The sequence below is a fragment of the Panicum virgatum genome, chromosome 8K (genome assembly GCF_016808335.1).
Source record: "Panicum virgatum strain AP13 chromosome 8K, P.virgatum_v5, whole genome shotgun sequence".
In the NCBI taxonomy this organism is placed as follows: Eukaryota; Viridiplantae; Streptophyta; class Magnoliopsida; order Poales; family Poaceae; genus Panicum; species Panicum virgatum.
In genome coordinates this window covers 14,440,973-14,513,061 of record NC_053143.1, presented here as the reverse complement: position 1 = coordinate 14,513,061, position 72,089 = coordinate 14,440,973, and the positions used below count along the sequence as shown (strand labels likewise).

General features: G+C 43.1%; 3 protein-coding genes across 3 annotated transcripts; all 3 read left to right on the top strand.

Annotated features, from left to right (window-relative positions):
• The first annotated feature begins 16,305 nt into the window (after nucleotides 1-16,305).
• On the top strand, nucleotides 16,306-69,113 carry LOC120644014 (putative disease resistance protein RGA1). Its single transcript, XM_039920545.1, has 9 exons — nucleotides 16,306-16,449; nucleotides 16,834-16,976; nucleotides 17,191-17,455; nucleotides 17,554-17,782; nucleotides 17,874-18,021; nucleotides 18,126-18,389; nucleotides 51,615-52,592; nucleotides 64,679-67,774; nucleotides 68,360-69,113. The coding sequence occupies exons 2-9, from the start codon at nucleotides 16,872-16,874 to the stop codon at nucleotides 68,366-68,368; spliced, it is 5,094 nt and encodes a 1,697-aa protein (XP_039776479.1). The 5' UTR covers nucleotides 16,306-16,449; nucleotides 16,834-16,871; the 3' UTR covers nucleotides 68,369-69,113.
• On the top strand, nucleotides 30,431-35,492 carry LOC120644015 (LRR receptor-like serine/threonine-protein kinase GSO2). Its single transcript, XM_039920546.1, has 2 exons — nucleotides 30,431-34,188; nucleotides 34,768-35,492. The coding sequence occupies exons 1-2, from the start codon at nucleotides 30,985-30,987 to the stop codon at nucleotides 34,774-34,776; spliced, it is 3,213 nt and encodes a 1,070-aa protein (XP_039776480.1). The 5' UTR covers nucleotides 30,431-30,984; the 3' UTR covers nucleotides 34,777-35,492.
• LOC120644016 (putative receptor-like protein kinase At4g00960) lies at nucleotides 48,555-51,367 on the top strand. The gene is made up of 7 exons (XM_039920548.1): nucleotides 48,555-48,912; nucleotides 49,303-49,445; nucleotides 49,661-49,922; nucleotides 50,021-50,249; nucleotides 50,341-50,488; nucleotides 50,580-50,636; nucleotides 51,305-51,367. The coding sequence occupies exons 1-6, from the start codon at nucleotides 48,573-48,575 to the stop codon at nucleotides 50,631-50,633; spliced, it is 1,176 nt and encodes a 391-aa protein (XP_039776482.1). The 5' UTR covers nucleotides 48,555-48,572; the 3' UTR covers nucleotides 50,634-50,636; nucleotides 51,305-51,367.
• Nucleotides 69,114-72,089: the final 2,976 nt, after the last annotated feature.

Below are 72,089 nucleotides of genomic sequence, written 5' to 3'. Positions count from 1 at the left end.
TATTTAGTTTCTTACATACATATGACTTTGTTTTTTAGGACTTTTGACGGAGGCTGCCAAGTGATGATGAGTCAGAAACTGATGAAGAATCAGGAAGTGGTCATGAAGATCCAGTAATTGATGAAGAGCCAGAAAGTGATGTAGAGCAAGAAACTGGTCAGAAACTGATGAAGAACCAGAAAGTGATGAAGACCCAGTAACTGATGAAGAGTCAGAAAGTGAGAAAGAACTAGAAACTGGATCAGAAGGTGATGAAGAGTCAGAAAGTGACAGAAGAGTCTGGAAGTGGCGAAGAGTCGGAGAACGAGGACTTCGAGAGTGGTCAGGAGGAAACATAATGCAATGCATAGTTCAGGAAGTGTCTTTTCTGGGGAAGTCAAAGAGGAGCCCCCTACTTAAATTTTATTAAGACAGGAATGCAGTTGTACATCAGCAAAAAAAAGAAATGAAACAATATTTTTGAAAAAGATAATAAAGAGGATAAAAGAAGGAAAAAGAGACAAAACTGACAAAGTCCTATTGCAGCTTCCTGTGTCCGTTGTTGAACCCAATGTATCAGATTGTCTCTTCTATTACTTGTTATTGTTCTGTTTCCTGCAAGAGTTTTCATTATTCTCGAACAGTTTCTCAAGTCGCCTTTGCTATTTATTTAGCACCATAGTAGCAAACAGCGTTTGAGTACAATTTTGTATCATTTGATTCATTTCCCACAAATTTTATGAATTGCCAAAATGTAATCCCCACAATTCTGTACTTAGTAATATATACCAGAACAGTTGGCCACTTGTAAAAGAAATCTAATAGAGAAAATGATGAGTCTTGTAGGTGGTTCTTCCAAAGTGCGAGCGTTTGGGTGCATCTTTGCTAGGTCACCTCGGACGTGGTGGATTTTTTTGGCGCAGGGAATTAAATTACTTTTATACTTCCACTTTTCCAAAAAAAAAAGCATTCTAGGATCCAAAGTTTGTCCCACATTCCTACGAAACAAGTCATTGTAGATTATGGTAATTAGCGGATCGTCATATCATTAATTTTTTTCAAAAAAGGAACTGTTGTGTTAACTAATCCCTCATTTTTTTTAATATCGCTTTAGATTTGCCCTAAATCAAAGTTTATGTAAGGAAAATGGACCTAGCAATAGGCCATTTGTGATTTTGCATGGTGACTAAATGATAACATAGTCATTGGCACTAATAAGTTTGTCAAGTGTATATTTGAAGGTATTTTAGATCCCTAGGATGAAATCCAAATTACGTTATCCAAGTCATGGTTTTGTTAAGGGCTTAGAACTATTCTTTGGTATGTAAACAGCAGTTGAAAACCCGAGCTAGAATAATTCGAAGACATCCAAATGAAGTGATTGAGAAGCCGGAAAAAGAATCCGCAAACAAACGAAGGAAAATGGTGAAGACAGGACTACAGGAGCACCGACGCTTTGCACTGCAACAATCGGTCGCAATAGTCAGTGATAAGAAGACTTGGCAGTAAGACCTAACAAGACTACCGACACTTGGGGTGGCAAGTATTGGTGAGGGCCCCACAATAGTCGGTGGACTGTTGCAGGTGCAGGCTTGGGCAGCAATAATAGTCGGTGGTGGCAAAGAAGTTGAAGATCAGCTCTACAATAATGACAGACTATTGCGGTGGTCAGTCAGGATCTTGCGCCACGATAGTCGGTGGTCAACCATAGCTGTCCGTGCTTTGCTGAACTGTTGATACAGGGTACATCATAGAATACAATGTATGGTAGAAATCATTTCTGCCCCGTCGTTCTAAGAGAACATAGAGCCATTTCTGGTAAATTGGTAATGCATGGTGGAATATATCCAGGGACTTAATATAAAAACATGACCATAGGGAGAAGATACACATGAAATTCCCATTCTGGGAGATTCAAGCTGCAACATCTGATTTCTCAAAAGAGAACTTGCTGGGCGAGGGTGAAATTGGGCATGTGTACAAGGGCCAGCTCAAGGACGGCCACGTAATTGCAGCCAGGCTGCGCAAAGAAGCTAGCTCACAGTCACAGGGTTACACTGAATTCTTCTATGAAGTGCATTGCCCGGTACCAAAATATCGTCATGCATGCTGCTTGTGTACTGTGCTCCGGCCGGCCGGCTGGAGCTAGAGAGAGAAAAGAAAACTACAGCAACGCAAGATCACACTAGAAACCTGCACGCACTTACTCCTCCGGCAACTCCGCCCATCACGTGTCCTTGCAAAAAAAAAGGTTTAACTGTTTTTTTAATCAGAACAACAAAAAAAAAGAAAACTACAGCTACGCAAGATCACGCTTCAAACCAGCACTTGGCTTTTTCATACTGTGTCGTTGCACAAGGTTAACTTTTTTTTAATCATACTGTGTCGTTGCACAAGGTTAACTTTTTTTTAATCCGAAAGCGGCAGCGCGCCCTGTGCTCGGAAAGGTTAGGCTGCAGCTGCCGGCGGCGAGCCTCCTCCCCTCGCCGCCCACCGCTTCGTCGGCTCTCCGCCACTTTCTTCGCGGGGCCATGATCGTGGGATGGTGACTGCTCCCCATCTTGTTTCATTGATGCCGGCTAGCTCGTGTGATCCCATCCAGAGCTTCAGCACTCGGCTGCTCTCTCACCGTGGCATGTAAAGCTTGCACCAGCTTGCAATGATCTCCCAAGTCCCAACGGCGTACGAAAAGGCAGAGCTTTATTGCACGCCCACTCCATGTAGATGTGCCGATGCGGTAACTTTGCCCCTTTTAACTTGGTCATCAACGCGACCGACCAAACTATCCTACTTGTTTTCAAAGAATAGGATGTCATCAGGGAGTTACTAATTACATGAAGGGCGGGAAAGACAACCTTTGACCCTCTTTGGCATGTATAAAAGCAAGTGGTCTTCCACTAATCAATACAATTAATCATTCATTCCCTCAAATCATTTGCTCTCCCAATTCTACTCCCAATGCATTTACTAATCAAAAGTGTCATCAAATAATATTCCTACAAGTAATGTGTCAGAAAGAGTTAAAAGTCACTCAACTCTCATATAAAAATAAGAGAGGGAGAAGTATGGCCACAAGCTAGGAATTCAGCTTATTACAAGCATCCGTGGAAATAGGGGGAGACATCATCCAAGACTGTAAATGCAAATTAACATCATAAATACACTTTTTCATTTTATTCAAATTAAAAGCCTACAAATGTTTAAGCATTCAAAAGCCCAGTATATGTGCACATAAATTAGGCACTGGGTCGTGGAACACCCTAATTTCTCACAAGATATATATTGATTTAAATCAGTCAATCATATTAAGACTACAAATTTGTTGACAAATACTCCTATTTCAAAATTGCTATACACCTTTAAACTGGATCCAGACCAAAAAGTTCTAGACAGAGTGTTAACAAATACTCAAATTGGGTCAAATCAAAAGGTGACAATTAAGGAGAAATGCGCTCATTTTCACATAAGGAAGTATTATCTACTTCTCATAATGCATTTCTTCAAGAAAGCAAGGTGGTGAGATATCGAGAGATTGTAGCACATGGTATCACACAGAGATCGAGTAACATACCATCAAGGTATGCGTGAGAATTACGTTCCCATATTCAATTATTGGCAGATCAATTAAATTTGATAAATTTGGATTTATATATATCCCTAGAGAATTTTGTATCCTAATCCAAAATGAATAAATCTCAACATATAATTATATACAAGTCACTCTATGACTTGAGATAGTCAGGTTGATTGTGGTACAACTGACTAGATGAGTATCTCCTATAAAAGGATTACTCTAATCACAATACATATGTGTTCATAAATAAATTTCAAAATGGAATTTTCATCATTTGAACACACAAACAACAAGCATTCATTTATGACAAAATTCGAGATGAAATTGGGTGAAACATAAGGATATTTTACTTTTTAACTTAAGCACATATATGGGTTTGCCAATATTCAATTAATATTGGACAATCATATCCATCAACCCTTGTGCTCATTCAATCCGTAAAAATGGATATCAATGCCCATTTAGACCCTCGGATAAGAAACTGAGTGCCAAAGCGATTTTGTATCATACAAATTAAAATAGGCCAGATATTGCTTTTGTAGATACCTTGTTAGCTCAAAATAGCGCAACTCCAACAATGCCATATAGGTCGCAGTCAAATCAGATATCCACAGATATTTAAATGGCACAAAAGATCTTGATTTGTTATTATCAAATTAGAATACGACAAAAGTGGGATATCGATACTGGCTAACTAATTCCTATTTTGCCAAAATATAAACTGATACCAAAGTAGTAAAGTTTCATATGAATCATCAAAATAGATTCTAATGAAAAACTTTGGTCTATCATTCTGAAGCATCACATCTATATATGACTTCTCTGAATGATTAAATTATGATTCCATTAAATCATCAAACACTTACTAAGACATATCACAGCTCCAACAAAAAGCCATTTTACGTGAATTAAAAATATCTTCAGATATTTCCAAGGCACAATTTGATCTTGGATTTAGCCAAGACAAGACCATTGTTGGTTATTCTGACGCTGGCTACATTTCTGATCCGCACAGTGCTAGACCTTAAATAGGTTTTACAATTTTACATGGTGGAACAACTACATCTTGAAAGTCATCAAAGCTGACTCTTGTAGCTATATCCACAATCATTCTGACATAATTATATCATATGAAGCTTCACGTGAAATCATATGGCTTCACAAAATGATCAACCATATACAACAGTCATGTGGCATTGTTTCAATCATGAAACAACAATTATCTATGAAGATAATTATGCTTGGATTTGTGCAAAACAATGCAGGCTATATAAAGGGCAATATCATAAGATACATTTCTTCTAAACTATTTTATGGGGAAATAGAAACCTTGAAAACCAAATCATGAAATTTGCAAGGATCAAGGGGAGATTCTCCCTAAATCGTAACCAATAGAACTAACTATAATCATCAGATTATATAATTGTACTCTTTTCCTAAATGAGTTTTCAGTATCAAGGTTTTTCTCATAAATGGGTTTTCAACGAGGCAATATTTTAGGTCATATCCCTAATTTTTCCCACCAGGGTTTTTAAGGGGATATTCGAGGCATATTACATATATCATATCTTCTGTTTTCTCATAGAGTTTTTAAGAAGATATTCAAGATATTATTTCTCCTTATATTTTTCTAATGGGTTTTGGGGGAGAATTATACTTCAGAAATGGTCAGATCTTAATATATTCGAACTTATTTATGAGTTTCCTTTCGATGTTTTTCTCATATAAGTTTGCAATTAATGATATTCCATATCATTTTCTTTTATATTTTCCCATTGAGTTTTAAAGGAGTTTTGATGGAATACCAACACATATATGTCATATCAACATTTTCTCCTATTTTCCCATAAGGGGTTAAGGAGTTTTTCCCATGACATATACATACATCTCCTGATTTTTTTCCAAAGGGTTTTCAAGGAGTTATTCAATTGATTACAAGACCACAAGAAGAAGAAGAAATTAATAAAGCGGGTGGGGGGAGGGTGGTGTTACGAAGAAATTAGAGTTAGATGATGAAGCGTCCCCACATAAGTAGAGGCTAAATGTGATACAAATATCAGTCTCAGGATACTGATAACATATTTATTCAACAAATAGTTCAATCACCGTACAACCTCCGTGGAGGCGGACACTCGATACAAACGATAACAAGCAGTAAAAAGGCTACGGTGATACACCAAAGCACGACCCAGATGGGTTCCAGCTCAGGCTCAGAGTATCGCACCAGTAGAAGCATCTTGCAGAGGGCCAACACCACAGGCAAAGTTGGGTGCGGACGCAACCTCTACTCAACGTCTTCAGCAATCTCCGGATCTTCCTCTGAAGCAACAATATATATATCGGGGTGAGTACAAAAGTACTCAGCAAGTCCAACCCCACCCAGGGGGGGATAATCACAGATATGCGCAGGATAAATCAAGGATAAGGCTGAGGTTAATTTGCAGAAAAGCTAGATTTTACACATGCAAGGGTTTGTTTTTAAAAAAAATTCCAAAACATTTCTTTAGTAACCGAATAATAAGTGGGGTTGATCCTACACAAAGGATCCATGTTTTAATGCTACCGGACTCCTCATCCGCCGTAGCTCACGGCACAACTGCCGGACACCTTCCAAAACAACTCACACCATAACCCATCCATCCACAAAATCTAGTCATGTGACCAAACCGTAACTCGCCGAGTACCGTGGGTATGGCTATTCGAATAGTTTTTAACTCTGCAGAGGTTGTATATTTTACCCACAAGTGGGGTACCACAGCACGATCACCTTGGTGTCGGTGCAGATCCCAACAAAGCCATTACTCACCTTAGCTAGACCTGACTAGCCACCACAGACTCCACCAAGGGGCCATTGACCTATCACTGAGGTTTAACCGGGGCATAAGTCACCAAGATCTTATCCCGTCTCATTGATCACCCGTTGCTCTCAGCTCTCCTGATGGCTATCAGACTAACTAGTGGGATTTATGCTAAGCTGTTGCCACACACAACGGTCGAGTGGTTGCACGATAGTGAAGTTAGGCAAGATGACACATCAACTCGGTCCTTAATTGGTGACAAGATGGACATCTCCCAACCTTGCTCAACCACAGAGGTACGAGCCAACAACAGATGACAGTTCACACAGAAAAGCCATCCATCCATCTCATCGGATCATTTTTTTTATTTCATTTCTCAAATATCCCATTTTTCCCTTTCTCAAAATACTCACGCATTTTCTTTTAACAAAACATGTTGTAATCATTTTTGGAGTCTAATAAGTAACATAGTCCTAAGCGTTGCTAGCAGCAATTAACGTCTAAATAGAACGGATCATGTTTAGCGATTAATCGAGGTCATCAAGGAATGTTCATAGCAATCAAGGGGTGGCTAACCAATTGGGTTTCAGCGATAAAACAATATGCAATTTTGTAAAACAGGCCGATAGTTTGTGTTTGAAAAATTGGGTTAAATATGCAATCAAAGGATGGAATTGGACTTGCCGTTCCCTAAACCTTCTGAGAACTCCTGCTCGCAGTATGGGTCCTCGGGCTCCGGCTCACGGTACTGGCCTTCGTGCTCCGACTCGCGGTATTGCTCGGCAAACTCCTCGATGGGCTCTCCCTCGTTCACACCATCATCTATGGCGCACGCAAACAAGCACACAATAAAGAAAAAGAAATAAATGTTTTGTCATTGAGCTCGAATCAGGAGAAATTAAGATACGGAGATCAAATGACCTGGCCGATACAGCAGAGGCTATTCCTAGAAGATGCTACTCCTAGAAATCTAGTCATCGGCAAAAACATTGCTGATGATCGCCTCTATGCTAACATCTTCGGAGATGGCGGCGGCTGCCATCTCCATGTCGTCGGCGAGCTCCTCGAAGGCCCACCAATCCTCGCTGCCCAGCGGGAAGTGAACCGGTTTGAGTTGCAAGAAGTCGTGGCCGGTCTCGAGCTGAGCTATGGCGAGGGCCACAGCGGCGCCGCGGCGGACTCCATGCCAGGTGACCTCCCGGACACAGTTGGGGATGTCCTCTAGGCGGGCGGCGACGGTGTTGCCGCGAGCATTCACCGATCCGGTCGTGGTGGCAGCTGCGGCGTGGAGGGTTTGGACCTACGACTCCAGGACTGACGGAGCAAAGAGTCAGAGGTAAAGATTTGAGGGGGAAGGGAATAATGCACGAGGAAGAGAACTTACAGGCGAACCTGGAGTCTGCGGCAGTGAGTTGGGCCTGGACAACTGCCTGGTCGGCTTGTGCCGAGTTCGGTGGCGAGGTGTTGAGACCTGATGGTCTCCTGGGAATAGTTCTGCCGAGCTTCGTCCTTCTCGCAGAGAAGCTGGCGAATGAATTCCTTGGTGCTCTCGGGGACACCAGGGAAAAGGGGGCCCTCCGAGCCGGAGGAGTCTGAAGAAGAAGAGGCGTCGTCACTGTGCAAAGATTGGGAATCAGAACCAATCAAGAAACATGGCAATCCAAAGTGGAAGAGGAAAGCTTACTCCAAACGACGATGGATCGCCAGCGGGGCGTCATAAGGACCTTCATCAGAACACTTGAAGCCCGCCATTGCTATAGGAAGACATAGGGTTTTTGCTGGAAGAGGAAGAAAAGGGATGCTATAGCTGATGAAAGCTTGTTGCCGATACCAGGCCAGAAGGGTGATATTTATGGGCAAAAGCAAAGAGGTGGATTGGATGAAAAGACGGAAAATGAATCGGCGCATTGGATTTGTGCGATCGGAAGGCAAAGGATCAGGGGCAAAGAAGTGTTTTACCCGACTATGCTAAGTGTGCCGTGTGCACAGGGAATGAGGAATTGCTCTAAATGCTGATTGGAACGTTGGTGCAGAAGGGCAATCATGGATCGAAATAGTTTCGGAACAAAATAAATTATCCTGAAACTGGGGGCATGTGTTGACACCGTTTTTTGACACATGTCAAGGAAGGTGATTTTAATGAAGGGAAGGTGGCCGATTTGGAAGAAACCAAAAGATGCACAGTGTTGGAATCGGCCGATGAAGTCTGTCCGATGGACTAGAGGAATATGCTTCGAAGATGCTGATTTGTCTGCTCAAGTGCTCGGCCGATGGAGAGTTGCCGATGAAGTCAATGGAGGAGAAGAAGATCCGGACTCTACAAAAATCTTGATGATTCAGTTGTAATATTTAGAGTAGTTTATCTTTAGTAAGTCCTTTCTTTTAGGTCAAGTAATATTTGCCGTGATCGGCTCGGACTCGGTAGCGTTAGGCTATAAATATCAGTTGTAAGAGACTGGAAAAACTTGATACACATCCAATACAACAACAATTTACAATTCTTTTGTACTTTCTCGGCGACTTCGCCTTTTCTTTTCTTTTTTGACGAGTTCTTTCAAGTTGATCAAGGACGTCTCACATTCGAGCGACTTGGTTTGCTAGTGAGTCTTCGTTTTACCGAGTATATTTGAGCTTTAGCTACCGGGCACATCGCTGTGGCTTCGTTCAAATCTATTCAAAAGTTATCGAGTTTATCTAAACTTTGACTTCCGGGCGCATCGCTGTCATCTCATCTAGATTTATTCACCAATTATCGATATCGGCTAGATTTGTAGATTTTCCTATGCTTTTTGGCCATTATCAGATCCATCTGCTAAAAATATATTAGATCGGCTTTAGGTTTTGTAATAATACTTTCGTTATTTCAAGAGCCGGTTTAGATCTATTTTTAGTTTACATTATCTAAGTTGCACATTCGTACCTTAGATTTTGTTATATACGTGTAATCGGCTACTTCAAGCCAGTTTTGTCGTTTAGTGCATCGGCTGATCCTGCCGACGCACTCGTTTGTTATACACTTGCATTTAATACCTTTTAGTCGTCTATTGTATCGGCAAAGCTTGCCGATATACCTGTGTGAGAGATATTCGGAATCCCAGTGATACGCTCTCGAATTTGACTTTGTTTTCTCCCTTGTCAATTTCAGGTCAAATTGACTGGCATGCTTGGTTGACTTTCCAGAGCTTGGCGAACACTTGCCCTCGGATTCCAGTGTGTTGATTTTTGCGACAACACTCCGTGTGTGCTCGCTGTTCTTTTCCCCCCTCTCCCGTCGCCCCCTTCCTGGTATTTCTTCTTTCTTCTTCCCCCTTCCTCTCCTCTCCTAGGGTTAGGAAATTGCTATGAAGATTTGAGACCTTGTGCTACAAATTGGATGGGAAAGGAGGCCCTCTCCTCCTTGAGCCCACCGGGTTTTTGATCTGATTCAATTCGTGTTCTTTCCTTCTAGATTTCTGTTGGATTTTTTGAGTCCCTTTGTGTCTGTTCCTTCGTTGACTTGCAGGAATTTTGAGCCTCGGCACTCAGCGTGCAGCGGTCTGATCGCGCGTGCGCCAGGTAGGGCACGCCCCCTGCGCAGACCTCAGGCGGCGGCGGCCGTCGCATTTCTGCCTAGGAGCGCCAGGTGCGATCAATGGGCAGGAGGCCCACGAGCGCACGACGGTGGCCACGCACGTGGCACTCTGCACTCACCCGATGCAAACAGTGCAGCGGCGAGGGCAAGCTGCCAGACGCACAGTGCGGCAGCAAGCGGTCAGCGGCACTCGGCTTAGTTCTGAGGCGGCGGCGCAGCGCCAGAGTGAACTTCGAGAGGCACCGGTGGGGCAGCGGCTCCAGCCCGCAGCAGTAGTGTCCATTTTCTTGTGCAGGGAGATGGATTGGGTGCGTGTGTGCAAGATCCTGGCCCCGATCGAGCTCGCTCTTCATTAGCAAAATTGCGCCCACAATCGACATAATGTCTCACTAGGTTTTTCTTTTTTGATTGTTTTTGCTAGAACTATTTTAGGCTCTAGTTGAGTAGCTTGTCATGTTCTAGTGTTGCCCTCTAGCCATAGTCTCTTAATTCTATCACTAGATTTATTTTCATGCTCCCGGTTCAATTAATTTCCTTCTTAATTAAAACCTGAAAAAGCAAAACAAAAATTAGTTAAATTGTGCATGTGTTAGCTAGATTTCATTCCAGTATTTTTAGTTTTTGTTTCTCTGTGGACTAACCCCTCTTTGCTCGAGTACTTGAGATGTTTTCTTTCCGGTGATTTTTCTCTGATCGTCTTTTGTGTGTTTGTGCGAGTGCGCGAGTTTTGTGTGTGCTTTTCATCGCTTTGCTTTCCGCGAGTGTGTTCTGACTGCCGATAGCCGTCCTGAGCTATGCGATACTGATACTAACTGTTTGAGGTGTGTCTGGTGTAATTGGGACTTTTTCTATCTGGTTTTTCGAAATCGAATTTGAAGCTCTCATTCACCCCCTTCTGGTCACCTATTCGGTCCTTCACCTCCCGACTCTTAGAGCGTCGGCAGCCCTTGCCGTATGCGGATGTGCTTGCAACGTGTTTGACGAAATGCTATGCCGAATTGTCACGAGCCAGCCTGTTGACAACGGATTTTGGCAAACCCAATGTAATCTGAATCGTGAAGCAATCGGTTGTTGGTGTATTTGGACAGAGTATCAATCTGGAAGCCGATATGCATTTGGAAGTTGCCGACAGAGCTTGGAGCATGAAAGTATATGGAGTTTACATGTGAAGAGGTGAAAGCTAATAATACTTGCATGTACGTGTGTAGTTTTATCACATAGAGAGCTCTCGGTTAATCTAAGTGTGGTTAACATCATGGCCGGATATTTTATTATTATTGATAGAAAATGTTACCAATGAGCCCGTGGGATAAAGAAAGTGCATGCAGGCATACAGCTAGATGCAGCGAGGACAGATCCATAATGTGCATGTCGAAGTAAATGGAATAAAATAAGGATGAATTGTCGCATGAGAGAAGGACTAGTCCTAATTGATAACGTAAGCAAGATTTCTTCTTCACGGGCAAGTCAGACAGAGAAGTTTCATCGATAAGGACTCTACACGAGGGGATTCAGAGTCCACGTATCTTAATATTTTCTTTGTTTAGGCATTAATTAAGGTAGTCAAATCATAGTTGCTTTAGGCAAGTCTCCTGCGTGAGATCCAAGCCGCCCCTATAAATATAAAGGGATGACGGTCATTATAATTTTCATCACATCGATCAATACAATACATTTAATTTCTCAAGTACTTTTAACTTTCTGTCTTAGGAGTAGGAGTAATGTAGATTTCGATGAGTTCTTCATCAAGCTGGGCTGCATCACCTCGATCTCCAGTTCGCCGCAGTCTTCGTCTACAAGGAGTTCTAGGCTTTAACCACCGGGCGCATCACTGTGGTTTCGTCTAGATTCGCCTACAAGTTATCAGGTCTGCTAGGCTTTAATTACCGGCGCATCACTGTAATTTCATCTAGTTTACCTACCAGTTATCGATTATTGTCATATCTTGCAAAGCCGCATCGTCTGATCGGCTAGATGTGGTAGAATCACATTTATCCTGCCTTGATTAAGTTTGCATCGGCTAATATTTCTGTAATCCATCGTCTTGCTATCTGATCTACTTTGATTAGCTTTTATCCTAATAAAATAGATGATAGATTAATTAATGGCCCGTTGCATCTTATTCATGGTTATCGGTCATGTGCCGTTGAGATCGAGTTCTACTGTGGATAGATCTATTGGCTGGTGAGGTTAGATTAATCTTTTGCTAGTAGTATTTCTAAATTACAACTTTCGGGCGCATCGCTATTGTTTCATCTAGAAATACTAGTAGTAAAGTTAGTTGAAGCTTCATTGGCTTATGGTCTTATTCATAGTGGATCAAAAGGTCAACGGCGCCCTGTTTCCTATCGGTTCTCTAGCCGATAGCTTTCAAGCTATGTCGCCATCAATTGTACAGATCTAGTTTGGATAGTCGATGAGCCGCTTATGCTCAGCAGGATGCTGGAATCGGCCTCATGGCCGGTTATTTATTTATCATGCTTTATTCTGCTATGATGTTATCGCTGTTGGTGCCAGGATCAAATCGGTCTGATCGGCCGATCGTCTTTTACCTCAAGAGGATCATCTTCACCTTGTCAGTTAAATGGTCAAACTGACTGGCATGTTTGGTCCAAAAAAATTGCAGTCTGAGTTTGATGAACAGTGCTCTCAGACTTTGGTGTGTAGATTTTTACGTCAACACAGCCGGAGTTGTAGTGCAAATGGGAGCAATGCTGAAGTCAGCTGCTCCGGCTGGTTGTGAAGGCCGGACGACATGTACCCTGAAGAGCGAAACGAGGACGAGAAGGCCACAGCCACAAGCAAAGAGGAGATAGTGAGATAGAGGTGAACACCTACAAGCAGGACGCCTGTCGGCGAACCAGCGCCGCCACTGCGTGTGACTGAACAGCATCACTCGACGTCCTGCCGCCGCCGCGTTCGCTGTGCTTGAGAAGCTCGAGCTCTGTGTGTGCCTCGCTCACTGCGGGGAGCAGAGCGGGCAGCGGCCTCACAGGCCCACACCGCGTGTGCCTGGCGTTGGCTAGCTGGAGTGGGTGGCATGGGCTGTAGGCGGCCGACTTGTTGCATGATGTTAGCTATCCTACAATAACTCCTGTTCCCTTGGATGCCATCCAAGCAAAGTATCACAATTAGAAATACATTTCACTTGCAGTTTTATATTTACCAATGTTTTTCTTGATCATATTAAAAAATCATCTTAAATTTTGGTTGCTATTTTTATATCTTGCTTCAATAGGCTGACAATAGTTGTATATATATAAAGCGAACTCTTATCTATCTATTATCTTATTATTTGGCCAACAAACAGAGCCTCCACGTTCGCTCTTAAGTCCTAGAAATTCTCACGTTAATCAGAAAAAAATAGAAAAATAAAAATTACCAACCACTGCCATTACGATAAAAATTAGCCTAAAATACCGGTGTGGCTAATTAAAAATTATCCACCACTGCCATTACGATAAAAATTAGTCTAAAATATCCGTGTAACTACTAAAAATCACCCACCAATACTATTATAAAAATTAAATATAAAATATCATTTAGCTTTGTATCAGTTACAAACCTATACTATTAATAAAAACTAAAGCTAACAATAATCAATAAAAATAAAAATACAATAAGAATAATTATATGCATAATATTATTAAAACTCAACAAATCAAATTGTTATTATAGGTAGAGCATATTTGAATTCTTTTAACCAACAATAAGACATAATTTACAAAAATGAACAAGGTGATGTATGGTAACAAATAGTATAATCTTTAAAAAATTAGTAAGGATACAACGACATGCAAATTTTTGAATTTTTAATACTAGCCGCGCAAATACGCGGGCCATAAGCCTAGTTATCTTATTATTTGGCCAACAAACTGAGCCTCCACTTTCGCTCTCAAGTCCTAGAAATTCTCACGTTAATCAGAAAAAATAAAAAAATAAAAATTACCCACCACTGCCATTATTTTAAAAATTAGCCTAAAATACCGTGTGCCTAATTAAAAATTACCCTCCACTGCCATTACGATAAAAATTAGCCTAAAATACCCGTGTAACTAATTAAAATCACCCACCAATACTATTATAAAAATTAAATATAAAATATCATTTAGCTTTGTATCAGTTACAAACATATATTATTAATAAAAACTAAAGCTAACAATAATTAATAAAAATAAAAAGAAAATAAGAATAATTATATGCATAATATTATTAATGCTACTTTGCGTTTTTCCTTCGCTACTCGAAATTTCTAGTTCTGAGTATAGTATTTTTTATTTGATTCCCCCATGTTGAATAATAATCCTCGTCATCTCCATAGTTTTCTAATAAACCTAAACACCCACACAATCTCGATTTGACACAGCAACACTTTTCATGGTAGGATCGGACCAACGGAACAGACTAACTACAGTACGCAGTCGTCTATTTGTTAGGCAGGCGACTTGCGACGACTGGTTAAATAATCGCGTTCGACTCGACCTAATTAACAGGTGTAATCTAAGGCTTAGTGACCTACTGACCTGGTACTCCAAAAGGAGAGCTACCCGTCCTCCGTAAACAAACGCCGCGAAAGTCATCATTAAGGAGCGGGTTAAACTTTAAACCAAGTAGCTTATCCCCTTGACCGGGCGGGGTCATCAGGGACACCAAATTAAAGCAGCCGCGTAATCGCCGGCAGCTTTATTCCCTTCACACGAGTCACCACCTTTGCGACCACAACGCGCGCAGGCGCGGGAGGGCCGGACCGCCGGAGAGAGAACCTGCGACTGCGAGCGATCGTCGTTAATTTCCATCTCCAAAAGCAGGTTTCTTGTTCTTCTCGATCGCCTTCATTCTGGCTTTCGGCAAAAGTTGGTGTTAGATAGTATTATCTTATTATTTGGCCAACAAAAAAAACCTCCACGTTTGCTCTCAAGTCTTAAAAATTCCCACATTAATCAGAAAAAAATAGAAAAATAAAAATTACCCACCACTGCCATTACGATAAAAATTAACCTAAAATACCCAAGTGCCTAATTAAAAATTACCCACCCCTGCCATTACGATAAAAAATAGCCTAAAATACCCGTGCAACTAATTAAAAATCACCCACCAATACTATTATAAAAATTAAATATAAAATACCATTTAGCTTTGTATTAGTTACAAACATATACTATTAATAAAAACTAAAGCTAATAATAATCAATCAAAATAAAAAGAAAATAAGAATAATTAGATGCATAATATTATTAAAGCTCAACAAATCAAATTGTTATTATAGGTAGATCATATTTGAATTGTTTTAACCAACAATAAGACATAATTTACGAAAATGAACAAGGTGATGTATGGTAACAAATAGTATAATCTTTAAAAAATATTAAGGATACAACGACATGCAAATTTTTGAATTTTCAATACTAGCCGCGCAAATGCGCGGGCCATACGCCTAGTTTAGATAAAATGTTATACTGTGCTTCAGATTTGATAGAATCATATATATTATCTATCTGCATGTTCATGGTCTGGGTATATGTTCAGTCCATCTATTCTATTGGTAACAAGTGTTCTTTATTTTCGGTGTGGCAACAGAGCTTTAGAACTTTCAGTTTGAAAACAAAGATTCAGACTAAGGTACAGGACACCAAGACCAAGATTAAGAGAGAAAGGTGGAGTATTTAATCCATATCAGTAGCAGCTCGATAATTTTACATATATAAATACATGTTACTGTTGAATTCTTCTTTCTTATTAAAACTATAATTATAAAGCTTATTTAAGATTTGAAAAATACTAATGTAGTGTCAGGTCATATTGGGGTGCAAACTTCGGCTTTGGTCATTGTTCCAAGTTTGGAGAATGCACAACGAGATGAATGTATCCCAAGTTTGGAACTTTTCTATAAAGTAGTAGCAGTGTTTAGGCGAATCTGCTTAGTTTGCTGTAAGGCACATGCATGGCATCCCGTACTAAGGGCGGCTACCACTTCCAATAGTGTTGTTTTGTGTTCTCAGTTATCAAAGTTAAGTGTATGTTCATGTCTCTGCAATAGTGTTGTTTTGTGCTCTCAATGATCAAAGTTATGTGTCACCGTTTTGCAGGTATCTTTATGTTTTTTATTCACAATGCAGAGTACCTTTTGTCAGAGACAACGTGCCTGCTAACTCATAAAAAAGCTGATTACCTATCCCCTGTTACATGTCCCAAAACAATCTGATAACCCTGCATCGCTCCCAACCCTTAAAGGCAGTTCGGACGGCTGGATGGCAAGATTGGCGTCTACCCATGTACATTGGGATACTAACACTCCTTTAAAATTATATCTTGGCGAGAGAGATGGAATAAAAATTGTATATCCTGTCCGGTACTATTTTTTCTCCTCAAGTGATAAGAGGGAATAAAGTCTCTTGTCCATGGCTCACAGCACCTCCAAGCTCACACCATAGCCATCCATTATCGCCACCGGGCCTTCGCATCTACTCGAGTCTTCCCTTCATTGGGCGCAATCTGTCACCAGTGCTGCTACCCTTTTCAGTTCTCAGGTACTATCCTTAATCTTCTCCCTATTGTCTTCCATAGTGGCACTGCACTTGATCTAGTTCTTACCAAGGTTTTGGGATTCAATTTCGAGAAAAATTCGGTCCCAACCGAATTGGGCGAATTTCGGTCGGTTTTCGGATAGATTTCTGGAAATATTCAAATTTTGAAGCACTAAATTCGTTTCGGATCCTTCCGAGATGGATGAATTTCGGTGAGATTCGGTCAATTCGGACCGAATCCCCTTCTTACTTATAATTATTAAGCTGCTCTGGATCTGATCCATATATGGTCGCTACTGGTAAGATACAGATATGAAGCTACGCTTCTGCTCCTGTAAGGTTAGGGTATGTTCTATATTCCTCACCTGATATTCTTCTTTGTACCAGCAGAAAGAAACAAGGACATCAAGTTACACTGCACAGCTATGGAAGAACCAGAGGAAGTAACATTTCAGTTTTTACGAGAAATTACAGATGGTTTCTCGGAGAAGCAGAAAGTTGGGAAAGGAGCATTTGGAGCAGTTTACAGGGTAAGATTTAGGCATGTTTTGTGAAGAATAAGTCCGACCAAGGTACATTAGTGCTTGGAAACAGCATACCTGCCTGCCTCGCTACTAGATGTTATCCAAAAATTAATGGACGACTTTCTTACTACTGAACATGATAACGCAAATCAAATGTGATAATAGTATGCCATAACAAGTAAAACAAAGCCAGTACCAACATTTTACGTATCTTTGACAGGGAGTGACTGCAAATGGCAATCATGTTGCTGTAAAGATATTTCTTCAAGGTCGCACTTCGGATCTTGATGACAGGCAATTTCGAAATGAGTTTTATAACCTCACGAAGGTAAAACATAAAAACATTGTACGGGTTCAAGGTTATTGCTATGAAACAAAGCAAACACGTACAGAGTACGACGGAAAACCAGTACTTGCTGAGGAGACACAGAAAGCACTCTGCTTTGAGTTTTTGGGCAATGGTACCCTAGAAAATCATCTTTTTGGTATGCTTCTATTCCATTTTCAGTGTCATCGACTAAAATGTTCCTGCATATATTTGTATTTGGTTGACGGATAATGTTTCTGTTTATTATCACTGCAGAGGAATCTTGTGGCCTTGAGTGGGATATGCGGTACAAAATTATTAAAGGGATATGTGAAGGTTTAAAATATCTTCATAAGGACAGGGGAGAATCTCTATTACACTTAGACCTAAAACCTGCCAACATATTACTAGATGAGAACATGGTGCCAAAGATTGCAGACTTTGGTTTATCCAAGATCTTTAGTGACCAACTAGCAAGGACCACACAAAGTCCTTTAGGAACACTGTAAGTCGATTCGTCATGTTAATACATCCTTTCTCTAATCACAAAATCTCTATGTATTACGATTAAATTCGTTGCATTTGATGCAATGCAGTGGGTTCCAGCCAGTAGAATTCATCCACGGAGGTAAAATATCAGAAAAATTCGACATATTCAGCTTGGGTGGTATAATAATAAGGATAGTGTCAGGACCAGACGGCCACTCCAAATATGTAGACGCGCCGGCAGAATTTATTGATCAGGTGACAAATCATATTTATTTTTAATAAGATTAAAATTTTAATCAGATCTATGTCATATTCACATTTGAATGGTACTAGCCCATCTTGACAGCTCAATTTCTCAGGTCCTGAGAAACTGGAGGAAGAGATGGGAGAAATACAGTAATGGTTCCTTACTTGAAGCATGGTTCCGCCAAGTAGAGACATGCACCCAGATAGCATTGAACTGCTTGGAGGATGATAGCCAAAAAAGGCCAGATATTGTCAAGATTATCGATGAGTTAAGTAAGATAGAAGCCATCAATAACGAGGTAATCAACCTGCAGGCTCCCAAGGAAAGAAACAAAACAACAGAGCACAGTGAGATGAAGCCGACAAAGGAATATAAGGTGACCACTGATCAACACCAGCATTCAAATTTTATTTCAAGTTCTAGCAGCAGTGAGAAAGAATCTGACAATCCACAGGAAACATCATTCCACGTTGGAGAAGAACTAATTGTGGGAAGAGAAGGGAGCAAGGAAAAGATGGCTTCTTTACTTGGGAGCGTGTCAGAGAAGATCATAATCTTTCCTGTATATGGTATTGGAGGAATTGGCAAGACAACCTTTGCGAGACTAATTTACAATGATACAAATTTCAAATATTATTCTCAGGCTTGGGTCTATGTGTCCCCGAGATTTGACTTGTGTAAAATTGGTAACTCTATAATTTCACAGCTATCTGGAAAGGAGAACCAAGCAAATGAACTACATTTAATAAAGAATTGCCTCACCAAACTAATTGCTGGTAAGAATATTCTGATTGTCTTAGATGATCTTTGGGAGAATAATAGAGTTCGACTAATGGATTTGAAGGATATGCTAAATCCTGGTGACAGCAGCAAAACAGTTGTCTTAGTAACTACACGCAGTGAAGATATCGCGAGGACAATTTGCAGTAACATTGAACCATATAAGATTGAAGCCCTGACGGATGAAATGTGCTGGGATATAATTAAACAAAAAAGTGGTTTTCAAGCTAGACATGACAAAGAAAAGTTGGTGGGTATAGGAAAAGAGATTGCCCGGAAGTGTGGAGGTGTGGCCTTAGCAGCTCAAACTCTTGGATCCATATTGCAGTCCAGGAAATATGCTGAATGGGAGAAAGTGATGAACAGTGAAATCTGGACTGAAACTATTTCAAGGGACGCATCTTTGCCAAATCATGTTCTTGCGTCCTTGAAATTAAGTTATGTGCATATGGATGACTGCTTGAAGTCATGCTTTACCTATTGTGCAATATTTCCAAAGGGTTATAAGATTGTTAAACGCGATCTAATCCACCAATGGATTTCTTTGGATTTCATAAAGCAAACATTACTGTCCTCCACTATGGAGCTCTGTGAGAAGTATATTGTGAACCTCCTGGGACTGTCTTTTCTTCAACATGCAATGTCACCAACGGTGCGTCGTCTGTCGCTACTATTACAGCTGCAATTTCATATTGTTTATTTCCTGGTAATAATTGATAGGAAATTTATGTATTACAGCTTTTGAAAATCATGCTAAGAAAATAGAGGGCAGAACAACATAAACTAGCAACATATAGTACTATCTCCGACGTCCATAGACATAAGAGATTTTATAGGATTTAAATTGACACGCGCGCTCGATATATGCTTCGATATCACCTTGTACTAAATAACTGGATCAAGTTTTCAGGGACGAGGAACTCATCGGAGACGTCGAGCAGAGTGCTTGCCGTTGCCGCCGCCCACAAGTTCCAAATCGTCTTTCCCCTGTTGCAAGTCAGGCTTTTATTAGATACAAACTGCCTCCTAGCAGCTGCCCATTACATGGGCCAATTCATTCCTTTCCCACTCGCTTAACCTATACGGTGCTTTTCTTCCTGTCCGGCCTGCTTGGGTTCGTCCTTCTTTAGAGTCTAAGATTCTATTTGGGAACACTCCACTCCACCAAAAATAGCTCTACTCCACCAACTCTATAAAACTTGCAGCCAAACAAGTCCAGCTCCACAAACTCTAGCTCCAGAAAAAACGTGGAGCAGGGGGCCAGATCCACATTTTTTGTGGAGTACCTCAAGAGGTGCTCTAAAACGCCAGATTCAGACCTCCTAGTTACACAAACATACTGTTTCGATTAAAAAAAATAAACCCCGACGTCCCCTTCCATCCCTCAGGCCTCGCCGCTCCCGACAGACCTCGCCAGCACCGGCAGAACTGCGACGCCCCTGACAGACCGGGCTGCTCCCGCCGAATCACGTCGCCCTCGCCAGACTGCGCCGCCCCCGATGGACCACGCTGTCCCCGCTGAATCGCGCCGCCCCCGCAAGACCTCGCCAGGCGTGGAACCCCTGCCTGCACTCGTACCTTGGGTAGGACGCGATAGCGGCCAGGTCAAGTGTAGGGTCGAGATGGCGGACTAGAGGGGGGTGAATAGTCCTTTCTAAAACTTAAAACGTTGCCGGCTAACCGAAACAAAAGCAGAATTAAACTAATCGGTCTAATCGGTTTAGCCAAGACTACACCCCTCTATCTATGACTTGCACCTTAACAAAAGGATCCTAATGGAGCAACTAAGGTGCCGGGCTAGGTAGAGCTCACCTAAGAAAAACTAGTTTGCAAGGTCACACAAACCTAAGCACTAGTACTCAAGCAAGAGGGAGTTCCTACTCATATTAGTATGCAAAACACACAAAGCCTAAGCACAACTAGTAGTTCTCAAAAGCAAGGCTACACAAACCAAACTAGAGAGCTCAAAAAACATAGCTACACAAACTAAGCAAAGTGACTAACAAAGCTACTCAAGCCAATTAGTCACGCAAGGAAACTACTTCTATGCCACACAAGCAAGGAAGAAAACTAGCAAGCTACGGAAGCTAACTAATTACAAGACCAACTACACAAGCACAATATATGAGTAAGTAAATACAAACTTGTGTATCGGGGATGCAAACCAACTGGAAGATAAATGTTGGCACGATGATTTTATCCCGAGGTTCACTTGGTTGCCATCAAGCTACTCCCCATTGAGACAAGCTCCAAGGTTGCCGCCGATCCTCTTGCTAGTGGTGACTCTCAAGTCACACTCTCCTACATGGAGTGCGCACACCGAGCTCTATCATATGATCCGGCCGAACCACTTGTTGCTCTTCAAGTCTCACTCAACTAGAGTTGCTCTTTGCGGCTCCTGCGGGGTGAGCACAATACCCCTCACAATCACTTCTCCGGAGCACCGCACAATCTTCTTGTGGGCTTCACGACGGAGACACAACACCAAGCCATCTAGGAGGTGGCAACCTCCAAGAGTAACAAGCACCACGAGCTTGCAACTCGATCACCTAGTGCCAATCTCTTGCAATCTCTCAATGCAACGCACTAGAATCACTCACTCGCAATCGGATCACACTCTTTGCAAGCACAAGTGAGTTAGAGGCTATCTAGCACTCCCCAAGCATGGACACTAAGTCCCAAGGGTGCTCAACCCATGAAAAGACCGGCCACCACCTCTATTTATAGAGGAAGGCGCAAACTAGCCGTCACACTCAAATCCCATGAAAACAGAGCTTTCGCGAAGTGGTGGCCTCCCTAAACCAGTAGTCTCCACCGCCGCGGTGGAGGCATAAGTAGGAGGTGAGTAGGAGCCGAGCGCTATGGCAATGGAGTAGCCGAGTCCGAGGTTGGAGAGTGAGGAGATGAGTGACATCGTGGTTGTGCCAGCGGTGGCGGTGAATCCCTAGTGGCGAGGGAGCGGCGGAATGGCATTGCCAGAGTGTGCGCGCGGTAGTGGGTGGATGCCTGGAACACTGGGTGGAATAGAAGATGGAGTGGGTTGGTGGAATCGAAGCCAGCGTAAGTCCGATGAGGCCGTGGCTCGCAGAGCTCTACCTTTGCCGCTTGCTGGTGGCACCGCTGCAGCTCGTGGGGATGCTCCCGGACTGGCTGCGACTGGCCGCGAGAGTAGAGGAAGAGCACGAGGAGAAAAGAGGAGAGAGGAAAAGGGAAGAAAGGAGAATAGGATGACATGTGGGTAAATTTACAATGGGCAAAATAGTAGATTTCCACCAAATCTTCATGTTTCTGGAGCTAGAGCAACACAATCTGCCAAACACGTACATCGACTCCATATGTTTCTAGAGTTGGTGGAGTGGAGCTAGAAAACTGTGGTGCTGGTGGAGTGGAGCTGGTTTTGGTGGAGTGGAGTGCTGTCACACCAGATTTTAGAAAGAAACCGAATACATAACTATATATATGCCAGTATCAAGTTTCATCCATATAGTGACATCATCAGCGAATAACAGTAACAGTATCACGAGATAAACAAATAAATGACTTAAAAGTCTATCAGAGATATATAGCTTATCCTGGAAACAAATACTCCAAACTTCACAGGCAATCGACTGGGGTCACGTACGCTTAGAACCGTCTTCGGGAACTTCACACCTTTCTCTTCTGAGCAGCAATGTAAATAAGGTTGAGTACACTTATGGTTGGTACTCAGCAAGTGTAGAGCAAAGCGCATGATATGCAAAGCTTATACAAGGAAATAGCTGGCTAATTAAATTTCTTTAAGCACTTTAGTTGGTCACATTTTATTAAGTAGCATAATTACTAGCAAATGCAAGTTTATACCAACCTACAATTAATATAGAGCATCAATATATTATCATCATCAATATTCATCATAATCATATATCATCATCAAGTAACCATAATTTAATTCATCTTCAAATTTAATTAATCATGTGAGGGTCTAGGCCGCTCATGACCGCGAGCTCGGCTGTTATAACAGTTTTTAACAATATGCAAAGGTTGTACATCTTTATCCACAAGTCGCATAAAAGCTCAAAAGAGCTTTAGGCCCAACCATGCTGTACCACATAGGTATTTATCACACTTCCGAGGTGTGTCTGCATAGAGACGCTACAAGGCTTTTACAAAGATTCTCTAGTAAATGATAGCCCGCTAAGGTTTCAAATCAAAGCAGAGCATAAACCTCCCTAATGGGCATGTAACTTAGCCAAGCTTACTACCCAAGAGGACCGGGCTATACCCCGACGGTGCATCCCCTCTTGCCTTTTCGGTAAGGCCATCATGTACTAGAGTTTCTAATTAATTAGCCAAGACCAGAGCCATGATAGTCCTTGTGGTTGTGCGGAAAATCCTGGGTGGTGGCTCCATGTTCAGATTAATCAAAGTGGTCTTGGTTTATCATCACCAGAACATAGGTATGAATATTGACAAAAGGTAACACATGATTATTATCTTCACATTTAGTGTAAACCATTCCCAAGTATAGAAACTATGCAAGACTATCCAGCATGAATATAAACCCGGTTATCAAGGCATGATCAATGAAAACTAGTCATCCTTAACATAGGACCCATCAATATTATAAAGCATGCAAGCATAGCCTAACTATAATATGAGCATGTCATATGGTTATTAGGACTGAAATCATGATCAAGAATACACATGCATTTAATCCATAGAATAGCTGCTAAGGTAATCATCATCTCTTGTTCTTGATATTCTTGATAGCTCTCGAGCAACGTTCCTTCTACTCATAGCAATCATCAAGCATAGGAACAAACATGCAAGCAACAAACAGATTCAACTAAGAACAATACACCAAACAAAAGGAAAGCTTTAAAAGAACAAGCTAAACAATAGGGCTTGTCACTACGGTCACCAAAGCGCAGGAAACGCTGAAAATAGAGCTACGGTTGAAAAGATACAGCTATCGGAAGATTTATATTATAAATGAAAAAGAACTATATGCTTCATTTATTTTAATTAAGAAAATACATGTAATGAACATTTCAGAGAAATATTTATTATTGGAATTAATTAAAATTATACTTTCACATTAAAAGACAGGTTTAAGCTTAATCAATTTTATTTGTAAATGTTTGTGTATAAATTATACGAATTAAATTATTAGCTTTGAAAAGTGCAACATGAGAGAACATCTAATCGAATAACGTCATGTCTCGTGTTGGACCAAACAAGTTTTATTAAAAACACACATGTGTTTGTATTAATCAAATTAAACATTTGTTTATGAAAGATCGTGGTATAACTCTAAATAGCTTTTAGTTATGAAAGACTAGTGTAAATAGACATTAACCAAATTAATATTTTATTAATTTTGAAAGCATGAAACTTGATCAAACAGCGTTGTTAAAATAAATATTACGCTTATAGAAATCTAACGCATCAAGATCGAGATTGGAGCTAAAACATGGATTCTATGAGCTGTACAAAGGTTTGAGGGGTCTAAACACGATTAACTGGTTACTTCATGGCTTGGCACTTGGCAGAGAAGATTTGCAAGACACATCCAATAGTTCTCATAAAAAGGATAAAGCTCGAGTTCAGATCTGCAAAACTTCATGGATGGGGCTAGATTGAGGGCATTTAACGTTTGGAGGGGGTGTACTGGAAAACGGTAAAGACTCAGAAGAAATCTAATTAATCACAGACTTCCTTGAGGGCCTAACCGCAAAAGCTTCAAGAACTCACAGCCATGGTGGATGGGCACCTCGGCCGTTCGGCTCGCTAGCGTTTCGGGGCGCAAGAGGCTAGGCTAGGTGGGGGAATAGGGAGAGGAGGGCGAGGGGATCACGGAGGTGTGCTCACCGACAGCGAAGTCAGTTGGAGGCGGCCCGGCATCGGAGACGGCGGCCGGCGTCCATGTGTTCGCTATGGCAGTGGTGCTTTGGTGGCAGAACGACGACACGAACCAGAAAAACTGGTTCAGATTGGTGAGGGCTTCGTCATGGCACTTTCCGTTTGCTCCCTCGGTGCCCTAGCGCGGTGAATCGAAGTGGCGGCGGCGGTGGCGGTTCCCGCTGATTCCAGCGACGGCGCGTGCGGTGGACGGGCACTCGAGCAGTTGCGAGCGGCAGGTTGGGTAGGGCGCAGGTGCGGCTCGGCTAAGGGAAGCACATCGTGACATCCGTTTGGTCTCTTTGCCTCCGGCCATGGCGAGTTGGAGTGGCAAATTGCCGGCGGTCACGCCTCCGCTCCGGCGATCCATTCGCTAACGTGCCACGCGCGTTATGGTTGGGCAAGGCAACGGAGGAGAACAGGATCGCGAGGGCTCGCGCATGCGGCTATATAGGCGCAGGAGGCTGGGTGTGGCTTGGCGCAGAAGCCAAGGATGGCCGGCGACGACGGTGCGTGGCATGAGCGCCTAGGAGAGGTAGGGGGCAACTATATGGCTTCCGAAAAATAGATAAGCGATCCATCTATAAAGCCCACTGAGGTCCAATAACAATTTCATGGAGTTGAGGATAGAGATCTGAATTCAACAATTTCAAAAATTGGATTCAACATTTATGAAAAATCGATCAACAATTAAAAATAGTAGATTCAAACATCTTCAGAAACACATAAACCACCTTCAACATTTTTTATCAACTATTTCAACATCTTAAGATAATAGATTCAACATTTATCAAAATATAGATCAACAATTTTTTTAAAAATTTGCCGCATCTTTTGTGGCGGCGACGCACGCCTGCGCTAGGTGGCAGCGGGACGCCCTGGTCGGGCACAGCGGCACTCTAGCACGGGAGAGGTGCGGCAGCTGACCCCAGCGGCGCACCACCGTGGACAGGAGCGCAGCCGGCAGCATGGATGGCCGCGACGGCACGAGGCCTGCCACAGGTGCTGCAGCAGTACGTGGCTGGCTGCGGGGCACGCCGGCAGGCTGCGGGAGCAGCAGCGCAGGCAGTGGAGGGCAGCGTGGCGGCGCGGTGCGGCGCTTGGAGATGGCCGCCAGTGGTGGCGCATCGAGAGGAAGGAGGGAGGAGGCGGCGCAAGAGGGAAGGATGAGCGGCGGCGCACAGGGAAATTGAGACCAGCAGCAGGAGCTAGGGTTGAGGAGATGATTGATAAAGATCAGACGGACGAGATTGTTTGCACGAATCTCAAACACTAGAAGGTGGGGAAGAAAAAATCTTCCGGAAGATGTACATGATTGGTAGGAGAGGTAGGCGAGGAGGAACAGAGGGAGGAGAGGTGGGCGGGGGTGAGGAAGCCTAGTTGGGCTGGGCCTAAGTTGGGTTAGGCCCAAACCGAAAGGAAATGGTTTCATTATTTTTTCTGGGAGACATTTCCAGTTCAAAAACAAATTCCAGATGAATTTCCAAAAAATATATTTAAACCAGGAAAATTATCTCGATCCAAGAACAATATGAGTGATAAAGTTGGATACAGTGAACCCAAATAAAGTATTTGGAGCTCAAGAAAAGATTTTTAAAGACTTCTAATGAATGGATTTGGTTGTAGGAAAAAGAGAATAAATTCCCATGAAAAGCTGGAAAATTCTCAAGAAAGATTTGGTTGACCTTTGAACGTATTTTGAAAACTTTGCACTCATACTCTGTTGGCGCCCATTCAGGGCTAGCACACAACAGCACTTGCACGTGCAGCGCGCAGCGATGCTCCTTGCAGCGCCGCGGCACTAACCAGTCAGACCGGTCTCGTCGGGGCAGCCCAACGAGAATCCAACGAACGCCCACTCGGGAGGGACCCCGTCGGGGCAGGCGCACATTGGGTTGCTCTACGCTCGGCAGGCCAGCTAGGGTGTCCTCAAATGCCATGGAGACGAAGGAAGAACAGCATGTCGAGGTTGGAAAAGTTTGGGTTTGGTTAAAAGGTAAAGACGATAAAAGTAATAGATTTGTTTTGTGTTTGATCGATTGGATACCCTCTATCGGCCATGGCCTTTTATATTTATAGGGTGGGGAGGTCTTGCCCCACAAGAAATCCTATTACAGATCTAAATCTACAAAATTCATAGTTGGACTCGGATTCCATGTAGACCGGTCTGACCGGTCAGTCATGCCAGACCGACTATAGACACTTCGACCGGTCAGACCGCCTAGGGGCACCAGTCTCATCCGGTTGTTGTCAATTTTGGTCGTCAATATATGCCCTCCTGTTTTTTTGTCAAAGCTTGTGTGCCCAAAAAATATTCTTCTGGACCAAAATTATCTAATAGCGATGATTAATAACGCATCGGCCACATATTTGTCCTAAGGGCAATAAAAACTATTGGCCATAATTTTCTTCACTTCAAACTGATGATGAAACAATTTGCTTTGGCCGCCATACTTTCTTCATGGTTGTTGATCTCTTTGGCTCGACCTCCGCTTGTTGGTCCATTGACTCTTGCTCGCGCATGCATTGCAGCCTCCTCTTTTGGGTGTGAGATAAGCCTGAGGGACACCTCCTCGGTTGTAAATACTTGAAATCTTTCTTCATGTCTTTCTCACTCTCCTTGCTGCAATTAAGATCTCTTTTGACCAGATTGTTGCTAGTAACAATCGATCTTTGTGAGGCACAATTTGGATATATAGAAGGATATTGAATATATATTGCATATGCATCCTACTATAATCCAAAGGTGTATAATAATAAGGATATGGCTAATACCATGGGGCAACTGGTAGTATAGCATAGTAGCACAATTACCTTGACATGGACGAGGATCCGATTGCTTACAAGATCTTGATGATGACACATTCTTATCTTCGTTTGGCCGTCTCCTCTGTTTCAGGGTGGCTCCCTCCTTCTCATATTTGGACAAGAGCTCCTTGAAGCTCGGCCTTGCTTTGTTTCTTGCTGTGAAGGAACTTGCTTTCAGATCCACTGGACACACCGGCCAGACCGGTCTGGGTACCGGTTAGACCGGTCGCACCGGTCAGACCGCCTCTGGAGCCGGTCAGACAGGTCAACTTACTGTCGGCCTCTTTCTTCTCGCCTTGCCCCCCCCCCCCAGCCGAACTTGATTGTGCTTCAGCTATATCATTTGAAGTGTGGTCTTCATTAGTGACAACCTCATTAACGAAACTAGCCGATGTTTCTTCAACGGTCGGTTTTTCTTCGCCTAGTGTCAAATCTAAATTTTTGTTCAATCGTCCATCTATTTTGACACGATAGACTTGCTTGATCACCTTGTGCTTCTTTTTCTGTACAGACCGATTTTTATGATCAAAATGGTCATTATTGGTAGGTGATGACTTACTAATTGCCAGCTCCCTATAAGTAATATAAATTGGGCATAAATATATAGAAAGAGGCGGCATATATAAATTATGAAATCATGGTGGCAAGAATAAGGTATACTGAAATAAGTACTCCATGGCATACTCATAGGTGATCTATATGATGAAAATGGCATTGTCATAGGAGCATAATTCCATTGCCGATTTTGATCATGGAATTTCTGCTTCGGACTAGATTTTGCTTGCTTGGAATTTTTAAGCCGACTAGCATCATTGACATTCGTTTGCCTTTTGAATTTAGCCGAAAGCTTCTTAGAAATATGCTTCGGCTTTTCCTTTTAATGCTTGCTATGACCTTTGGCTTGAATGGTTTTCCAAACACCGATCTCAGGTTTTTTTGGCTTAACCATCTTAGGTTTTGATTTATTTTGCAAAACCTTGGAAGAAGCAGTTAGACCGGTCTTAGAATCGGTCAGACCGGTTTCGTCGCAACCGGCCTCTTTATCTTTGCCTTGTTGCTCCCCGAGCGTAGAAGTATACAGTTTTTATGCTCACGCTAGGGCATTTTGGGTCAACAATTTCGGCTTGAAATGGCCGAATTTCATCTTGACCAGCAACATTAGGCACAGTGTTGCAAGGATTAATAACCGGCTTTTCAATAACCGACATTTGAATAGCAGGAACTGAAATTAAACTATCTTCTTCATCAATCAAATTCTTGACAATACTAGATAGAACATCGGATAAAGTTTTTAAGGATTGCATCTCCATCAATATGTCGATGGTGGATGGTATCTGCCACTCCTTTATCTTCATGACTCCTTCCTCTGTTGTATGGCAGCATGACAAAAATAGACTTTTGTCTGCTCTGTCGTATCCTCACCTACACTCCTCAAGCGGCTTATCATGTGATATCATATGGCTAGGGTGTGACGGATCGGCCATAATAGCTAGATTTTTGTTCCCCAGTGGAGTCGCTAAAATATGTTGGCACCGATTCAGGGCCAACACACGATAGCACTTGCACGTGCAGCGCGTAGCGATGCTTCTTGCAGCGCCGCAGCACCAACCGGTCAGACCGGTATGGTGGACCGGTCAGACCGGTCTTGTTGGGGCAGCCCGATAAGAATCCAACGAACGCCCGCCTGGGACGGACCCCGTCGGGGTAGGCGCACCTAGGGTTGCCCTACACTCGGCAGGCCAGCTATAGGGCGTCCTCAAATGCCATGGAGACGAAGGAAGAACAATATGTCAAGGTTGAAAAAGCTAGGGTTTGGATAAAAGGTAAAGACAATAAAAGTAAAAGATTGGTCTTGTGTTTGATCGATTGGATACCCTCAATCCGCCGTGGCCCTTTATATTTATAGGGTGGGGAGGTGTTGCCCCGTAAGAAATTCTATTATAGATCTAAATCTACAAAATCCATAGTGTTACTCGGATTCTGTGTAAACCGGTCAGACCGGTCAGACCCATCAGTCAGACTGGTCAGTCATGCCAGACCGACTACAGACACTTTGACCGGTCAGACCGCCTAGGGCACCGGTCAGACCGGTCTCATCGGTTGTTGCCAATTTTGGTCATCAACATAAACACAGGATGCACTTTAGCATGAATGCAACACTTCAATAAGACAACAAAAAGCATATTCATTTAATCTTTGAAATTGTTTGTTTTCCTACATTAAATATCCTGGTAATTAAACAGATGTTACCAAGGTTTTAAAAATTCATGAAAATCGTTGAATTAATGTTCTCTCTAATCACATCCTGAATCTTGGATTTCAGGGTGTGACAAGTGCTGCCAAGCAGGCCCTAAGTCGTGTCCGTGACAAGTGCACCATCATCCCTTTCGTGCAAGGATAAGAGACAAACCCTTAGCAACCTCAAATTTTGTGGTCCTATCATGCATGACCATACTTTTTGCAATATAGCCTTTTTCTAAAAAATATTCATGTTTAGAACCTTGGGCGACGTAAACTCATTTTTGGACCCTGGGGTCGGCGCCATGAATTATAGCATTGAGGCATGGCGTCGAGGTACTTGCCATGTCGGCGCCACCTCAACAGCTCTAGGAAACAGTTGCGGGTGCACACCTTGGCGCCACGAGTCACGGCGTCTCAGCGCCGTGAGTCATGGCGTCGACCCCTGGGTGGAAAGATAAGTTTAAGTCACTCAGGGGTCCCAACACTACTAGAAAACACGCCAAAAGTCCACCCCAAAAGTAGCATAGGTACCGGTTCATCTTCATATCGGTACTTTTGGGGTGGATAGAACCTACGGATGAGCCTTAAATACCGGTTGGTGTTACGCTCTCCATAGGTACCGAGCGATAACTTTTACATTAGTACCGAGTGGTACCACCAACCGGTGCCTACCTTAGGCTCATCCATGGGTTACTTCAAAAGTAAAATATTTCCTTCTCAATCACAACTGCTGCGTAGGTGAGATGGTAAAGGAGCAACATGTGAGGCAAAAGGTTGCGGGTTCGAATCCCAACCAAAGGATATTTTGGTACCGGCTCGAACTTTGACCCGGTACCTAAAAGAGTCTTAGGCATCGGTTCCTTAACCCGGTGCCTGAAGATGGAGACAAAGGTCCCAGTTTTGGGGTACCGGTTCAAAAACCGGTACCTAAGGACTCTTTTCTAGTAGTGAAACATGAAAGTGTTTTGGGAAAAGGATCAAATTGCAAAAAAATCAGCATGAATGAGGAGCTTGCATGCATGAAGTTTCAAGTAAATTTCTACTTACAAGCCTAATATTCACTTAGAAATAATATCATGAGGCTTAGTAGTAAACAACTATTGAATTTACATTTGCATTTCTCATATTTTTCTAGTGAATGGTTGTCCCTGAAATATAATGTGGCCTGATCTGGTATATATTTATAGACATTTGGTATATATCGAGATGTTATACAATTTAAGTGTTTAGAATCCTGACACTACTATATTTACATACTTTTCATGCAGAATTATAGAGCGTATGGTGAGCATGACACAGTTTTCACGATCCATGATCTGGTGCATGACTTGGCAACCACACTCCTCGGTGAAAAAATTCTGGACCAGAGTAAAGAAGACTACACTGGGGGGAGCAGCTGCCGCTTTGCATTGCTCACTGACTGTAGCAAGCCACTGGAGTCAAGCACGACTTCTCTTGCCATGCTAAGGGCACTGCGTTTTATGGACTGTCGGGATTGTGAGGTACATGGATCTGCATTTTGTGCTGCCAACTCCCTTCGAGTGTTGGATTTAAGCGAGTGCCTCATAAACAAGTTGCCAGATTCTATTGGTCGAATGAAGCAGTTGAGGTACATTAATGCTCCAAAGATCCAGGACCGAATGATTCCAGAATGCATCACAACGCTCTCAAAGTTAAGGTTCCTCAGTCTTCGCGGGTCTTGTTTCATCCTAGCATTACCAGATTCGATTGGAGAAATTCAAGATCTGGTGCATCTTGATTTATCTGGTTTCTCGGGCATAGAAGAACTGCCAGAATCATTTGGTGACCTTAAAAGTTTGGAGCATTTGGATTTTGCAAATTGTCAAAATGTCATAGGAGTGTCACAATGCCTGGCTAGATTTACAAAACTGCAATACTTGAACTTATCTAACTGTGAAAATGTTGGACAGCTACCAAAAGCATTGGGCAGTCTCACAGAATTGCAATACTTGAACTTATCCGACAGCTCATACCTTTCAGGAAACGTACTTGACGAGGCAGAGTTTTTGGGCTCCCTGACCAAACTCAAATATCTGAACCTATCTGTAGGGGAAGAGTTACCGGACATAATGAGGTTGCCTGAAGCTTTGGGTAGCCTCACTGAACTCAAGTACTTGAACTTATCAGGTATATATTGTCTGAAAAAATTGCCTACATCATTTGGGAATCTCTGTAACCTGGTGCACCTTGACTTGTCAAGATGTTCTTATCTTCGAGATGTGTCAGCAGATCTCAATGGGTTAACCAAGCTCCAATATTTGGATTTGTATGGGTGCTCCGCTTATGCACATGCCATGGAAGGGCTACAAGAAGTTTTTGGTAATCTCAGTGAACTTCGACATTTGAATTTTGGCAACATTTATCAGAGTCTTCTCTATCCAGATGAAATAAATGTTCTCCTGGAGCGGATCTGTACTCTCACTAATCTTGAGTATCTGAATCTTTCTCAAAATGATACAATGTCCAGCATACCTGAAACTCTTTGTAACCTCAAGAAGTTACATACACTAGACCTTTCGGGGTGCCGAAGTCTGCGTAGGCTGCCAGTAAGTATATCTGAAATGCACAGCTTGAAGTTTGTATACAGGAGCGGTAACTTGGGTTGGTCCACGCTACCTCAGTACAATACTGTTGATGGTAATCTCAGTGAACTTCGACATTTGAATTTTGGCAACATTTATCAGAGTCTTCTCTATCCAGATGAAATAAATGTTCTCCTGGAGCGGATCTGTACTCTCACTAATCTTGAGTATCTGAATCTTTCTCAAAATGATACAATGTCCAGCATACCTGAAACTCTTTGTAACCTCAAGAAGTTACATACACTAGACCTTTCGGGGTGCCGAAGTCTGCGTAGGCTGCCAGTAAGTATATCTGAAATGCACAGCTTGAAGTTTGTATACAGGAGCGGTAACTTGGGTTGGTCCACGCTACCTCAGTACAATACTGTTGATGGTGAATGCTTTGTGTGCGAGTATTACGGAGCTGATTTTTTGGTGATAAGAAGGCTTCAAAATGTGAAGTCGGTAGAAGAGTTACAGGCAATGAAGCTCGTGGAGAAGACACATATTAGAAGGTTAAGTTTAGAATGGACAGGAGCTGTGAGTAGATTTGTGGAGGACGCAGAAGTTCTGAGGGAACTAGTGCCACCACACAGTGTTTCATTCTTCTGCCTACAAGGTTATAATAGCATCAGTTTTCCATCCTTGGTTATGCGCATTGGTGCTTATTTACCTGGTCTGACCACTATGGAAATGAACAACTTGCCCAGATGTGGTAGCCTGCCAACACTTGGTCAGTTACCAAACCTTCAGAACCTGCGTATCATACAAATGCACAGGATTAAGAAGATTGACGTGCACCTGTACGGGGGGTCAAGAGCATTTCCTCGACTTGAGAACTTCACCATAGATGATATGAAATGCCTAGAAGAGTGGGACACGGAGGACGGTTTGAATGAGCCCCCATTCCCATGCCTCAGTTCTGTAGAGATAAAACGCTGCCCAAGGTTGAGGATCAAACCACATCTGCCACGAAGTATAAACAAGTTGAAGGTACACAGTAGTGACAAAGTAATGTTGTCGTCACTGGGGAACAGCGGCCTCTTTCTCTCAAGTCTTCACGTGGAATGCTGCATGGTGCCTCTGTGTCACTGGAGCTTGCTTCGCCACCTCCGTTCCCTCGAACATTTAGAGATTGCAGAATGCAGCGACATTACATGCAGCTCAACGGATTTCCTTCAAGGTCTCACGTCCCTGACTGTGAGAGGTAAAGAAAAGTACCTCACTGGGGGTGGTCACGAAAACTTCTTGCTGCCTGTCCTGACGCTGCCGAACTGGCTGGGAGACCTTACCTCTGTCACAGAACTTGAGATAAGTGACTACAAGTTTGTCATGGTTCTGCCAGGCACCATACAAAAACTCACCCACCTGCAAACTCTAATTTGCAACAGAATGTTTTCGCTGCCGGAGTGGTTGGGAGACCTCAGATCTCTCACGAGACTTGAGCTACATGTTTGCTCGTGGATCAAGACTCTGCCAGACAGCATACAACTACTTACCTGCCTGCAAACTCTAGAAGTGAGATTTTGTGAAAGCATGGTATCGCTGCCAGAGTATTTGGGAGACCTTACATCTCTCATGGAACTTAAAATAATGTACTGCAGGCGCATCGAGACTCTGCCAGTCAGCATACAACAACTCACTCGCCTGCAGACTCTAGAAGTGAACAGTTGCAAGGGCATGGTTTCTCTGCCGGAGACGTTAGGAGACCTCATTTCTCTTACAAGCCTTTGGATATCTAATTGCACGGGCATCAAGTCTCTGCCAGGCACCATACAGAAACTCACCAGTTTGCAGTGCCTAACGATTCATGGATGCCCTGAACTAGTTCAGTGGTGCAAATCGGAGGAGAACAAGATGAAGCTCGCACATATTATAGACAAGGTAATAAATAGAGTATAGCGGTGTGGTAGCAGATTAGTGTCCGTATAGAGGATCGCAGATAGCGGATGCTATAGCAGATGTTAAATCCAAATAGCGGAATTAAAAAATTAGACAAATTTTAGAGTGTATTTAAGCAATTAACATTAATTTTGCTCAAAAGTGTTTTTAGTTACCCATTACATTTTGTTGTACAAGAGCCAATAAAAAATTAAATAAATGGATATAAAGAAGATACATAGGTACATATTAGCACTAAATTCTCATATTAATGAAAACAACATTATTTGTCAGCTTATCATTCTTTATTACTTCCTAATAAATCGCCGTTTTTCAACTTTCTTATTACGATCACTTAATCCATCTTCATTGTCACTTTAATCATCAACATTGCAAAGTGCAGCCTAAAATCAGCAATAGCGGCCCACTATAGCGGATGCTAATTGCAATAGCGAAACTTGTTGTTTCGGGTCTGCTACCTCGTAGCGGTAGCGGTAGAGGTCAGCTACTGCTATAGCAGCACTATTGTGGGTGCTACCAACGCTATTTAGTATCTTACATACATATGACTTTGTTTTTTAGGACTTTTGACGGAGACTGCCAAATGATGATGAGTCAGAAACTGATGAAGAATCAGGAAGTGGTCATGAAGATCCAGTAATTGATGAAGAGCCGGAAAGTGATGTAGAGCAAGAAACTGGTCAGAAACTGATGAAGAATCAGAAAGTGATGAAGATCCAGTAATTGATGAAGAATCAGAAAATGAGGAAGAACTAGAAATTGGATTAGAAGGTGATGAAGAGTCAGAAAGTGACCGAAGAGTCAGGAAGTTGCAAAGAGTTGGATAACGAGGACTTCGAGAGTGATCGGGGGGAAACATAATCCAAGTGCTGCAATGCATAGTTCAGGAAGTGTCTTTTCTGGAGAAGTCATAAAGGAGCCCCCTACTTAAATTTTATTAAGACAGGAATGCAGTTGTACATCAGCAAAAAGAAAGAAATGAAACAATATTTTTGAAAAAGATAATAAAGAGGATAAAAGAAGGAAAAAGAGACAAAACTGACAAAGTCCTATTGCAGCTTCCTGTGTCCGTTGTTGAACCCAATGTATCAGATTGTCTCTTCTGTTGTTATTGTTCTGTTTCCTGCAAGAGTTTTCATTATTCTCGAACAGTTTCTCAAGTCGCCTATGCTATTTATTTAGCACCATAGTAGCAAACAGTGTTTGAGTACAAATTTGTATCATTTGATTCATTTCCCACAAATTTTATGAATTGCCAAAATGTAATCCCCACAATTCAATCTCCACCATTCTGTACTTGGTAATATATACCAGAACAGTTGGCCACTTGTAAAAGAAATCTGATAGAGAAAATGATGAGTCTTGTAGGTGGTTCTTCCAAAGTGCGAGCGTTTGGGTGCATCTTTGCTAGGTCACCTCGGACGTGGTGGATTTTTTTGGTGCAGGGAATTAAATTACTTTTATACTTCCACTTTTCCAAAAAAAAAATCATTCTAGGATCCAAACTTGCTGGGCGAGGGTGAATTTGGGCATGTGTACAAGGGCCAGCTCAAGGACGGCCACGTAATTGCAGCCAGGCTGCGCAAAGAAGCTAGCTCACAGTCACAGGGTTACACTGAATTCTTCTATGAAGTGCATTGCCCGGTACCAAAATATCGTCATGCATGCTGCTTGTGTACTGTGCTCCGGCCGGCCGGCTGGAGCTAGAGAGAGAAAAGAAAACTACAGCAACGCAAGATCACACTAGAAACCCTGCACGCACTTACTCCTCCGGCAACTCCGCCCATCACGTGTCCTTGCAAAAAAAAAGGTTTAACTGTTCTTTTAATCAGAACAAAAAAAAGAAAACTACAGCTACGCAAGATCACGCTTCAAACCAGCACTTGGCTTTTTCATACTGTGTCGTTGCACAAGGTTAACTTTTTTTTAATCAGAAAGCGGCAGTGCGCCCTGTGCTCGGAAAGGTTAGGCTGCAGATGCATGCCGGCGGCGAGCCTCCTCCCCTCGCCGCCCACCGCTTCGTCGGCTCTCCGCCACTTTCTTCGCGGGGTCATGATCGTGGGATGGTGACTGCTCCCCATCTTGTATTCTTACTCTTATACGCCATGAAAAGGGAGGGATGAGAGCGCCTGGACGTTGTGGCCGCGACACGTGTCTTGGAGAGAGGAAGCCCGACGCGGGGCATGGATTCGGCCCATACACAACAATCAGCCCATTCGTGTCTTGGAGAGAGGAAGTCCGACGCGAGACATGAATTCGGCCTATACGTAATAATCAACGCATACGTAACCATCAACGCATCAACTATTTTACTCTATATTTTCAAATGAGCGCAGCGTAGCGCGCAATTTATCAGTTTCATTGATGCCGGCTAGCTCGTGTGATCCCATCCAGAGCTTCAGCACTCGGCTGCTCTCTCACCGTGGCATGTAAAGCTTGCACCAGCTTGCAATTATCTCCCAAGTCCCAACGGCGTACGAAAAGGCAGAGCTTTATTGCACGCCCACTTCATGTAGATGTGCCGATGCGGTAACTTTGCCGCCGTGTTTAGTTCGTGAGGTCTGTAAAGGCAAAAAAATTTTGCGACGGAATCTTCCCAATTTGAAGTATTAAATAAAGTCTATTTACAAAAATTTTTGTATGGATGGGTTGTAAATCGCAAGATGAATCTAATGGTGCTAATTAATCCGTGATTAATCAATAATTAGCGGTTGGTTACTGTAGCATCACTGTTGCAAATCATAGATTAAGTAGGCTCATTAGATTCGTCTCGCGATTTACAACCCAACCATGCAAAAAGTTTTGTAAATAGACTTCATTTAGTACTTCAAATTAGCAAGATTCATTTTCACTTTAATGCGTTTACGGTTTTTTTTTGTGTTTACGGGGTGGGAACTAAACAGACCCTTACGCGACCGACCAAACTATCCTACTTGTTTTCAAAGAATAGGATGTCATCAGGGAGTTACTAATTACGTGAAGGGCAGGAACAGACACCCTTTGACCCTCTTTGGCATGTATAAAAGCAAGTGGTCTTCCACTAATCAATACAATCAATCATTCATTCCCTCAATTCATTTGCTCTCCCAATTCTACTCACAACACGTTATCAGTCACTTTGCCGACCACTGAGCACAAGAAGGAAGACGCCGCTGTGGGAAGAACTCGCCGAGTTCCAGGGGCCGCACGGCCTCTCGCACCCTAGGCACAACGACTCGCCGAGAACACGCCGACAACGCCAAAACACGCCGGAGCCCTGTTTGCCTCACCCCCTGTGTAAGCATGGACCAAAAAGACTTACGTTTCTTTCAATTTGGGGATGGATTCCTCGTCTTTCCCTGGTGGCCTGCGCTAGTAGCGCCTCCTCCAAGCGCACAAGGACGGCGACGCTGCCATACAGTACCGCCATCACCTTCAACGACCAAACAATTCCACTCGCGCCGCGTCTTCCGATGCCAGACGACGTTGGATTCGGCCCTCGGGCCACCATCACCTCCTTCACGGCCACCAATGGCACGTCGGGCCTCGCAGGAACCACTACGGCGACACACCCGAGTTTTATCATTGAGACTCGGTAGCGCTAGGCTATAAATATCAGTTGTAAGAGACCAGAAAAACTTAATACATATCCAATACAATAACAATTTACAATTTCTTGGTACATTTTCGGCGACTTCACCTTTTCTTTTCTTTTTTGATGAGTTCTTTCAAGTTGATCAAAGACGTCTCACATTCGAGCGACTTGGTTTGCTAGTGAATCTTCGTTTTACCGAGTATATTTGAGCTTTAGCTACCGGGCATATCGCTGTGGCTTCGTTCAAATCTATTCAAAAGTTATCGAGTTTATCTAAGCTTTAACTTCTGGGCACATCGCTGTCATCTCATCTAGATTTATTCACCAATTATCGATATCGGCTAGATTTGTAGATTTTCCTATGCTTTTTGGCCATTATCAGATCCATCTGCTAAAAACATATTAGATCGGCTTTAGGTTTTGTAATAACACTTTCGTTATTTCAAGAGCCGGTTTAGATCTGTTTTTAGTTTACATTATCTAAGTTGCACATTCGTACCTTAGATTTTGTTATATACGCGTAATCGGCTACTTCAAGCCAGTTTTGTGGTTTAGTGCATCGGCTGATCCTGCCGACGCACTCGTTTGTTATACACTTGCATTTAATACCTTTTGTTGTCTATTGTATCGGCAAAGCTTGCCGATATGCCTGTGTGAGAGATATTCGGAATCCCAGTGATACGCTCTCGAATTTGATTTTGTTTTCTCCCTTGTCAATTTCAGGTCAAATTGACTGGCACGCTTGGTTGACTTTTCAGAGCTTGGCGAACACTTGCCCTCGGATTTCAGTGTGTTGATTTTTGCGTCAACACTCCCTGTGTGCTCGCTGTTCTTTCCCCCCCCCCCTCTCCCGTCGCCCCCTTCCTGGTATTTCTTCTTTCTTCTTCCCCCTTCCTCTCCTCTCCTAGGGTTAGGAAATTGCTTTGGAGATTTGATCTTCTTCCCCCTTCCTCTCATCTCCTAGGGTTATGAAATTGCTATGGAGATTTGAGACCTTGTGCTACAAATTGGATGGGAAAGGAGGCCCTCTCCTCCTTGTGCCCACCGGGTTTTTGATCTGATTCAATTCGTGTTATTTCCTTCTTGATTTCTGTTGGATTTTTTGAGTCCCTTTGTGTCTGTTCGTTCGTTGACTTGCAGGAATTTTGAGCCTCGGCACTCAGCGTGCAGCGGTCTGATCGTGCGTGCGCCAGGTAGGGCACGCCCCCTGCGCAGACCTCAGGCGGCAGCGGCCGTCGCATTTCTGCCTGGGAGCGCACGGAGGTGGCCACCCACGTGGCACTCTGCACTCACCCGATGCAAACAGTGCAGCGGCGAGGGCAAGCTGCCAGACGCACAGTGCGGCAGCAAGCGGTCAGCGGCGCTCGGCTTAGTTCTAACGCGGTGGCGCAGCACCAGAGTGAACTTCGAGCGGCACTGGTGGGGCAGCGGCTCCAGCCCGCAGCAGTAGTGTCCATTTTCTTGTGCAGGGAGATGGATTGGGTGCGTGTGTGCGAGATCCCGGCCCCGATCGAGCTCGCTCTTCATTAGCAAAATTGCGCCCACAATCGACATAATGTCTCACTTGGTTTTTCTTTTTCGATTGTTTTTGCTAGAACTATTTTAGGCTCTAGTTGAGTAGCTTGTCATGTTCTAGTGTTGCCCTCTAGCCATAGTCTCTTAATTCTATCACTAGATTTATTTTCATGCTCCAGGTTCAATTAATTTCCTGCTTAATTAAAACCTAAAAAAGCAAAACAAAAATTAGTTAATTTGTGCTTGTGTTAGCTAGATTTCATTCCAGTATTTCTAGTTTTTGTTTCTCTGTGTACTAACCCCTCTTTGCTCGAGTACTTGAGATGTTTTCTTTCCGGTGATTTTTCTCTGATCGGCTTTTGTGTGTTTGTGCGAGTGCGCGAGTTTTGTGTGTGCTTTTCATCGCTTTGCTTCCACGAGTGTGTTCTGACTGCCGATAGCCGTCCTGAGCTATGCGATACTAATACTAACTGTTTGAGGTGTGTCTGGTGTAATTGGGACTTTTTCTCTCTGGTTTTTCGAAATCGAATTTGAAGCTCACATTCAACCCCTTCTGGTCACCTATTCAGTCCTTCACCTCCCGACTCTTAGAGCGTCGGCAGCCATGGCCATATGCGGATGTGGTTGCAACGTGTTTGACGAAATGCTATGCCGAATCGTCACGAGCCAGCCTGTTGACACCAGATTTTGGCAAACCCGATGTAATCTGAATCGTGAAGCAATCGGTTGTTGGTGTATTTGGACAGAGTATCAATCTGGAAGCGGATATGCATTTGGAAGTTGGCGACAGAGCTTGGAGCATGAAAGTATATGGAGTTTACATGTGAAGAGGTGAAAGCTAATAATACTTGCATGTACGTGTGTAGTTTTATCACATAGAGAGCTCTCGGTTAATCTAAGTGTGGTTAGCATCATGGCCGGATATTTTATTATTGTTGGTAGAAAATGTTACCAATGAGCCCGTGGGATAAAGAAAGTGCATGCAGGCATACCGCTAGATGCAGCGAGGACAGATCCATAATGTGCATGTCGAAGTAAATGGAATAAAATAAGGATGAATTGTCGCATGAGAGAAGGACTAGTCCAAATTGATAACGTAAGCAAGATTTCTTCTTCACGGGCAAGTCAGACAGAGAAGCTTCATCTTTAAGGACTCTACACGAGGGGATTCAGAGTCCACATATCTTAATATTTTCTTTGTTTAGGCATTAATTAAGGTAGTCAAATCATAGTTGCTTTAGGCAAGTCTCCTGCCTGAGATCCAAGCCGCCCCTATAAATATAAAGGGATGACGGTCATTGTAATTTTCATCACATCGAGCAATACAATACATTTAATTTCTCAAGTACTTTTACCTTTCTGTCTTAGGAGTAATATAGATTTCGAAGAGTTCTTCAGCAAGCTGGGCTGCATCACCTCGATCTCCAGTTCGCCGCAGTCTTCGTCTACAAGGAGTTCTAGACTTTAACCACCGGGCGCATCACTGGTTTCATCTAGATTCGCCTACAAGTTATCAGGTCTGCTAGGCTTTAATTACCGGCGCATCACTGTAATTTCATCTAGTTTACCTACCAGTTATCTATTCTTATCATATCTTGCAAAGCCGCATCGTCTGATCGGCTAGATGTGGTAGAATCACATTTATCCTGCCTTGATTAAGTTTGCATCGGCTAATATTTCTGTAATCCATCGTCTTGCTATCTGATCTGCTTTGATTAGCTTTTATCCTGTCTTGCTATCTGATCTGCTTTGATTAGCTTTTATCCTATTAAAATAGACGATATATTAATTAATGGCCCGTTGCATCTTATTCATGGTTATCGGTCATGTGCCGTTGAGATCGAGTTCTACTGTGGATAGATCTATTGGCTGGTGAGGTTAGATTAATATTTTGCTAGTAGTATTTCTAAATTGCAACTTTCGGGTGCATCACTGTTGTTTCATCTGGAAAAACTAGTAGTAAAGTCAGTTGAAGCTTTATTGGCTTATGGTCTTATTCATAGTGGATCAAAAGGTCAACGGCGCCCTGTTTCCAATCGGTTCTCTAGCCGATAGCTTTCAAGCTATGTCGCCATCAATTGTACAGATCTAGTTTGGATAGTCGATGAGCCGCTTATCTCAGCAGGATGCTGGAATCGGCCTCATGGCCGGTTATTTATTTATCATGCTTTATTCTGCTATGTTGTTATCGTTGCTGGTGCCAGGATCAAATCGGTCTGATCGCCTGATCGTCTTTTACCTCAAGAGGATCATCTTCACCTTGTCAGTTAAATAGTCAAACTGACTGGCATGTTTGGTCTAAAAAAATTGCAGTCTGAGTTTGATGAACAGTGCTCTCAGACTTTGGTGTGTAGATTTTTACGTCAACACAACCGGAGTTGTAGTTCAAATGGGAGCAATGCTGAAGTCGCTGCTCCGGCTGGTTGTGAAGGCCGGACGACATGTACCCTGAAGAGCGAAACGAGGACGAGAAGGCCACAGCCACAAGCAAAGAAGAGATAGTGAGACAGAGGTGAACACCAACAAGCAGGACGCCTGTCGGCGAACCAGCGCCGCCACTGCGTGTGACTGAACAGCATCACTCGACGTCCTGCCGCCGCCGCGTTCGCTGTGCTTGAGAAGCTCGAGCTCTGTGCGTGCCTCGCTCACTGCGGGGAGCAGCGCGGGCAGCGGCCTCACAGGCCCACACCGCGTGTGCCTGGCGTTGGCTAGCTGGAGTGGGTGGCATGGGCTGTAGGCGGCCGACTTGTTGCATGATGTTAGCTATCCTACAATAACTCTTGTTCCATTGGATGCCATCCAAGCAAAGTATCACAATTAGAAATACATTTCACTTGCAGTTTTATATTTACCAATGTTTTTCTTGATCATATTAAAAAATCATGTCAAAGTTACCCAAACTATGTTAAATTTTGGTTGCTATTTTTATATCTTGCTTCAATAGGCTGACAATAGTTGTATATATATAAAGCAAACTCTTATCTATCTATTATCTTATTATTTGGCCAACAAACGGAACCTCCATGTTCGCTCTCAAGTCCTAGAAATTCTCACGTTAATCAGAAAAAAATAGAAAAATAAAAATTACCCACCACTGCCATTACGATAAAAATTAGTCTAAAATATCCGTGTAACTAATTAAAAATCACCCACCAATACTATTATAAAAATTAAATATAAAATATCATTTAGCTTTGTATGAGTTACAAACCTATACTATTAATAAAAACTAAAGCTAACAATAATCAATCAAAATAAAACGAAAATAAGAATAATTATATGCATAATATTATTAAAACTCAACAAATCAAATTGTTATTATAGGAAGAGCATATTTGAATTGTTTTAACTAACAATAAGACATAATTTATAAAAATGAACAAGGTGATGTATGGTAACAAATAGTATAATCTTTAAAAAATTAGTAAGGATACAACGACATACAAATTTTTAAATTTTTAATACTAGTCGCGCAAATGCGCGAGCCATACGCCTAGTTATCTTATTATTTGGCCAACAAACGGAGCCTCCACTTTCGCTCTCAAGTCCTAGAAATTCTCACGTTAATCAAGAAAAATAGAAAAATAAAAATTACCCACAACTGCCATTATGATAAAAATTAGCCTAAAATATCGTGTGCCTAATCAAAAATTACCCTCCACTGCCATTACCATAAAAATTAGCCTAAAATACCCGTGTAACTAATTAAAATCACCCACCAATACCATTATAAAAATTAAATATAAAATACCATTTAGCTTTGTATCAGTTATAAACATATATTATTAATAAAAACTAAAGCTAACAATAATTAACCAAAATAAAAAGAAAATAAAAATAATTATATGCATAATATTATTAATGCTACTTTGCGTTTTTCCTTCGCTATTCGAAATTTCTAGTTCGAGTATAGTATTTTTTATTTGATTCCCCATGTTGAATAATAATCCTCGTCATCTCCATAGTTTTCTAATAAACCTAAACACCCACACAATCTGGATTTGACACAGCAACACTTTTCATAGTAGGATCGGACCAACGGTACAGACTAACTACAGTATGCAGTCGTCTATTTGTTAGGCAGGCGACTTGCGACGACTGGTTAAATAATCGCGTTCGACTCGACCTAATTAACAGGTGTAATCTAAGGCTTAGTGACCTACTGACCTGGTACTCCAAAAGGAGAGCTACCCGTCCTCCGTAAACAAACGTCGCGAAAGTTATCATTAAGGAGCGGGTTAAACTTTAAACCGAGTAGCTTATCCCCTTGACCGGGCGGGGTGTTGACGCCTTTTACGGGCCAACACACGATCGCGCTAGGTCACGCGACGCGAGGAGGAGCTCCTTGTAGCACCTACTGTGTGGAGCGGTCAGACCGGTCAGAGGGACCGGTCAGACCAGTCGCAGTGCAGAACGGCGATGATCCTACGAACGCTCGCCCGGGAGGCACCCCGTCGGGGCAAGCGCGTGTAGGGTTGCCCTAGGCTCAGCAGGCCAGTTAGGGCGTCCTCAAACGCCATGGAGATGAGAGAAGAACAGTATGTCGAGGTTGGAAAAGTAGGGTAAAGGTAAAAAGATAAAAGATGTGTTTTTGATAGATTCGATTGGGTTGTTCCTTCAATCGGCCGTGACCCTTTATATTTATAGGGTGGGGAAGACTTACCCCGCAAGAAATCCTGTTTACAGATCTAAATCTATTAAAAACTCTAATTGTACTCGGACTCCTCCTAGACCGGTCAGACCGGTCGGACCTACCAGTCAGACCGGTTGGTCATGCCAGACCGTCTACAAACGCCTAGACCGGTCAGACCGCCTGGACACACCGGTCAGACCGGTCTGTTCAGGTTACTACTAATTTTGGTCGTCAACATATGCCCCCCTGTTCTTTGGCAAATCTTGCGTGCCAAAGAACACTTCTCTGGACCAAAATTGTCTAAGGGCAACGATTAACAATACGTCGGCCATACATTATATTTAACCATGCTAAAATAGCCGAACTAAGAGAACTAGCATGTAACAATTTCTAGCTTACGATCAGCAAACTATTTCGGCTTTATATTCCTTAGCATGTTCAATAACAAAAACCTTTAGACGGCCAATGCGGTCGATTATACAAATCATAGCTCCTTGGTAAAGTATAAAACTGATAATCATAATATGGCAGCCAAGGATTATGACCAAACCATGGATTAAGAAAACCTGAATATGCAGACCATGGTACATGCATCGACGAGATGAATGACGAAGACCAATACGGTGGCCGTTGATGCTTTCTTGATCTTGGTGATGAAGAACTCCTTTTTCGTTTGCCTTCCAATTGATTGCTTTGTTTTTGTGCAGATATCTTCTTGTATTTATCCAGAAGCTCCTCAAAGGTTGGCTTGATCCTATTTTTTGCACCACCAGACTTTCCAGGTTCAGACCGGTCAGACCAGTCTGACGAACCGGTCAAACCGGTCCTGTCAGAACCGATATAGATGCTCTTATCTTGCCCCCCAGCCAAACTTGAACATTGTTCGACTATATTGTTTGAAGTATGGTCTCCTTTGGGGACAATCTGAGCAACGGAACTAGCCGATGTTTCTTCAACGGTCGGTTTTTCTTTATCTTGTGTCAAATCTGAATTTTTATTCAATCGCCCATCTTTTTTGACACGATAAACTTGCTTGATCACCATGTGTTTCTTTTTCTGCACAGGCCAATTTTTTGGATCAAAACGGCCATTATTTGTCGGTGGTGGCTTACTAATTGCCGGCTCCCTATAGGTAATATAATTTGGGCACAAATATGTAGAAAGAGACGGCATATAGGAATTAAAATACCATGATGGATAAAAACAAGGCATGCTGTATGGTATATGTGTATACGACCTATGTGATGAAAAAGGCACTGAATTAGGAAAATTATTTGTCTGCCGATTCCGATCATGGAATTGTTGTCTTGGAGTATATCTTGAGTGTTTTGGATATTTTAGCCGACTAGCATCATTATTTCATTTTCTGAATTTAGCCGGAAGATCTCCAAGAAAGGGCTTCGGCTTTTCCTTTTGATGCTTGTGACGGCCTTTGGATTCAACAGTTTTCCAAACACCAATCTCGGGTTTTTTGGGCTTAACCATCTTAGGTTTTGAATTATTTGGTGAAACCCTAGACGAGGCGGTTAGACCGGTCGGATAACCGGTCAGACTGGTTGCGGTGCAACCGGAACCTTTGACTATGTTTTGTTGCCCCCCGAGCGTAGAAGTACTAAACTTAGTTTTTGTGCTCTTGTTAGGGAAATTTGGCTCAACAATTTCGGCTTGGGACGGCCGAATTGTATCTTGACTAGCAACATTATGCAAAATTTCGCAAGGATTACTAGTTGGCTTTTCAATAGCCGATTTTTGAATAACAGGAATTGCAACTGAACTATCTTTCTTATCAATCAAATGCTTGACAAAACCAGATAGAATATCAGATAAAGTACTTGAAGATTGCATCTCCATTAATACATCAATGGTAGATGGTGTCTGCAACTCCTTTATCTTAACGACTCCATGCTCTGTTATACGAAAGCAAGACAAAAGTAGACCTTCGACTGCTTTGTCGTATTCTCGCCGATACTCTTCAAGTAGTTCTTCAGATGATGCTGGATTGCTAGGGTTTGACAAATCGGCTATGATAGCCTGATTCTCGTTCCCCAGCAGAGTCACCAAAATATGTTGACGCCTTTTACGGGCCAACACACGATCGCGCTAGGTTGCGCGACGCGAGGAGGAGCTCCTTGCAGCACCTCCTGTGTGGAGCGGTCAGACCGGTCAGAGGGACCGGTCAGACCGGTCGCCCGGGAGGGACCCCGTCGGGGCAAGCGCGTGTAGGGTTGCCCTAGTCTCGGCAGGCCAGCTAGGGCGTTCTCAAACACCATGGAGACGAGAGAAGAACATAATGTCGAGGTTGGAAAAGTAGGGTAAAGGTAAAAAGATAAAAGATGTGTTTTTGATAGATTCGATTGGGTTGTTCCTTCAATCGGCCGTGACCCTTTATATTTATAGGGTGGGGAAGACTTACCCCGCAAAAAATCCTGTTTACAGATCTAAATCTATTAAAAACTCTAATTGTACTCGGACTCCTCCTAGACCGGTCGGACCTACCGGTCAGACCGGTTGGTCATGCCAGACCGTCTACAAATGCCTAGACCGGTCAGACCGCCTAGACACACCGGTCAGACCGGTCTGTTCAGGTTACTGCCAATTTTGGTCATCAACACGGGGTCATCAGGGTCACCAAATTAAAGCAGCCGCGTAATCGCCGGCAGCTTTATTCCCTTCACACGAGTCACCACCTTTGCGACCACAACGCGTGCAGGCGCGGGAGGGCCGGACCGCCGGAGAGAGAACCTGCGACTGCGAGCGATCGTCGTTAATTTCCATCTCCAAAAGCGGGTTTCTTGTTCTTCTCGATCGCCTTCATTCTGGCTTTCGGCAAAAGTTGGTGTTAGATAGTATTATCTTATTATTTGGCCAACAAACGAAGCCTCCACGTTCGCTCTCAAGTCCTAAAAATTCTCACATTAATCAGAAAAAAATAGAAAAATAACAATTACCCACCACTGACATTATGATAAAAATAGCCTAAAATACCCGTGCAACTAATTAAAAATCACCCACCAATATCATTATAAAAATTAAATATAAAATACCATTTAGCTATGTATCAGTTACAAACATATACTATTAATAAAAACTAAAGCTAACAATAATCAATCAAAATAAAAAGAAAATAAGAATAATTAGATGCATAATATTATTAAAGCTCAACAAATCAAATTGTTATTATAGGTAGATCATATTTGAATTGTTTTAACTAACAATAAGACATAATTTACGAAAATGAACAATGTGATGTATGGTAACAAAAAGTATAATCTTTAAAAAAATAGTAAGGATATAACGACATGCAAATTTTTGAATTTTCAATACTAGCCGCGCAAATGCGCGGGCCATACGACTAGTTTAGATAAAATGTTATACTGTGCTTCAGATTTGATAGAATCATATACATTATCTATCTGCATGTTCATGGTCTGGGTATATGTTCAGTCCATCTATTCTATTGGTAACAAGTGTTCTTTATTTTCGGTGTGGCAACAGAGCTTGAGAACTTTCAGTGTGAAAACAAAGATTCAGACTAAGGTACAGGACACCAAGACCAAGATTAAGAGAGAAAGGTGGAGTATTTAATCCATATCAGTAGCAGCTCGATAATTTTACATATATAAATACATGTTACTGTTGAATTCTTCTTTTTTATTAAAAATATAAATATAAAGCTTATTTAAGATTTGAATAATACTAATGTAGTGTCAGGTCATATTGGGGTGCAAACTTCGGCTTTTGTCATTGTTCCAAGTTTGGAGAATGCACAACGAGATGAATGTATCCCAAGACAAATTAGACAAGTTTATATTGTAGTTTGTTTTCTAGGGATTATGTCATCAACATGGTTGTTTTGTTAAGCATTTCAAGAAATTCGTAATTGAATTTTCTTGATATATATTGATGCAATATTGTTTGAAGGATAATATGTACTTTTGGAGAATGTCTGAGTAATTTTTTAAGTTTCGGATTGTGCAATGGTTAAAACCGCTTATTTATAATTATTTTAAAAGTGGCTATATGCTTGGAAATTCTAAAATTTCAGAACATACCAACACATATATGATTATGTCTATTCTTCTAGCTCAAGTGTTGTTACATGATTGGTATTGAATGTACCTACGCATATATGATTATGCTCTTTAAGCCAATTAGATTGATGCTTTGTAGAGAATTTGTTTCACCTGTAGCAACGCATGGGCATACACCTAGTGAAATATAAATGCTCACGTGGACACAATCATTACAGTAATATATTTTTTAACGTGCGTGTAAAAAAATGGAACTTTTCTATAAAGTAGTAGCAGTGTTTAGGCGAATCTGCTTAGTTTGCTGTAAGGCACATGCATGGCATCCCGTACTAAGGGCGGCTACCACTTCCAAAGATCTGGTCCACCTAGGAGAATTAAGTGTATATATAGTTAAATAAAAGAGTCACGGGTCTGCAATAGTGTTCTCAGTTATCAAAGTTAAGTGTATGTTCATGTCTCTGCAATAGTGTTGTTTTGTGCTCTCAATGATCAAAGTTATGTGTCACCGTTTTGCAGGTATCTTTATGTTTTTTATTCACAATGCAGAGTACCTTTTGTCAGAGACAACGTGCCTGCTAACTCATAAAAAAGCTGATTACCTATCCCCTGTTACATGTCCCAAAACAATCTGAACCCTGCATCGCTCCCAACCCTTAAAGGCAGTTCGGACGGCTGGATGGCAAGATTGGCGTCTACCCATGTACATTGGGATACTAACACTCCTTTAAAATTATATCTTGGCGAGAGAGATGGAATAAAAATTGTATATCCTGTCCGGTACTATTTTTTCTCCTCAAGTGATAGAGGGAATAAAGTCTCTTTCCATGGCTCACGGCACCTCGAAGCTCACGCCATAGCCATCCATTATCGCCACCGGACCTTCGCATCTACTCGAGTCTTCCCTTCATTGGGCGCAATCTATCACCAGTGCTGCTACCCTTTTCAGTTCTCAGGTACTATCCTTAATCTTCTCCTTATTGTCTTCCATAGTGGCACTGCACTCGATCTAGTTCTTACCAAGGTTTTGGGATTCAATTTCGAGAAAAATTCGGTCCCAACCGAATTGGGCGAATTTCGGTCGGTTTTCGGATAGATTTCTGGAAATATTCAAATTTTGAAGCACTAAATTCGTTTCGGATCCTTCCGAGATGGATGAATTTCGGTGAGATTCGGTCAATTCGGACCGAATCCCAGAACCCTTCTTACTTATAATTATTAAGTTGCTCTGGATCCGATCCATATATGGTCGCTACTGGTAAGATACAGATATGAAGCTACGCTTCTGCTCCTGTAAGGTTAGGGTATGTTCTATATTCCTCACCTGATATTCTTCTTTGTACCAGCAGAAAGAAACAAGGACATCAAGTTACACTGCACAGCTATGGAAGAACCAGAGGAAGTAACATTTCAGTTTTTACGAGAAATTACAGATGATTTCTCGAAGGAGCGGAAAGTTGGGGAAGGAACATTTGGAACAGTTTACAAGGTAAGATTTAGGCATGTTTTGTGAAGAATAAGTCCGACCAAGGTACATTAGTGCTTGGAAACAACATACCTGCCTGCCTCGCTACTAGATGTTATCCAAAAATTAATGGACGACTTTTCTTACTACTGAACATGATAACGCAAATCAAATGTGATAATAGTATGCCATAACAAGTAAAACAAAGCCAGTACCAACATTTTACGTATCTTTGACAGGGAGTGACTACAAATGGCAATGATGTTGCTGTAAAGATATTTAAAGATCGCACTTCGGATCTTGATGACAGGCAATTTCGAAATGAGTTTTATAATCTCACGAAGGTAAAACATAAAAACATTGTACGGGTTCTTGGTTATTGCTATGAAACAAAGCAAACACGTATAGAGTACAACGGAAAAACAGTACTTGCTGAGGAGACACAGAAAGCACTCTGCTTTGAGTTTTTGGGCAATGGTACCCTAGAAAATCATCTTTTTGGTATGCTTCTATTCCATTTTCAGTGTCATCGAATAAAATGTTCCTGCATATATTTGTATTTGGTTGACGGATAATGTTTCTGTTTATTATCACTGCAGAGGAATCTTGTGGCCATGAGTGGGATATGCGGTACAATATTATTAAAGGGACATGTGAAGGTTTAAAATATCTTCATAAGGACAGGGGAGAATCTCTATTACACTTAGACCTAAAACCTGCCAACATACTACTAGATGAGAACATGGTGCCAAAGATTGCAGACTTTGGTTTATCCAAGATCTTTAGTGACCAACTACCAAGGACCACACAAAGTCCTTTAGGAACACTGTAAGTCGATTCGTCATGTTAATACATCCTTTCTCTAATCACAAAATCTCTATGTATTATGATTAAATTCGTCGCATTTGATGCAATGCAGTGGGTTCCAGCCAGTAGAATTCATCCACGGAGGTAAAATATCAGAAAAATTCGACATATTCAGCTTGGGTGGTATAATAATAAGGATAGTGTCAGGACCAGACGGCCACTCCAAATATGTAGACGCGCCGGCAGAATTTATTGATCAGGTGACAAATCATATTTATTTTTAATAAGATTAAAATTTTAATCAGATCTATGTCATATTCACATTTGAATGGTACTAGCCCATCTTGACAGCTCAATTTCTCAGGTCCTGAGAAACTGGAGGAAGAGATGGGAGAAATACAGTAATGGTTCCTGTCGGTACCCCAGGACTGGGGTACCCCCTCTTGCTGTGACTAGGCAAGAGCCTTTGTAGTCATCCTTGACTACAACCAAACAGCCGGACCCCTGCAGTCCGAAGTCCTGTCCTCCCGACAAAGGTCCGGACCTGTTCCACGGCCGGGGAAGGTCTGGGAACGCCACGTGTCCCAGGAAAAACAGGCGCTCAAGCGCAAGCAGCCAGGGCTCCGGACCTCCCAAGGAATCCGGACCCCCGCGGGGTCCCGGACCCCTCATAGGGTCCTGGATAGCAACCGGACCCCTCTCCAAGGGAAAGTTTGGACGCCCCGCCTCAGGGTGGTCCGGGGCCGACACGTGTATGAGGCCCTTGGTCTCCATATTGAGGTCCACCTACCTTCGCATTTATTGCGGTAGGTGGACGTCCACTTTGATATAGTGGAAGCCGAGGCGTTTGACTGACCAGGGGGCACTATTGATCGCGTATTACCAAGGCAGTGGAGCCGATGGCGCCGCCCATGCCGCGTCTGCCAGTCTGCCGTAACAGTCGGATACGACGGCTCGGCTTCACCCATTATGACGCTACATAATAGCCTCAGCAGGCCACGCCGCAAGCTACGCTACTCCAACGGGCGCCTCGCTGACGGGACAAGAGAAGACCCCCTGTGTCAGAAGAGCAACAGTTCCTTACTTGAAGCATGGTTCCGCCAAGTAGAGACATGCACCCAGATAGCATTGAAATGCTTGGAGGATGATAGCCAAAAAAGGCCAGATATTGTCAAGATTATCGATGAGTTAAGTAAGATCGAAGCCATCAATAACGAGGTAATCAACCTCCAGGCTCCCAAGGAAAGAAACAAAACTCTTTGCGAGATAACAGAGCACAATGAGATGAAGCCGACAAAAAAATATAAGGTGACCACTGATCAACACCAGAATTCAAATTTTATTTCAAGTTCTAGCAGCAGTGAGAAAGAATCTGACAATCCACAGGAAACATCATTCTATGTTGGAGAAGAACTAATTGTAGGAAGAGAAGGGAATAAGGAAAAGATGGCTTCTTTACTTGGGAGCATGTCAGAGAAGATCATAATCTTTCCTGTATATGGTATTGGAGGAATTGGCAAGACAACCTTTGCGAGACTAATTTACAATGATACAAATTTCAAATATTATTCTCAGGCTTGGATCTATGTGTCCCCGAGATTTGACTTGTGTAAAATTGGTAACTCTATAATTTCACAGCTATCTGGAAAGGAGAACCAAGCAAATGAACTACATTTAATAAAGAATTGCCTCACCAAACTAATTGCTGGTAAGAATATTCTGATTGTCTTAGATGATCTTTGGGAGAATAATAGAGTTCGACTAATGGATTTGAAGGATATGCTAAATCCTGGTGACAGCAGCAAAACAGTTGTCTTAGTAACTACACGCAGTGAAAATATCGCGAGGACAATTTGCAGTAACATTGAACCATATAAGATTGAAGCCCTGACAGATGAAATGTGCTGGGATATAATTAAACAAAAAAGTGGTTTTGAAGCTAGACATGACAAAGAAAAGTTTGTGGGTATAGGAAAAGAGATTGCCCGGAAGTGTGGAGGTGTGGCCTTAGCAGCTCAAACTCTTGGATTCATATTGCAGTCCAGGAAATATGCTGAATGGGAGAAAGTGATGAACAGTGAAATCTGGACTGAAACTATTTCAAGGGACGCATCTTTGCCAAATCATGTTCTTGCGTCCTTGAAATTAAGTTATGTGCATATGGATGACTGCTTGAAGTCATGCTTTACCTATTGTGCAATATTTCCAAAGGGTTATAAGATTGTTAAACGCGATCTAATCCACCAATGGATTTCTTTGGATTTCATAAAGCAAACATTACTGTCCTCCACTATGGAGCTCTGTGAGAAGTATATTGTGAACCTCCTGGGACTGTCTTTTCTTCAACATGCAATGTCACCAACGGTGCGTCATCTGTCGCTACTATTATAGCTGCAATTTCATATTGTTTATTTCCTGGTAATAATTGATAGGAAATTTATGTATTACAGCTTTTGAAAATCATGCTAAGAAAATAGAGGGCAGAACAACATAAACTAGCAACATATAGTACTATCTCCGACGTCCATAGACATAAGAGATTTTATAGGATTTAAATTGACACGCGCGCTCGATATATGCTTCGATATCACCTTGTACTAAATAACTGGATCAAGTTTTCAGGGACGAGGAACTCATCGGCGCCGTCGAGCAGAGTGCTTGCCGTTGCCGCCGCCCACAAGTTCCAAATCGTCTTTCCCCTGTTGCAAGTCAGGCTTTTATTAGATACAAACTGCCTCCTAGCAGCTGCCTGCCTCCTAGCAGCTGCCCATTACATGGGCTAATTCATTCCTTTCCCACTCGCTTAACCTATACGGTGCTTTTCTTCCTGTCCGGCCTGCTTGGGTTCGTCCTGCTTTAGAGTCTAAGATTCTATTTGGGAACACTCCACTCCATAAAAAATAGCTCTACTCCACCAACTCTATAAAACTTGCAGCCAAACAAGTCCAGCTCCACAAACTCTAGCTCCAGAAAAAACGTGGAGCAGGGGGCCAGATCCACATTTTTTGTGGAGTACCTCAAGAGGTGCTCTAAAACGCCAGATTCAGACCTCCTAGTTACACAAACATACCGTTTCGATTAAAAAAAATAAACCCCGACGTCCCCTTCCATCGCTCAGGCCTCGCCGCCCCCGACAGACCTCGCCAACGCCGGCAGAACTGCGACGCCCCTGACAGACCGGGCTGCTCCCGCCGAATCACGTCGCCCTCGCCGGACTGCCCCCCCCCCCGATGGACCACGCTGTCCCCGCTGAATCGCGCCGCCCCCGCCAGACCTCGCCAGCCGTGGAACCCATGCCTGCACTCGTACCTTGGGTAGGACGCGATAGCGGCCAGGTCAAGTGTAGGGTCAAGATGGTGGACTAGAGGGGGGTGAATAGTCCTTTCTAAAACTTAAAACGTTGCCGGCTAACCGAAACAAAAGCAGAATTAAACTAATCAGCCTAATCGGTTTAGCCAAGACTACACCCCTCTATCTATAACTTGCACCATACAAAAAGATCCTAATGGAGCAACTAAGGTGCCGGGCTAGGTAGAGCTCACCTAAGAAAAACTAGTTTGCAAGGTCACACAAACCTAAGCACTAGTACTCAAGCAAGAGGGAGTTCCTACTCATACTAGTATGCAAGACACACAAAGCCAAAGCACAACTAGTTCTCAAGAGCAAGGCTACACAAGCCAAACTAGAGAGCTCAAAAAACTTAGCTACACAAACTAAGCAAAGTGACTAACAAAGCTACTCAAGCCAATTCGTCACGCAAGGAAACTACTTCTATGCCACAGAAGAAAACTAGCAAGCTACGCAAGCTAACTAATTACAAGACCAACTACACAAGCACAATATATGAGTAAGTAAATACAAACTTGTGTATCGGGGATGCAAACCAACTGGAAGACAAATGTTGACACGATTATTTTATCCCGAGGTTCACTTGGTTGCCATCAAGCTAGTCCCCATTGAGACAAGCTCCAAGGTTGCCGCCGATCCTCTTGCTAGTGGTGACTCTCAAGTCACACTCTCCCACATGGAGTGCACACACCGAGCTCTAGCACATGATCCGGACGAACCACTTGTTGCTCTTCAAGTCTCACTCAACTAGAGTTGCTCTTTGCGGCTCCTGCGGGGTGAGCACAATACCCCTCACAATCACTTCTCCGGAGCACCGCACAATCTTCTTGTGGGCTTCAGACGGAGGCACAACACCAAGCCATCTAGGAGGTGGCAACCTCCAAGAGTAACAAGCACCACGAGCTTGCAACTCGATCACCTAATGCCAATCTCTTGCAATCTCTCAATGCAACGCACTAGAATCACTCACTCGCAATCGGATCACACTCTTTGCAAGAACAATTGAGTTAGAGGCTATCTAGCACTCCCCAACCATGGACACTAAGTCCCAAGGGTTCTCAACCCATGAAAAGACCAGCCACCACCTCTATTTAAAGAGGAAGGCCCCAAACTAGCCGTCACACTCAAATCCCATGAAAACAGAGCTTTCGCGAAGTGGTGGCCTCCCTAAACTAGTAGTCTCCGCCGCCGCGGTGGTGGCATAAGTAGGAGGTGAGTAGGAGACGAGCGCTATGGCAATGGAGTAGCCGAGGCCGAGGTTGGAGAGTGAGGAGATGAGTGACATCGTGGTTGTGCCAGCGGTGGCAGTGAATCCCTAGTGGCGAGGGAGCGGCGGAATGGCATTACCAAAGTGTGCGCGTGGTAGTGGGTGGAAGCCTGGAACACTGGGTGGAATCGAAGCTAGAGTCGGTTAGTGGAATCGAAGCCGGCGTAAGTCCGATGAGGCCGTGGCTCACAGAGCTCTACCTTTGCCGCTTGCTGGTGGCGCCGCTGCAGCTCGTGGGGATGCTCCCGGACTGACCATGAGAGTAGAGGAAGAGAACGAGGAGAAAAGAGGTGAGAGGAAAAGGGAAGAAAGGAGAATAGGATGACATGTGGGTAAATTTACAATGGGCAAAATAGTAGATTTCCACCAAATCTTCATGTTTCTGGAGCTAGAGCAACACAATCTGCCAAGCACGTACATGGACTCCATATGTTTCTAGAGTTGGTGGAGTGGAGCTAGAAAACTGTGGAGCTGGTGGAGTGGAGCTGGTTTTGGTGGAGTGGAGTGCTGTCACACCAGATTTTAGAAAGAAACCGAATGCATAACTATATATATGCCAGTATCAAGTTTCATCCATATAGTGACATCATCAGCGAATAACAGTAACAGTATCACGAGATAAACAAATAAATGACTTAAAAGTCTATCAGAGATATATAGCTTATCCTGGAAACAAAGACTCAAAACTTCACAGGCAATCGACTGGGGTCACGTACGCTTAGAACCGTCTTCAAGAACTTCACACCTTTCTCTTCTGAGCAGCAATGTAAGTAAGGTTGAGTACACTGATGGTTGGTACTCAGCAAGTGTAGAGCAAAGCGCATGATATGCAAAGCTTAGACAAGGAAATAGCTGGCTAATTAAATTGCTTTAAGCACTTTAGTTGGTCACATTTTATTAAGTAGCATAATTACTAGCAAATGCTAGTTTATACCAACCTACAATTAATATAGAGCATCAATATATTATCATCATCAATATTCATCATAATCATATATCATCATCAAGTAACCATAATTTAATTCATCTTCAAATTTAATTAATCATGTGAGGGTCTAGGCCGCTCATGACCGCGAGCTCGGCTGTTATAACAGTTTTTAACAATCTGCAAAGGTTGTACATCTTTACCCACAAGTCGCATAAAAGCTCAAAAGAGCTTTAGGCCAAACCATGCTGTACCACACAGGTATTTATCACACTTCCGAGGTGTGACTGCATAGGGACGCTACAAGACTTTTACAAAGATTCTCTAGTAAATGATAGCCCGCTAAGATTTCAAATCAAAGCAGAGCATAAACCTCCCTAATGGGCATGTAACTTAGCCAAGCTTACTACCCAAGAGGACCGGGCTATACCCCAATGGTGCATCCCCTCTTGCCCTTTCGGTAAGGCCATCATGTACTAGAGTTTCTAATTAATTAGCCAAGACCAGAGCCATGATAGTCCTTGTGGTTGTGCGGAAAATCCTGGGTGGTCGCTCCATGTTCAGATTAATCAAAGTGGTCTTGGTTTATCATCACCAGAACATAGGTATGAATATTGACAAAAGGTAACACATGATTATTATCTTCACATTTAGTGTAAACCATTCCCAAGTATAGAAACTATGCAAGACTATCCAGCATGAATATAAACCCAGTTATCAAGGCATGATCAATGAAAACTAGTCATCCTTAACATAGGACCCATCAATATTATAAAGCATGCAAGCATAGCCTAACTATAATATGAGCATGTCATATGGTTATTAGGACTGAAATCATGATCAAGAATACACATGCATTTAATCCATAGAATAGCTGCTAAGGTAATCATCATCTCTTGTTCTTGATATTCTTGATAGCTCTCGAGCAACGTTCCTTCTACTCATAGCAATCATCAAGCATAGGAACAAACATGCAAGCAACAAACAGATTCAACTAAAACAATGCACCAAACAAAAGGAAAGCTTTAAAAGAACAATCTAAACAATAGGGCTCGTCACTACGGTCACCAAAGCGTAGGAAACGCTGAAAATAGAGCTACGGTTGAAAAGATACAGCTATTGGAAGATTTATATTATAAATGAAAAAGAACTATATGCTTCATTTATTTTAATTAAGAAAATACATGTAATGAACATTTCAGAGAAATATTCAGTAATGGAATTAATTAAAATTATACTTTCACATTAAAAGACGGGTTTAAGCTTAATCAATTTTATTTGTAAATGTTTATGTATAAATTATACGAATTAAATTATTAGCTTTGAAAAGTGCAACATGAGAGAACATCTAATCGAATAACGTCATGTCTCGTGTTGGACCAAACAAGTTTTATTAAAAACACACGTGTTTGTATTAATCAAATTAAACATTTGTTTATGAAAGATCGTGGTATAACTCTAAATAGCTTTTAGTTATGAAAGACTAGTGTAAATAGACATTAACCAAATTAATATTTTATTAATTTTGAAAGCATGAAACTTGATCAAACAGCGTTGTTAAAATAAATATTACGCTTATAGAAATCTAACGCATCAAGATCGAGATTGGAGCTAAAACATGGATTCTATGAGCTGTACAAAGGTTTGAGGGGTCTAAACACGATTAACTGGTTACTTCATGGCTTGGCACTTGGCAGAGAAGATTTGCAAGACACATCCAACAGTTCTCATAAAAAGGATAAAGCTCGAGTTCAGATCTGCAAAACTTCATGGCTGGGGCTAGATTGAGGGCATTTAACGTTTGGAGGGGGTGTACTGGAAAACGGTAAAGACTCAGAAGAAATCTAATTAATCACAGACTTCCTTGAGGGCCTAACCGCAAAAGCTTCAAGAACTCACAGCCATGGTGGATGGGCAGCTCGGCAGTTCGGCTCGCTAGCGTTTCGGGGCGCAAGAGGATAAGCTAGGTGGGGGAATAGGGAGAGGAGGGCGAGGGGATCACGGAGGTGTGCTCACCGGCAGCGAAGTCAGTTGGAGGCGGCCCGGCATCGGAGACGGCGGCCGGCGTCCATGTGTTCGCTCGCTGTGGCAGTGGTGCTTTGGTGGCAGAACGACGACAAGAACCAGAAAAACTGGTTCGGATTGGCGAGGGCTTCGTCATGGCACTTTCCGTTTGCTCCCTCGGTGCCCTAGCGCGGTGAATCGAAGTGGCGGCGGCGGTGGCGGTTCCCGCTGATTCCGGCGGCGGCGCGTGCGGTGGACGAGCACTCGAGCAGTGGCGAGCGGCAGGTTGGGTAGGACGCAGGTGCGTCTCGGCTAAGGGAAGCACATCGTGACATCCGTTTGGTCTCTTTGCCTCCGGCCATAGCGAGTTGGAGTGGCAAATTGCCGGCGGTCACGCCTCCGCTCCGGCGATCCATTCGCTGACGTGACACGCGTGTTAGGGTTGGGCAAGGCAACGGAGGAGAACAGGATCACGAGGGCTCGCGCATGTGGCTATATAGGCGCAGGAGGCTGGGTGTGGCTTGGCGCAGAAGCCAAGGATGGCCGGCGACGACAGTGCGTGGCATGAGCGCCTAGGAGAGGTAGGGGGCTCCTATATGGCTTCCGAATTATAGATAAGCGATCCATCTATAAAGCCCACTGATGTCCAATAACAATTTCATGGAGTTGAGGATAGAGATCTGAATTCAACAATTTCAAAAATTGGTTTCAACATTTATGAAAAATCGATCAACAATTAAAAATAGTAGATTCAAACATCTTCAGAAACACATACACCACCTTCAACATTTTTTACCAACTATTTCAACATCTTAAGATAATAGATTCAACATTTATCAAAATATAGATCAACAATTTTTTTAAAAAATTTGCCACATCTTCTGTGGCGGTGACGCACGCCTGCGCTAGGCGGCAGCGGGACGCCCTGGTCGGGCATAGCGGCACTCTAGCACGGGAGAGGTGCGGCAGCTGACCCCAGCGGGGCACCACCGCGGAGAGGCGCGCAGCCGGCAGCATGGATGGCCGCAATGGCACGAGGACTACCACAGGTGCTGCAGCAGTACGTGGCTGGCTGCGGGGCGCGCCGGCAGGCCGCGGGAGCAGCAGCGCAGGCAGTGGAGGGCAGCGCGGCGGCGCGGTGCGGCGCTTGGAGATGGCCACCGGTGGTGGCGCATCGAGAAGAAGGAGGGAGGAGGCGGCGCAAGAGGGAAGGAGGAGCGGCGGCACACAGGGAAATTGAGACCAGAAGCAGTAGCTAGGGTTGAGGAGATGATTGATAAAGATCCGACGGACAAGATTGTTTGCACGAATCTCAAACACTGGAAGGTGGGGAAGAAAAAATCTTCCGGAAGATGTACAGGATTGGCAGGAGAGGTAGGCGAGGAGGAACAGAGGGAGTTTAGGTGGGCGGGGGTGAGGAAGCCTAGTTGGGCTGGGCCTCAGTAGGGTTAGACCCAAATCGAAAGGAAATGGTTTCATTATTTTTTCTGGGAGACATTTCCAGTTCAAAAATAAATTCCAGATGAATTTCCAAAAAATATATTTAAACCAGGAAAATTATCTCGATCCAAGAACAATATGAGTGATAAAGTTGGATACAGTGAACCCAAATAAAGTATTTGGAGCTCAAGAAAAGATTTTTAAAGCCTTCTAATGAATGGATTTGGTTGTAGGAAAAAGAGAATAAATTCCCATGAAAAGCTGGAAAATTCTAAGGAAAGATTTGGTTGACCTTTGAACGTATTTTGAAAACTTTGCACTCACACTCTGTTGGCGCCCATTCAGGGCTAGCACACGATAGCACTTGCACGTGCAGCGCGCAGCGATGCTCCTTGCAGCGCCGCGGCACCAACCAGTCAGACCGGTCTCGTCGGTGCAGCCCAACGAGAATCCAACGAACGCCCGCTCGAGACGGACCCCGTCGGGGCAGGCGCACATTGGGTTGCTCTACGCTCGGCAGGCCAGCTAGGGTGTCCCCAAACGCCATGGAGACGAAGGAAGAACAACATATCGAGGTTGGAAAAGTTAGGGTTTGGATAAAAGGTAAAGACGATAAAAGTAATAGATTGGTTTTGTGTTTGATCGATTGGATACCCTCTATCGGCCATGGCCTTTTATATTTATAGGGTGGGGAGGTTTTGCCCCGCAAGAAATCCTATTACAGATCTAAATCTACAAAAACCATAGTTGGACTCGGATTCCATGTAGACCGGTCTGACCGGTCAGACCCATCGGTCTGACCGGTTAGTCATGCCATACCGACTATAGACACTTCGACCGGTCAGACCGCCTAGGGGCACCGGTCTCATCCGGTTGTTGTCAATTTTGGTCGTCAACATATGCCCTCCTGTTTTTTGGCAAAGCTTGTGTGCCCAAAAAATATTCTTCTGGACCAAAATTATCTAAGAGATGATTAATAACGCATCGGCCAGATATTTGTTCTAAGGGCAATAAAAACTATTGGCCATAATTTGCTTCACTTCAAACTAATGATGAAACAATTTTCTTTGGCCGCCATACTTTCTTCATGGTTGTTGATCTCTTTGGCTCGACCTCCGCTTGTTGCTCCATTGACTCTTACTCGCGCATGCGTTGCAGCCTCCTCTTCTGGGTGTGAAATAAGCCTGAGGGACACCACCTCAGTTGTAAATACTTGAAATCTTTCTTCATATCTTTCTCACCCTCCTTGCTGCAATTAAGATCTCTTTTGACCGGATTGTTGCTAGTAACAATCGATCTTTGTGAGGCACAATTTGGATATATAGAAGGATATTGAATATATATTGCATATGCATCCTACTATAATCCAAAGGTGTATAATAATAAGGATATGGCTAATACCATGGGGCAACTGGTAGTATAGCATAGTAGCACAATTACCTTGACATGGACGAGGATCCAATTGCTCACAAGATCTTGATGATGATACATTCTTATCTTCGTTTGGCCGTCTCTTTTGTTTCAAGGCGGCTCCCTCCTTCTCATATTTGGACAAGAGCTCCTTGAAGCTCGGCCTTGCTTTGTTTCTTGTTGTGAAGGAACTTGCTTCCAGATCCAATGGACACACCGGCCAGACCGGTCTGGGTACCGGTTAGACCGGTCGCACCGGTCAGACCGCCTCTGGAGCCGGTCAGACAGGTCAACTTACTATCAGCCTCTTTCTTCTCGCCTTGTCCCCCAGCCGAACTTGATTGTGCTTCAGCTATATCATTTGAAATGTGGTCTTCATTAGTGACAACCTCATTAACGAAACTAGCCGATGTTTCTTCAACGGTCGGTTTTTCTTTGCCTAGTGTCAAATCTAAATTTTTGTTCAATCGTCCATCTATTTTGACACGATAGACTTGCTTGATCACCTTGTGCTTCTTTTTCTATACAAACCGATTTTTATGATCAAAATGGTCATTATTGGTAGGTGATGACTTACTAATTGCCAGCTCCCTATAAGTAATATAATTTGGGCATAAATATATAGAAAGAGGCGGCATATATAAACTATGAAATCATGGTGGCAAGAATAAGGTATACTGAAATAAGTACTCCATGGCATACTCATAGGTGATCTATATGATGAAAACGGCATTGTCATAGGAGCATAATTCCATTGCCGATTTTGATCATGGAATTTCTTCTTCGGACTAGATTTTGCTTGCTTGGAATTTTTAAGCCGACTAGCATCATTGACATTCGTTTGCCTTTTGAATTTAGCCGGAAGCTTCTTAGAAATATGCTTCGGCTTTTCCTTTTAATGCTTGCTATGACCTTTGGCTTGAATGGTTTTCCAAACACCAATCTCAGGTTTTTTTTGGCTTAACCATCCTAGGTTTTGATTTATTTTGCAAAACCTTGGAAGAAGCAGTTAGACCGGTCTTAGAATCGGTCAGACCGGTTTCGTCGCAACCAGCCTCTTTATCTTTGCCTTGTTGCTCCCCGACCATAGAAGTATACCGTTTTTATGCTCACGCTAGGGCATTTTGGGTCAACAATTTCGGCTTGAAATGGCCGAATTTCATCTTGACCAGCAACATTAGGCATAGTTTTGCAAGGATTAATAGCCGGCTTTTCAATAACCGACATTTGAATAGCAGGAACTGAAATTAAACTATCTTCTTCATCAATCAAATTCTTGACAATACTAGATAGAACATCAGATAAAGTTTTTAAGGATTGCATCTCCATCAATATGTCGATGGTGGATGGTATCTGCCACTCATTTATCTTCATGAATCATTCCTCTGTTGTATGGCAGCATGACAAAAGTAGACTTTTGTCTGCTCTGTCGTATCCTCACCTATACTCCTCAAGCAGCTTATCATGTGATATCATATGGCTAGGGTGTGACGGATCGGCCATAATAGTCAGATTTTCGTTCCCCAGCGGAGTCGCTAAAATATGTTGGCACCGATTCAGGGCCAACACACGATATCACTTGCACGTGCAGCGCGCAGCGATGCTTCTTGCAGCGCCACAGCACCAACCGGTCAGACCGGTATGGTGGACCGGTCAGACCGGTCTCGTTGGGGTAGCCTGACAAGAATCCAACGAACGCCCGCCTGGGACGGACCCCGTCGGGGCAGGCGCACCTTAGGTTGCCCTACACTCGGCAGGCCAGCTATAGGGCGTCCTCAAACGCCATGGAGACGAAGGAAGAACAATATGTCGAGGTTGAAAAAGCTAGGGTTTGGATAAAAGGTAAAGACAATAAAAGTAAAAGATTGGTCTTGTGTTTGATCGATTGGATACCCTCAATCGGCCGTGGCCCTTTATATTTATAGGGTGGGGAGGTGTTGCCCCGTAAGAAATTCTATTATAGATCTAAATCTATAAAATACATAGTTGTACTCGGATTCCGTGTAAACCGGTCAGACCGGTCAGACCCATCAGTCAGATCGGTCAGTCATGCCAGACCGACTACATACACTTTGACCGGTCAGACCGCCTAGGGGCACCGGTCAGACCGGTCTCATCCGGTTGTTGCCAATTTTGGTCATCAACATAAACACAGGATGCACTTTAGCATGAATGCAACACTTCAATAAGACAACAAAAGCATATTCATTTAATCTTGGAAATTGTTTGTTTTCCTACATTAAATATCCTGGTAATTAAACAGATGTTACTAAGGTTTTAAAAAATCATGAAAATCGTTGAATTAATGTTCTCTCTAATCACATCCTGAATCTTGGATTTCAGGGTGTGACAAGTGCTGCCAAGCAGGCCCTAAGTCTTAAGTATCCGTGACAAGTGGGTTTCATTATATGTGAGGGGTGATTTATCCCCATAACACCCATCAAGCATAGTTACTTGGTAACTGTGCAATAAAAATGTGCGTGGAGATTGGCCTTATAGTCTTATCTATAGGAGATTTGGTTTTCTTCTTCGTCTCTTGTTCTCCCGACATTTTCAAGGACATGGCCTTGATTCATTCGTAGAAAGTGGTGGCACTACATGGATTGTACCCACCTTCTGGGAGGGGGTGGAGTCGTTATCTTATAGCGAGGTGGCGCTTGAGGTGGGGAGGTTGGTGGTGTCGATGGCAGAGATCAGGTCGATGCCTCGGCAATGTAGGACCAGTGGCCACTAGGCGGCCTGTAAAGTATATGGTAATTTTCATGTCCTGCCCCAAGGTTGTGTTGTGATATCGTCAATTGAGATGTCAGCTTAACTGTAGAGAAGCTTCTGCCACCGACTATGTCCACCAAAATCGACGCAGAACCTGCAGGCACAGGGACGCTGTGCACCATCATCCCTTTCGTGCAAGGATAAGAGACAAACCCTTAGCAACCTCAAATTTTGTGGTCCTATCATGCATGACCATACTTTTTGCAATATAGCCTTTTTCTAAAAAATATTCATGTTTAGAACCTTGGGCGACGTAAACTCATTTTTGGACCATGGGGTCGATGCCATGAATTATAGCACTGAGGCATGGCGTCGAGGTACTTGCCATGTCGGCGCCACCTCAACAGCTCTAGGAAATAGTTGCGGGTGCACACCTTGGCGCCACGAGTCATGGCGTCTCAGCGCCGTGAGTCATGGCGTCGACCCCTAGGTGGAAAGATAAGTTTAAGTCACTCAGGGGTCCCAACACTACTAGAAAACACGCCAAAAGTCCACCCCAAAAGTAGCATAGGTACCGGTTCATCTTCATACCGGAACTTTTGGGGTGGATAGAACCTACGGATGAGCCTTAGGTACCGGTTGGTGGTTGGTAACACCAACCGGTACCTAAGGCTCTCCATAGGTACCGAGCGATAACTTTTACATTAGTACCGAGTGGTACCACCAACCGGCGCCTACCTTAGGGTCATCCATGGTTACTTCAAAAGTAAAATATTTCCTTCTCAATCACAACTACTGCGTAGGTGAGATGGTAAAGGAGCAACATGTGAGGCAAAAGGTTGCGGGTTTGAATCCCAACCAAAGGATATTTGCGTGAATATTTTGGTACCGGCTCGAACATTGACCCGGTACCTAAAAGAGTCTTAGGCATCGGTTCCTTTACCCGGTGCCTGAAGATGGAGACAAAGGTCCCAGTTTCGGGGTACCGATTCAAAAACCGGTACCTAACGACTTTTTTCTAGTAGTGAAACATGAAAGTGTTTTGGGAAAAGGATCAAATTGCAAAAAATCAGCATGAATGAGGAGCTTGCATGCATGAAGTTTCAAGTAAATTTCTACTTACAAGCCTAATATTCACTAAGAAATAATATCATGAGGCTTAGTAGTAAACAACTATTGAATTTACATTTGCATTTCTCATATTTTTCTAGTGAATGATTGTCCCTGAAATATAATGTGGCCTGATCTGGTATATATTTATAGACATTTGGTATATATCGAGATGTTATACAATTTAAGTGTTTAGAATCCTGACACTACTATATTTACATACTTTTCATGCAGACTTATAGAGCGTATGGTGAACATGACACAGTGTTCACGATGCATGATCTGGTGCATGACTTGGCAACCACACTCCTCGGTGAAAAAATTCTGGACCAGAGTAAAGAAGACTACACTGGGGGGAGCAGCTGCCGCTTTGCATTGCTCACTGACTGTAGCAAGCCACTGGAGTCAAGCACGACTTCTCTTGCCATGCTAAGGGCACTGCGTTTTATGGACTGTCGGGATTGTGAGGTACATGGATCTGCATTTTGTGCTGCCAACTCCCTTCGAGTGTTGGATTTAAGCGAGTGCTTCATAAACAAGTTGCCAGATTCTATTGGTCGAATGAAGCAGTTGAGGTACATTAATGCTCCAAAGATCCAGGACCGAATGATTCCAGAATGCATCACAACGCTCTCAAAGTTAAGGTACCTCAGTCTTCGCGGGTCTTGTTTCATCCTAGCATTACCAGATTCGATTGGAGAAATTCAAGATCTGGTGCATCTTGATTTATCTGGTTGCTGGGGCATAGAAGAACTGCCAGAATCATTTGGTGACCTTAAAAGTTTGGAGCATTTGGATTTTGCAAATTGTCAAGATGTCATAGGAGTATCACAATGCCTGGCTAGATTTACAAAACTGCAATACTTGAACTTATCTAACTGTGAAAATGTTGGACAGCTACCAAAAGCATTGGGCAGTCTCACAGAATTGCAATACTTGAACTTATCCAACAGCTCATACCTTTCAGGAAACGAACTTGACGAGGCAGAGTTTTTGGGCTCCCTGACCAAACTCAAATATCTGAACCTATCTGCAGGGAAAGAGGTGGACATAATGAGGTTGCCTGAAGCTTTAGGTAGCCTCACTGAACTCAAGTACTTGAACTTATCACATCTATGTAGGCTGAGAAAATTGCCTACATCATTTGGGAATCTCTGTAACCTGGTGCACCTTGACTTGTCAAGTTGTGTTTATCTTCGAGATGTGTCAGCAGCTCTCAATGGGTTAACCAAGCTCCAATATTTGGATTTAGATGGGTGCTCCGCTAATGCACATGCCATGGAAGGGCTACAAGAAGTTTTTGGTAATCTCAGTGAACTTCGACATTTGAATTTTGGCTACATTTATCAGAGTCTTCTCTATCCAGATGAAATAAATGTTCTCCTGGAGCGGATCTGTACTCTCACTAATCTTGAGTATCTGAATCTTTCTCAAAATCATACAATGTCCAGCATACCTGAAACTCTTTGTAACCTCAAGAAGTTACATACACTAGACCTTTCGGGGTGCCATAGTCTGCATAGGCTGCCAGTAAGTATATCTGAAATGCACAGCTTGAAGTTTGTATACAGGAGCGATAAGTTGGATTGGTCCACGCTACCTCAGTACAATACTGTTGATGGTGAATGCTTTGTGTGCGAGTATGTCGAAGCTGATTCTTTGGAGATAAGAAGGCTTCAAAATGTGAAGTCGGTAGAAGAGTTACAGGCAATGAAGCTCGTGGAGAAGACACATATTAGACGCTTAAGTTTAGAATGGACAGGAGCTGTGAGTAGATTTGTGGAGGACGCAGAAGTTCTGAGGGAATTAGTGCCACCACACAGTGTTTCATTCTTCAGGCTAAAAGGTTATAATAGCATCAGTTTTCCATCCTGGGTTATGCGCATTGGTGCTTATTTACCTGGTCTGACCACTATGGAAATGAACAACTTGCCCAGATGTGGTAGCCTGCCAACACTTGGTCAGTTACCAAACCTTCAGAACCTGCGTATCATACAAATGCACAGGATTAAGAAGATTGACGTGCACCTGTATGGGGGGTCAAGAGCATTTCCTCGACTTGAGAACTTCACCATAGATGATATGAAATGCCTAGAAGAGTGGGACACGGAGGACGGTTTGAATGAGCCCCCATTCCTATGCCTCAATTATGTAGAGATAAAACGCTGCCCAAGGTTGAGGATCAAACCACATCTGCCACTAATTATAAGCAAGTTGATGGTACACAGTAGTGACAAAGTAATGTTGTTGTCACGGGGGAACAGTATTCTCCTTCCCTCAAGTCTTCACGTGGAATGCTGCAGGGTGCCTCTGCGTCACTGGAGCTTGCTTCGCCACCTCCCTTCCCTCGAACATTTAGAGATTGCACAGTGCAGCGACATTACATGCAGCTCAATGGATTTCGTTCGAGGTCTCACGTCCCTGAGGACTCTAACTGTGAGAGGTATAGAAGAAAACCTCACTGGGGGTGGTGGCGAAAACTTGCCTGTCCTGACGCTGCCAGACTGGCTGGGAGACCTTACCTCTCTCACAAAACTTGAGATAAGTGGCTACAAGTTTGTCAAGGTTCTGCCAGGCACCATACAAAAACTCACCCACCTGCAAACTCTAATTTGCAAGAGAATGTTTTCGCTGCCGGAGTGGTTGGGAGACCTCAGATCTCTCACGAGACTTGAGCTAGATCATTGCTCGTGGATCAAGACTCTGCCAGACAGCATACAACTACTTACCTGCCTGCAAACTCTAGAAGTGAGATTTTGTGAAAGCATGGTATCGCTGCCAGAGTATTTGGGAGACCTTACATCTGTCATGGAACTTACAATAATACACTGCAGGCGCATGGTTTCTCTGCCGGAGACGTTAGGAGACCTAATTTCTCTTACAACACTTCGGATTGATGAATGCGAGGGCATCAAGTCTCTGCCAGTCAGCATACAACAACTCACTCGCCTGCAGACTCTAGAAGTGTCCGGTTGCAAGGACATGGTTTCTCTGCCGGAGGCGTTAGGAGACCTCATTTCTCTTACAACACTTTGGATACAAGATTGCGAGGGCATCAAGTCTCTGCCAGTCAGCATACAACAACTCACTCGCCTGCAGACTCTAGAAGTGGTCAAATGCAAGGGCATGGTTTCTCTGCCGGAGACGTTAGGAGACCTCATTTCTCTTACAAGCCTTCGGATATCTGATTGCAGGGGCATCAAGTCTCTGCCAGGCACCATACAGAAACTCACCAATTTGCAGCGCCTAATGATTGATGGATGCCCTGAACTAGTTCAGTGGTGCGAATCGGAGGAGAACAAGATGAAGCTCGCTCATATTATAGACAAGGTAATAAATAGAGTATAGCGGTGTGGTAGCAGATTAGTGTCCGTATAGAGGATCGCAGACAGCGGATGCTATAGCAGATGTTAAATCCAAATAGCGGAATTAAAAAATTAGACAAATTTTAGAGTGTATTTAAGCAATTAACATTAATTTTGCTCAAAAGTGTTTTTAGTTACCCATTACATTTTGTTGTACAAGAGCCAATAAAAAATTAAATAAATGGATATAAAGAAGATACATAGGTACATATTAGCACTAAATTCTCATATTAATGAAAACAACATTATTTGTCAGCTTATCATTCTTTATTACTTCCTAAATTGCCGTTTTTCAACTTTCTTATTACTATCACTTAATCCATCTTCATTGTCACTTTAATCATCAACATTGCAAAGTGCAGCCTAAAATCAGCAATAGCGGCCCACTATAGCGGATGCTAAATGCAATAGCGGGCGCTAAGTCCAAACTTGTTTCGGGTCTGCTACCCCGTAGCGGTAGCGGTAGAGGTCAGCTACTGCTATAGCGGCACTATTGTGGGTGCTACCAACGCTATTTAGTTTCTTACATACATATGACTTTGTTTTTTAGGACTTTTGACGGAGGCTGCCAAGTGATGATGAGTCAGAAACTGATGAAGAATCAGGAAGTGGTCATGAAGATCCAGTAATTGATGAAGAGCCAGAAAGTGATGTAGAGCAAGAAACTGGTCAGAAACTGATGAAGAACCAGAAAGTGATGAAGACCCAGTAACTGATGAAGAGTCAGAAAGTGAGAAAGAACTAGAAACTGGATCAGAAGGTGATGAAGAGTCAGAAAGTGACAGAAGAGTCTGGAAGTGGCGAAGAGTCGGAGAACGAGGACTTCGAGAGTGGTCAGGAGGAAACATAATGCAATGCATAGTTCAGGAAGTGTCTTTTCTGGGGAAGTCAAAGAGGAGCCCCCTACTTAAATTTTATTAAGACAGGAATGCAGTTGTACATCAGCAAAAAAAAGAAATGAAACAATATTTTTGAAAAAGATAATAAAGAGGATAAAAGAAGGAAAAAGAGACAAAACTGACAAAGTCCTATTGCAGCTTCCTGTGTCCGTTGTTGAACCCAATGTATCAGATTGTCTCTTCTATTACTTGTTATTGTTCTGTTTCCTGCAAGAGTTTTCATTATTCTCGAACAGTTTCTCAAGTCGCCTTTGCTATTTATTTAGCACCATAGTAGCAAACAGCGTTTGAGTACAATTTTGTATCATTTGATTCATTTCCCACAAATTTTATGAATTGCCAAAATGTAATCCCCACAATTCTGTACTTAGTAATATATACCAGAACAGTTGGCCACTTGTAAAAGAAATCTAATAGAGAAAATGATGAGTCTTGTAGGTGGTTCTTCCAAAGTGCGAGCGTTTGGGTGCATCTTTGCTAGGTCACCTCGGACGTGGTGGATTTTTTTGGCGCAGGGAATTAAATTACTTTTATACTTCCACTTTTCCAAAAAAAAAAAGCATTCTAGGATCCAAAGTTTGTCCCACATTCCTACGAAACAAGTCATTGTAGATTATGGTAATTAGCGGATCGTCATATCATTAATTTTTTTCAAAAAAGGAACTGTTGTGTTAACTAATCCCTCATTTTTTTAATATCGCTTTAGATTTGCCCTAAATCAAAGTTTATGTAAGGAAAATGGACCTAGCAATAGGCCATTTGTGATTTTGCATGGTGACTAAATGATAACATAGTCATTGGCACTAATAAGTTTGTCAAGTGTATATTTGAAGGTATTTTAGATCCCTAGGATGAAATCCAAATTACGTTATCCAAGTCATGGTTTTGTTAAGGGCTTAGAACTATTCTTTGGTATGTAAACAGCAGTTGAAAACCCGAGCTAGAATAATTCGAAGACATCCAAATGAAGTGATTGAGAAGCCGGAAAAAGAATCCGCAAACAAACGAAGGAAAATGGTGAAGACAGGACTACAGGAGCACCGACGCTTTGCACTGCAACAATCGGTCGCAATAGTCAGTGATAAGAAGACTTGGCAGTAAGACCTAACAAGACTACCGACACTTGGGGTGGCAAGTATTGGTGAGGGCCCCACAATAGTCGGTGGACTGTTGCAGGTGCAGGCTTGGGCAGCAATAATAGTCGGTGGTGGCAAAGAAGTTGAAGATCAGCTCTACAATAATGACAGACTATTGCGGTGGTCAGTCAGGATCTTGCGCCACGATAGTCGGTGGTCAACCATAGCTGTCCGTGCTTTGCTGAACTGTTGATACAGGGTACATCATAGAATACAATGTATGGTAGAAATCATTTCTGCCCCGTCGTTCTAAGAGAACATAGAGCCATTTCTGGTAAATTGGTAATGCATGGTGGAATATATCCAGGGACTTAATATAAAAACATGACCATAGGGAGAAGATACACATGAAATTCCCATTCTGGGAGATTCAAGCTGCAACATCTGATTTCTCAAAAGAGAACTTGCTGGGCGAGGGTGAAATTGGGCATGTGTACAAGGGCCAGCTCAAGGACGGCCACGTAATTGCAGCCAGGCTGCGCAAAGAAGCTAGCTCACAGTCACAGGGTTACACTGAATTCTTCTATGAAGTGCATTGCCCGGTACCAAAATATCGTCATGCATGCTGCTTGTGTACTGTGCTCCGGCCGGCCGGCTGGAGCTAGAGAGAGAAAAGAAAACTACAGCAACGCAAGATCACACTAGAAACCTGCACGCACTTACTCCTCCGGCAACTCCGCCCATCACGTGTCCTTGCAAAAAAAAAAAGGTTTAACTGTTTTTTTAATCAGAACAAAAAAAAAGAAAATTACAGCTACGCAAGATCACGCTTCAAACCAGCACTTGGCTTTTTCATACTGTGTCGTTGCACAAGGTTAACTTTTTTTTAATCATACTGTGTCGTTGCACAAGGTTAACTTTTTTTTAATCCGAAAGCGGCAGCGCGCCCTGTGCTCGTAAAGGTTAGGCTGCAGCTGCCGGCGGCGAGCCTCCTCCCCTCGCCGCCCACCGCTTCGTCGGCTCTCCGCCACTTTCTTCGCGGGGCCATGATCGTGGGATGGTGACTGCTCCCCATCTTGTTTCATTGATGCCGGCTAGCTCGTGTGATCCCATCCAGAGCTTCAGCACTCGGCTGCTCTCTCACCGTGGCATGTAAAGCTTGCACCAGCTTGCAATGATCTCCCAAGTCCCAACGGCGTACGAAAAGGCAGAGCTTTATTGCACGCCCACTCCATGTAGATGTGCCGATGCGGTAACTTTGCCCCTTTTAACTTGGTCATCAACGCGACCGACCAAACTATCCTATTTGTTTTCAAAGAATAGGATGTCATCAGGGAGTTACTAATTACATGAAGGGCGGGAACAGACACCCTTTGACCCTCTTTGGCATGTATAAAAGCAAGTGGTCTTCCACTAATCAATACAATCAATCATTCATTCCCTAATTCATTTGCTCTCACAATTCTACTCACAACACGTTATCAGTCACTTTGCCGACCACTGAGCACAAGAAGGAAGACGCCACTGTGGGAAGAACTCGCCGAGTTCCAGGGGCCGCACGGCCTCTCGCACCCTAGGCATAACGACTTGCCGAGAACACGCCGACAACGCCAAAACACGCCGGAGCCCTGTTTGCCTCACCCCCTGTGTAAGCATGGACCAAAAAGACTTACGTTTCTTTCAATTTGGGGATGGATTCCTCGTCTTTCCCTGGTGGCCTGCGCTAGTCGTCGCTGTTGAGGCCGCCGTGGTCGCCGCTTCCGTGGTGGTCGCAGCCGCCGCTCCTCTACTCGCCAGGAGAACCCAGGTCGTCGGCCTGGCCCTTCAGCGCCTGCACCAGGACATCAGCCTGGCCCTTCGATACCCGCAGCAGCAGGCTCGAATAGCACCAGTAGCGCCTCCTCCAAGCGCAAAGGACGGCGACGCTGCCATACAGTACCGCCATCACCTTCAACGACCAAACAATTCCCCTCGCGCCGCGTCTTCCGATGCCAGACGACGTTGGATTCGGCCCTCGGGCCACCATCACCTCCTTCACGGCCACCAATGGCACGTCGGGCCTCGCCGGAACCACTACGGCGACACACCCGAGTTTCATCCTTGAGACCATGTCGGCTCGTCGCAATGTGCCGCCCTTCTTCAACGGCGACGGCTCCTCCCACTACTAGAAAACAGGTCTTCAACACCGGCTGAGAAATGCCAAAGGAACCGGTTTCTCAACCGGTGCCCCACAACCGCGACCAATGGCCTCACCTTAAGACACCGAGTTTTTCAACCGGTGCCTTAGACTTCCATTGGTACCGGT

Coding starts and splice junctions, on each gene's coding strand:
- LOC120644014 (XM_039920545.1), top strand. CDS start 16,872: ATGGAAGAACCAGAGGAAGTAACATTTCAGTTTTTACGAGAAATTACA. Junction 16,977..17,190: donor CATTTGGAGCAGTTTACAGG/GTAAGATTTAGG, acceptor TATCTTTGACAG/GGAGTGACTGCAAATGGCAA. Junction 17,456..17,553: donor CCTAGAAAATCATCTTTTTG/GTATGCTTCTAT, acceptor TTATCACTGCAG/AGGAATCTTGTGGCCTTGAG.
- LOC120644016 (XM_039920548.1), top strand. CDS start 48,573: ATGTCCCAAAACAATCTGAACCCTGCATCGCTCCCAACCCTTAAAGGC. Junction 49,923..50,020: donor CCTAGAAAATCATCTTTTTG/GTATGCTTCTAT, acceptor TTATCACTGCAG/AGGAATCTTGTGGCCATGAG. Junction 50,250..50,340: donor CAAAGTCCTTTAGGAACACT/GTAAGTCGATTC, acceptor GATGCAATGCAG/TGGGTTCCAGCCAGTAGAAT.
- LOC120644015 (XM_039920546.1), top strand. CDS start 30,985: ATGCAGAATTATAGAGCGTATGGTGAGCATGACACAGTTTTCACGATC.